Source organism: Kogia breviceps, chromosome 10 (genome assembly GCF_026419965.1).
Source record: "Kogia breviceps isolate mKogBre1 chromosome 10, mKogBre1 haplotype 1, whole genome shotgun sequence".
Taxonomy (NCBI): Eukaryota; Metazoa; Chordata; class Mammalia; order Artiodactyla; family Physeteridae; genus Kogia; species Kogia breviceps.
In genome coordinates, this window is record NC_081319.1 from 11,321,918 (window position 1) to 11,394,006 (window position 72,089).

The 72,089-nt window shown below is 40.5% G+C and overlaps 1 protein-coding gene across 2 annotated transcripts; it reads right to left on the reverse strand.

The window, feature by feature from the left end:
• Positions 1-1,354: 1,354 nt before the first annotated feature.
• On the reverse strand, positions 1,355-56,266 carry ARL8B (ADP ribosylation factor like GTPase 8B). 2 transcript variants are annotated; one of them, XM_059077111.2, is made up of 7 exons: positions 55,890-56,266; positions 16,891-16,971; positions 15,480-15,553; positions 14,759-14,852; positions 4,791-4,858; positions 4,143-4,213; positions 1,355-2,266 (listed from the first exon to the last, which is right to left on the reverse strand). In XM_059077111.2, exons 1-7 carry the CDS (start codon positions 56,010-56,012, stop codon positions 2,217-2,219), a joined length of 561 nt encoding a protein of 186 aa, XP_058933094.1. In that variant the 5' UTR covers positions 56,013-56,266; the 3' UTR covers positions 1,355-2,216. The 2 variants fall into 2 exon arrangements, with proteins under 2 accessions (XP_058933094.1, XP_058933095.1); XM_059077112.2 differs by lacking the exons at positions 4,143-4,213; positions 4,791-4,858 and having other exon boundaries at positions 55,890-56,211.
• Between the last annotated feature and the right edge of the window lie 15,823 nt (positions 56,267-72,089).

The following is a 72,089-nucleotide window of genomic DNA, read 5'->3' on the forward strand; positions in this document are numbered from 1 at the left end:
CTGCCCCATCCCAACGTCAATTCTGTGGATATTTAAAAGTTTGTTCCTATTTTAACTAGCCCACAGACCCAATTCTTTAAGAGCGGAGATGATTTCTTTCTAGCACATGGTCTACAGACCCTGCTCACAGTAACCTTCTTTTCACCCCCTTCCAAAAGAGTCAGCACCTTCCATCATGATGCACATTTTAAGTTAAAACCGTCAATACAACCCTCAAAATGCAAGTTTATTGGATAAAGCTGAGAAGAGCAGTAAACAGACAAAAAAACGCATCCACCTAAATAAAAAAAATTCACATATTTACAAAGTTCAGTAACTGTTAGGTTCCACATGCAGAGGTTAATGCACAGGAAAATGTTGGTAGTAGTGTCTGGATGTCTTGAAACGCTGGAAGCAATGAACAGACACACAAACACATTACGGTTTAGCTGTAGGTCAATTAACGAACCTATGCGGTCCCCACAGAGTCACACATTCTAGTTCTGATTCCTCCTTTTAGGCACAAGCAAATTGCCACATTCTTTGTAATGGTTCACAGTGACCACTGAGGGTGCTGAAGTACGGGAGCAAGTTGAAATATCCCTTCATTTACAGAACCATCCATCCCATCAGGGAAGTATGCCACATGCTTCAAAGAATAAGGACAGAATTTTAAAAGCCAAGATTCTACTCATGAGAATGTGAATGGAGAAAAGCAAGTAGTGTCTGTGCAACACAGTGCAGTATTTTGTACAGAGTATCATTAAGGCCATGGCAGTCGATCATTAAAAGAACTTACTGTTGACTGCACTGTGAGTGCTCAACGCGTTTGGAAATGCACTGTCTCCATGAGTGCTGCTCGACAAAAGAAACAAAATCACACATAGTGTGAGGCAACACATAAGCAAGTGTACCATAGAGTTTCAGCTACTACAGCGGGCTACATAACAATTTACAAGTGCTCCAGTTTTCATATGTCCCTTTATGTGCATGGAGGTCACTAAACTACAAAACATGTTCAGGTAAGTTTTTACTACATCTCTGCATCACAGAAGCAAACAACAGAGAGCATCAGCTGCTCACCTCTGTGTGATTATGCAACAACCTGCAGCCGTTGTGCATGATTACATCAGATAAAGCAGGCAGGTCTCGAGTTGTCACAATAAACAAGATGTCTAATGGCACCAGACAAAAGAGTGCCACGCCTTACATCGGTAAGAGAGAAAAATAAGAACTTTTATTTGTTTATAAGTATCTATTGTGCTGAAAGTCAACTTTATGACTGAATATAAAAAGTCAAGAGTCAGAGTGTCATGCAGCAGCACTGGTTTAACGACTGGAGAGAGAGAAAGAACAAGCAGGTGTTTGAACAGTCTGACATTCTTAACACGTTTTATTGTATTGGCTGGAATGCTCTAAATTCAGGAAAGCTCTTGAGAAAATGTTCAATTCCCAACCCCTTAAAAAAGTGTGTTGAACCAGGAAAAAGAAAAGAAAAAATACAGAAGTAATGATCTGGACAGATACAAAACAGCATGCCTCAGTTCCTCCCGTACCCCCAACTGCTATCTGAAGAAGAACTCCCAGAAAGCAGAATGTGTTCAAAATTCATCACCCAAGATCTTGCCAGTGTAAAGAACCAATGACAACATTGATCTGGTGCCTCTATTCACTCTCTGCAGACCATTTTTTAAATTCCTAAGGTGTAATTATACATTTCACATGCATTTGTGAGATACGTTAACAATTTGTTTCTATCCCCCATGAGTCAGGCTAAAGGTTTTCTAAATACTGTGTGTGGCACTAGAAACTTCATGCTGTATCAAATCAGTATCAGTATTAAGCTACTGGACTCTATAATGAAATATCATAGACAGACATTTACTGAAAACCAATATAAAAACCTGGCCCAGAAAGACCAGAACAGAAATATGCAATTTTTCTTGATTTAAGATGGTCAAAAGTGTGTTGTTTTTTTTTAAAAAAAGCTCTATACACTGTTTAAGACAAGTATGTATTACAAGCCTTTTTGTGTGCTGACTTTATCATGACAACTCTAGCTGATTCTTTATGAAGGATTAAGGATACACATCTTCAGCAGTGCACATGAGAAATAAACTCTGAAAAAGGCAATTTCTTGGGTTTAGGAAGGACCATATTCTGGGAAGTACTTCAGAGGAACGGACAATAATTCTAGGATTATAGCCAGGAAGGACTGGAAGACTTCAGGAGATGCTTCAGCTTCTTCTAGATTTTGAATGTTGAATAAGCCACTGAAGCGTGATATCTAAAGATGGAGGGAAAAAAAGTGAAGATGTTAAGATATCAAAGTTAAGAAACTAAATATCAGAGAATATGTAAAACGCAGCTATTTCAAAGCATATGCTGGGCCTGCCCTCTTCCTTTCTCGCTCTATATTACTATACTTATATAGATATCTGTATCTATCCTACCATTCTTCATTCCCTGACCTTCAAAGGTTAATCTGGAAACACGAGAGACTGAAGAGTCTCCAATTTAAAAGTTAAATTGTGTAGAGAACAGCCTGTGCCTTCCTTTATTCATTCGAAAGTTTACCGACTGCCTGTAAGATCGGGTATTGTGCGTGAAGCTCCAGGACGCAGAGACGGGAGAACCACTCTCTGCCCTCGAGGAGCTTTCAGTGCGCTGGAAATCACGCAGGTAGTCGTCTGGGCTTGGAGGACAGCCTCCACAGAGTTCCAGGCAGAAGAAAGAGCAACACTCGTAGAACAAGCAGAGGCATGAAACTATGCGGAGCTCTGGCCGGATTACAAGTGATGAGATGTGGCTGAAGCACAGGGACGGGTGAGGGGGCGCCACTCATTGCTAAGGCTAGAGCAGGGCTTCTCAAGCTCGCCCTTTTCACATCTGGGGCTGGATAATTCTTCGCTGGGCATAGTAGAATATTATGCACCATCTATAACCTTGACCACAAGACGCCATTATCACCACCCCCCATCCTCAGCTGTGACAAGTAATGGCTCCAGATTATCTCCAAACGTCCCCTGCGGGGCTCAATTGTATTCAGTTGAGAACCACAGGCCTAGAGGGAGCCAGATAACCCTGTATGCCATTCTAAGATGCTCAGAAGTTTGGATTTTATTCTCAGGTCGACAGGAAGTCATTGGAGAATTTTAAGCAGGGAAACCATACTGTTTATTGTTAAACTGTAAGTTTATTGTAGTAAGTTCAACAATGGCAACCGAGGGGGTACTTGGAAGGCTGCCAGTGTAGAGACTATCACAACAGGAACAGGAAAGGGACGAAGGCCTGAAGCAAATCAAGCGCTGTAGGAATGCAGAGGAATAAAACGAGGAGCATGTTCAAAATACAGAACCTAACAGGACTGACCAAATGCAGCGGGTGAGGAATAATCTTCTGGCCTGAATAAGTGTGTGTGTCATGGAGCTGCTGACTAACAGTAGCTAAAGGAAGAAGAGGCTTGAGAAAAAAAGACTAAGAATTCGGCAGTAAGCACACCTAGTCTAAGATGGAGAAGGTAGCACACGGAGATGTCTAGCAAGTAGTTTCAGCTGTACAGATCTGAGGAAGAGATGGAGACTGCCAAGATAGCATCGTAGAGGTGGCCACTGAAGCCACAGTGGCCAATAATAGCCAGGAAAAGCACTCTGACTGACAAGAGAAAGCAGCTAAGCAGGACTGGCGCTTTGCTAGGGCAGTCCTAGGAAACTAATACAGATATTAAGTAGATAAAGGGTATTCGGGGCTTATCCTTTAGAGTGCTAACATACTGCAGTAATATATTTTGATTTTGATACATGCAAAATCATAATAATGCCTATAGACCAATTTTTGTAAAGTCTTATTTCAAAAACATCATCCGGTTATAGTGCTCAGCTGGACACTAGCCCTGCAAAAATTAATACAATAAATTGATATCACATAACGCTTAACTTCATGTCTCTTTTGCATTTACTTCTTTAAAGAGCATGGAGCAGATTCAGGATATTATATTTGTTGTCAAAAGGTATAATGTGTACTCTTTTTCCTGAGGCAAAAGCAACAACAGTACTTTATAAGGGAAATCACTTAAACAGAAATGGAGATAATAAATAGTAAAAAGCATGACACATCCCTTCTAATGATACCCACTTCTTCCACAAACACCAGTCATTTCTTACCTATATTATCCTTTTCTTTGCAAGAAATTGAATAGCAGCAAATTTCTCTATCCTGAATAGCAGACAGATTCCTATAAAAAGCAGAATTAAGAAAATAAGTCTGTGCTTAAAACAACTGTAATCTTTTCACTCGCTGCTCAATTTTGCTTGTTTTTTAAATTACTATACAGAAGAAATTATTTTACTAATACTAAAATTTTATGGGGACTTCCCAGGTGGCGCAGTGGTTAAGAATCTACCTGCCAATGCAGGGGACAAGGGTTCAAGCCCTGTTCTGGGAAGATGCTACATGCCGCAGAGCAACTAACTCCGTGCGCCACAACTAGTGAACCCATGTGTGACAACTACTGAAGCCCGCACGCCTAGAGCCCGTGCTCCACAACAAGAGAAGCCACTGCAATGAGAAGTCCGTGCGGCACAACGAAGAACCAATGTAGCCAAAAATTAATTAATTTTTAAAAAACAATGTTTAAGAGGAAAAAAACAATTTACAGGTTCACTTTTCTAGTATGTCAAGTTTATCTACTCCAAAACATGACTATGATCATTACTGAATAATACAGCAATGCTAAACAAAGCAGTGAGCAAAACAGTATAATTTAGAACCAAATTTTTTTTTAAAAAGCATCATTCATTCTTAAGACATACATTTTTTCAATTAGCTGTTTCTCATCCAAGGCATTAGGAAGATCTCTCTTGTTTCCGAGTACTAGCACCTTTAAAAAGAAAAGATACTGAGTAAATTTTACATAAGAAAATGTCACAGAAGCATATCATATGCGTATCTGTAGACATTAAAATCAGAATGTTACGTCATGCCATAATTAAAGTATATTTATGTGACTGGTGTCCTATCTCGTTCATTTAATCATTCAAATTAGCATATACTCTAACTCCTACCATGCAGATGTCCTTAATTCAATATGCGGCTGCCAACTTCTATTTGAAATATTCTAAGTCTACGGTATGCATTCTGCTATTTCTTAATAAATCTTTACCAAGAAGTGAATATGATCTTAACAACCAAGGGTGGAGGAATGAGTTTCAGCCATTTTTATCTGTTAGTCATTAATCTAACAGTAAACATGTAAATAAGCCTTTAAAATTCTACACCCATCCTATAAATTATAATGTATAAGTATTCTAAGATAATGGATAAGCCTGGAGATCAGGATAAATGCAGTAGCCATAAACTCTGAGAATAAACATTGCCATCTGACTGGCAGATGTGCTTTGAAAAACAAGGAAAGCGGAGAGGGGTGTCCCAATCATCACTCTATCTTTCCCAGGCACATCCTTTCTGCCTTACGAAAAGCAAAAACCTATGAGTACATATAACGTATTTGATAACACCCTTACCCTGAGTCAACGTTCTCTAAGAAACTGCATCTTTGACCACTCCTAAGAAAGTACACACCACGTCTACCTTGTCATCTTGTAAAACACTTGTCAAACCTATCTCTTTCTCACTTAATACATGCCCCTACCCCCACCCCTGACTCCAAACATGGCGACTGATTCTATATCTAGGCCCTAGACTCTTAGTTCTCACAAAGGAGAAAGAGCCAAGGACAGAGGCAGAGAGCAAGGGTCACCAGGAGCTCTCCGGGGAATGCTAAATCACAGGGGTCAGAGAGCCAAAAGCCAAATCTCAGCACCTTCGGTCAGCCCGTCCTCCCCTCCCCAACTCTTACCCCTCTCCACACTCTTATTTAAGTCACCCCAGGTTCTCAACCTGGACCTGTGTCAGTTTTAAAAAATGCATCATGGTCATTTGTGATCAGTTGTCAGTTTGGGGGTTGCCTGACATCTTAGCCCTCTTCCTACATTTAAGAAATCTTCCACCTTATGAACCTGCCTCCCAGTAAAGCTTCTTGCTTCTGTAGATAATTTCTTTTCCAGCCTTCCTTTCTGCTAGAGAATGGACACATAATCTAGGATCAACCAAAACTATGAATGCAGAGCCAGTACTGCAAGAAAGTGGGGATAGAAAATCCATTCTGCTAGGGAAGGGGCATCAACTAAATGACTTTCCAATCGGAGCAACTGTGTCTGGTGTTCAGAAACTGCATGAGGTCACCAGACTTACTCGATGGTGTAAGTCTGGATGTGGTCGTAGCAGCTGCTGAGCCTCCCTCGTTCCAGCCTATTTTCTGAACATGGTTATGGGCAGCCTACTCGGTGAGCTACCCAATATCCTTTCAATAAATTCCTCTCTACTTACATCAGCTTTCTATTGCTTGCAACTAGTAACTCTTACAGTGATCAAGATAAGACTGATTTTTTAACTTATGGTATGTAGAACTAGTTGTTAACACAGAAGGAGAAGAATAGGCTTTGAAGTCAGAAAGACGTGGAGTCAAAACCTAGCTGTGCCAATACGCTAATGACCATGCGATCTTGAGTGAATAACAACTGTTACAAAGGAGGAATCACACCATCGACCTCAATACATTGTGAGGATTAACTGACACAACATACCTCAAGGATCTGACACTCGTGAACTGGTCATGAGAGTAATAAAGCCTAGTCCTTTTCAGCATCCCTTAGCTCAACAAATGGCACCACCTTCCATCTAACTAAATGAGCCAGGAACTAGGAATTATTCTTTATATCTTCCCATCTAAAACACTGCCAAGTCTGGTGGCCTGTCTTCCTAAAGATTCTTCCAGTCTATTTCCTTCTCACAACCTTATCCACGACCACCCCAATCCATGGTACTCTATTTTGCCAAGAAACCTTCAACAGCTTCCTAAAACTGCCCTCCTTAGTGTCCGCCTTCAACCCATTCTTAAAGTGACATCAGAACAACTTAGATGATAAATCTCATCATTTAAAAACACCCAGGGAGCTTCAAGATGGCGGAAAAGTAAGACGCGGAGATCACCTTCCACCCCACAAATACGTCAGAAATACATCTACACGTGGAACAACTCCTACAAAACACCTACTGAACGCTGGCAGAAGACCTCAGATCTCCCAAAAGGCAAGAAACTCCCCACGTACCTGGGTAGGGCAAAAGAAAAAACAGAGACAAAGAATAGGACGAGACCTGCACCAGTGGGAGGAAGCTGTGAAGGAGGAAAGGTTTCCACACACTAGGAGCCCCTTCGCGGGCGGAGACTGTGGGGGGCGGAGAGGGGGAGCTTCAGAGCCACGGAGGAGAGCGCAGCCACAGGGATGCAGAGAGCAAAGCGGAGAGAATCCCACACAGAGGATCGGTGGGGACCAGCACTCACCAGCTGGAGAGGCTTGTCTGCTCACCCGCGGGGCGGGCGGGGCTGGGAGCTGAGGCTCGGATAGCTGGGAGAGGACTGGGAGAGGACTGCCATCAGCGGTTGGGATGGCTGTGTCAACACAGCCTGAGGGGATTAGAGCACCACAGCTGGCCGGGAGGGAGTCCGGGAAAAGGTCTGGAGCTGCCGAAGAGGCAAGAGACTTTTTCTTGCCTCTTTGTTTCCTGATGCGCGAGAAGAGGGGATTCAGAACACTGCTTAAAGGAGCTCCAGAGACAGGCGTGAGACGAGGCTATCAGCACGGACCCCAGAGACAGACACAAGACGCTAAGGCTGCTGTGGCCGCCACCAAGAAGCCTCTGTGCAAGGACAGGTCACTCTCCACACCTCCCCGCCCGGGAGCCTGTGCAGTCCGCCACTGCCAGGGTCTCAGATCCAGGGACAGCTTCCCCGGGAAAACGCACGGCACGCCTCAGGCTGGTGCAACGTCACACCGTGCCACCGCAGGCTCGCCCCGCTTCCGTGCCCCTCCCTGCCCCCAACCCCCACACACACACCCCCACCCCCGGCCTGAGTGAGCCGCAGCCCCCAATCAGCTGCTCCTTTAACCCATCCTGTCTGAGCAAAGAACAGATGCCCTCAGGCGACCTACACGCAGAGGCGGGGCCAAATCCAAAGCTGAGACCCTGTACAAAGAAGAGAAAGGGAAATCTCTCCCAGCAGCCTCAGGAGCAGCGGATTGAATCCCCACAATCAACTTGATGTACCCTGCATCTGTGAAATACCTGAATAGACAACGAATCATCCCAAATTGTGGAGGTGGACTTTGAGAGCAAGATATATATATTTTTTTCTCTTTTGGGAGTGTGTATGTATATGCTTCTGGGTGTGATTTTGTCTGTATAGCTTTGCTTTTACCATTTGTCCTAGGGTTCTGTCTGTCCAATTTTTTTTTGTTTTTACTTAAAAAATTCTTTTTCTTAATTATTTTTTATTTTAATAACTATTTTATTTTATTTCCTTCCTTCCCTCCCTCCCTCCTTCCCTCCTTTCTTTCTTTCTTTTCTTCCTTTTACTCTGAGCTGTGTAGAGGACAGGCCCTTGGTGTTCCAGCCAGGCATCAGGGCTGTGCCTCTGAGGTGGGAGAGCCAAGTGTTCAGGACATTGGTCCACAAGAGACCTCCCAGCTCAAATCTCCCAGAGATCTCCCTCTAAACACCAAGACCCAGCTTCACTCAATGACCAGCAAGCTACAGTGCTGGAAACCCTATGCCAAAAAACTAGCAAGACAGGACTACAGCCCCATCCGTTACCAGAGAGGCTGCCTAAAATCATAATAAGGCTACAGACACCCCAAAACACACCACCGGATGTGGACCTGCCCACCAGAAAGACAAGATCCAGCCTCATCCACCAGAACACAGGCACGAGTCCCCTCCACCAGGAAGCCTACACAACCCACTGAACCAACCTCAGCCACTGGGGACAGACACCAAAAGCAAGGGGAACTACAAACCTGCAGCCTGCGAAAAGGAGACCCCAAACACAGTAAGTTAAGCAAAATGAGAAGACAGAGAAACACACAGCAGATGAAGGAGCAAGGCAAAAACCCACCAGACCTAACAAATGAAGAGGAAGAAGGCAGTCTATCTGAAAAAGAATTCGGAATGATAGTAAAGATGATCCAAAATCTTGAAAATAGAATGGAGAAAATACAAGAAACGTTTAACAAGAACCCAGAAGAACTAAAGAGCAAACAGAGATGAACAACACAATAAACAAAATTTAAAATTCTCTAGAAGGGATCAATAGCAGAATAACTGAAGCAGAAGAACCGATAAGGAAGATATAAAATAATGGAAATAACTACTGCAGAGCAGAATAGAGAAAAAAGAAAGAAAAGAATTGAGGACAGTCTCAGAGACCTCTGGGACAACATTAAATGCACCAACATTCGAATTACAGGGGTCCCAGAAGAAGAAGAGAAAAAGAAAGAGACTGAGAAAATATTTGAAGAGATTATAGTTGAAAACTTCCCTAATATGGGAAAGGAAATAGTCAATCAAGTCCAGGAAGCTCAGAGAGTCCCATACAGGACAAATCCAAGGAGAAACATGCCAAGACACATAATAATCAAAGTGTCAAAAATTAAATACAAAGAAAAAATATTAAAAGCAGCAAGGGAAAAAAAAAACAAGGAACACAAAAGGGAATCCCCATAAGGTTAACAGCTGATCTTTCAGCAGAAACCTGCAAGCCAAAAGGGAGTAGCAGGACATATTTAAAGTGATGGAAGAAAAACCTACAAACAAGATTACTCTACCCAGCAAGGATCTCATTCAGATTTGACAGAGAAATTAAAATCTTTACAGACAAGCAAAAGCTAAGAGAATTCAGCACCACCAAACCAGCTTTACAACAAATGCTAAAGGAACTTCTTTAGACAGGAAACACAAGAGAAGGAAAAGACCTACAATAATAAACCTAAAACAATTAAGAAAATGGTAATAGGAACATACATATTGATGATTACTTTAAATGTAAATGGATTAAATGCTCCAACCAAAAGACACAGACTGGCTGAATGGATACAAAAACAAGACCCATATATATGCTGTCTACAAGACACTCACTTCAGACCTAGAGACACATATAGACTGAAAGTGAGGGGATGGAAAAAAACATTCCATGCAAATGGAAATCAAAAGAAAGCTGGAGTAGCAATTCTCATATCAGACAAAACAGACTTTAAACTTAGACTATTACAAGAGACAAAGAAGGACACTACATAATGATCAAAGGATCAATCCAAGAAGAAGATATAACAATTGTAAATATTTATGCACCCAACATAGGAGCACCTCAATACATAAGGCAAATACAAATAGCCATAAAAGGGGAAATCGACAGTAACACAATCATAGTAGGGGACTTTAACACCCCACTTTCACCAATGGACAGATCATCCAAAATGAAAATAAATAAGGAAACACAAGCTTTAAATGATACATTAAACAAGATGGAATTAATTTATAGGACATTCCATCCAAAAACAACAGAATACACATTCTTCTCAAGAGCTCATGGAACATTCTCCAGGATAGATCATATCTTGGGTCACAAATCAAGCCTTGGTAAATTTAAGAAAACTGAAATCGTATCAAGTATCTTTTCCGACCACAATGCTATGAGACTAGATATCAATTACAGGGAAAAATCTGTAAGAAATACAAACACATGGAGGCTAAATAGCACACTACTTAATAACCAAGAGATCACTGAAGAAATCAAAGAGGAAATCAAAAAATACCTAGAAACAAATGACAATGAAAACACGATAACCCAAAACCTATGGGATGCAGCAAAAGCAGTTCTAAGAGGGAAGTTTATAGCTATACAAGCCTACCTTAAGAAACAAGAAACATCTCAAATAAACAACCTAACCTTATACCTAAAGCAATTAGAGAAAGAAGAACAAAAAAAACCCAAAGTTAGCAAAAGGAAAGAAATCAGAAGATCAGAAATACATGAAATAAATGAAATAGAAATGAAGGAAACGATACCAAAGATCAATAAAACTAAAAGCTGGTTCTGAGAAGATAAACAAAATTGATAAACCATTAGCCAGACTTATCAAGAAAAAAAGGGAGAAGACTCAAATCAATAGAATTAGAAATGAAAAAGGAGAAGTAACAACTGACACTGCAGAAATACAAAGGATCATGAGAGATTACTACTAGCAACTCTATGCCAATAAAATGGACAACCTGGAAGAAATGGACAAATTCTTAGAAATGCACAACCTCTGAGACTGAACCAGGAAGAAAAAGAAAATATGAACAGACCAATCACAAGCACTGAAATTGAATCTGTGATTAAAAATCTTCCAACAAACAAAAGCCCAAGACCAGATAGCTTCACAGGCAAATTCTATCAAACATTTAGAGAAGAGCTAACACCTATCCTTCTCAAACTCTTCCAAAAGATAGCAGAGGGAGGAACACTCCCAAACTCATTCTACGAGGCCACCATCACTCTGATACCAAAACCAGACAAATATGTCACAAAGAAAACTACAGGCCAATATCACTGATGAACATACATGCAAAAATCCTCAACAAAATACTAGCAAACAGAATCCAACAGCACATTAAAAGGATCATACACTGTGATCAAGTGGGGTTTATCCCAGGAATGCAAGGATTCTTCAATATACGCAAATCAATCAATGTGATACCCCATATTAACAAACTGAAGGAGAAAAACCATATGATCATCTCAATCGATGCAGAGAAAGCTTTTGACAAAATTCAACACCCATTTATGATAAAAACCCTGCAGAATGTAGGCATAGAGGGAATTTTCCTCAACATAATAAAGGCCATATATGACATACCCACAGCCAGCATTGTTCTCAATGGTGAAAAACTGAAACCATTTCCACTAAGATCAGGAACAAGACAAGGCTGCCCACTCGCACCACTATTATTTAACATAGGTTTGGAAGTTTTAGCCACAGCAATCAGAGAAGAAATAAAGGAATCCAAATAGGAAAAGAAGAAGTAAAGCTGTCACTGTTTGCAGATGACATGATACTATACATAGAGAATCCTAAAGATGCCACCAGAAAACTACTAGAGCTAATCAATGAATCTGGTAAAGTAACAGGATACAAAATTAATGCACAGAAATCTCTTGCATTCCTATACACTAATGATGAAAAATCTCAAAGTGATATTAAGAAAACACTCCCATTTACCATTGCAACCAAAAGAATAAAATACCTAGGAATAAACCTACCTAAGGAGACAAAAGACCTGTATGCAGAAAATTATAAGACACTGATGAAAGAAATTAAAGATGATACAAATAGATGGAGAGATATACCATGTTCTTGGACTGGAAGACTCAACATTGTGAAAATGACTCTACTACCCAAAGCAATCTACAGATGCAATGCAATCCCTATCAAACTACCAATGGCATTTTTCACAGAACTACAACAAAAAATTTCACAATTTGTATGGAAACAAAAAAGACCCCAAATAGCCAAAGCAATCTTGAGAAAGAAAAACGGAGGTGGAGGAACCAGGTTCCCTGACTTCAGACTATACTACAAAGCTACAGTAATCAAGACAGTGTGGTACTGGCACAAAAACAGAAATACAGATCAGTGGAACAGGATAGAAAGCCCAGACGTAAACCCACGCACCTATGGTCACCTTGTCTTTGATAAAGGAGGCAAAAATATACAGTGGAGAAAAGACAGCCTCTTCAATAAGTGGTGCTGGGAAAACTGGACAGCTACATGTAAAAGAATAAAATTAGAACACTCCCTAACACCATATACAAAAATAAACTCAAAATGGAGTAAAGACTGAAATGTAAGGCCAGACACTGTAAAACTTTTAGAGGAAAACATAGGCAGAACACTCTTGTGACAAAAATCACAGCAAGATCCTTTTTGACCCACCTCCTAGAGAAATGGAAATAAAAACAAAAATAAACAAATGGGACCCAATGAAACTTAAAAGCTTTTGTACAACAAAGAAAATCATAAACAAAATGAAAAGACAACCCTCAGAATGGGAGAAAATATTTGCAAATGAAGCAACTGACAAAGGATTAATCTTCAAAACATACAAGCAACTGATGTAGCTCAATATAAAAAAAAAAAAACCACCCAATCCAAAAATGGGCAAAGATCTAAATAGACATTTCTCCAAAGAAGATATACAGATTGCCAACAAACATGTGAAAGAATGCTCAACATCATTAATTATTAGATAAATGCAAATCAAAACTACAATGAGATATCATCTCACACCGGTCAGAATGGCCATCATCAAATAATCTACAAAGAATAAATGCTGGAGGGGGTGTGGAGAAAAGGGAACCCTCTTGCACTGTTGGTGGGAATGTAAATTGGTACAGCCACTATGGAGAACAGTATGGAGGTTTCTTAAAAAACTAAAAATAGAACTACCATACGACCCAGCAATCCCACTACTGGGCATATACCCTGAGAAAACCATAATTAAAAAAGAGTCATGTACCAAAATGTTCACTGCAGCTCTTTCTATAATAGCCAGAAGATGGAAGCAACCTAAGTGTCCATCAACAGATGAATGGATAAAGAAGATGTGGCACATATATACAATGGAATATTACCGAACCATAAACAGGAATGAAATTGGGTTATTTGTAGTGAGGTGGAAGGACGTAGAGAGTGTCATACGGAGTGAGGTCAGTCAGAAAGAGAAAAACAAATACCGATGCTAACACATATATAAATGGAGTCTAAAAAAAAAAAAAGAAGAAAAAAAGATCAGAAAAACCTAGGGGCAAGACGGGAATAAAGATGCAGACCTACTAGAGAATGGACTTGAGGACACGGGGAGGGGGAAGGGTAAGCTGGACAAAGTGAGAGAGTGGCATAGACATACATACACTACCAAGTGTAAAACAGACAGCTAGAGGGAAGCAGCCACACAGCCAGGGAGATCAGCTCGGTGCTTTGTGACCACCTAGAGGGGTGGGATAGGGAGGGTGGGAGGGAGGGAGATGCAAGAGGGAGGAGATATGGGGATATATGTATATGTATAGCTGACTCACTTTGTTATAAAGCAGAAACTAACACACCATTGTAAAGCAATTATACTCCAATAAAGATGTTAAAATAAATAAATAAATAAATAAATAAAAACAACCAGTCCCACCCCACACAGCCTCTTCTAGTGGCCTACGAAAGCTCGCCACACTCTACCCCACCCTCCCCACTCTGATCTGTGCTCTACAAACACTGGCCTCCTCCCAGTGCCCTACCTCCTCCTAACAAAGAGCCTCTGTCTGCAACTCCCTTTTCCTCCAGCTGTCACATCCTTCACATGCTTACACATCCCTCACATCTCAGCACAAGCAGCATTTCCTCGGAGAATCCTTCCTTCTTCCCTCAAACTACATTAAGTCTCCCCTCTAACTTACAACTCAATAGCCCCTTGTATCTCTCCCTTGTAGCACTGATCACAGCCGTATTATTCAAATGATTTCATATCATCTACCTAGTTTCCTACTAAACCATAAGCTCCACGATTGTAGGAAGCATGTTTCTTTTCACTTCTGCTCACTACTATTTCCCCAGGACTAAGCACTGCTGCTACTACATATAGTTCAATAAACAGCTGGTTAAGAAATGAATAAAGAGCACACTGCACAGTATGTGGCAGATACTCAGTAAATGTAACCCTTCCAGGCTTTAAAACAAAAGACATTTTACTGATTTCAAACATAATAAATAAAAATGTATAATAATACTTATAATAATATAATTATAAATATTATACTTATATAATGTAAAATTAACCAGTACTCCATACTCACTGGAATTCCCTGTAACTGTGGCTTATCTAGAAGATTATGTAGTTCATTTCGAGAGGCTTCTATCTTTTCACGATCTGCAGCATCTATCATGTAACTTTAAAAAAAAATAAAGTGATCTCAATATGTCTCCACCATATTCTGTGATGATCACAATGAACAGATTTTTAAATTTTCTTAATTTATACTACTGTAACTGTTCATTAAAATAAAGTCCTCTATTTTAAAAGGCTGGCACCCCAAAATAATTTTTAATAAGACTGTTCTACAGATACAAACTACTATATATAAAATTAGATAAGCAACAAGTATATACTGTATAGCACAGCGAATTATACCCATTATCTTGTAATAATCTATAATGGAACATAATTAAAACTACTGAATCACTATGCTGTATACCTGAAACCAACACAATACTGAAAATCAACTATACTTCAATAAAATAAATAGATAGGTAGACTGTTCTTAGGGGGCTAATACATGACAGTCAAACATTTATATTCATTAGCTCTTAGCTACATAAAAAACAAAACTCTCATTCTATCATTCTATTTTTAAAGTCTGATGTTAATGGGATTACACTAAGAAAATATCTAAGAAAGACTGTTATTGCCCGAAATAAAAATTGAGCCTTTAAAAGTATGAAAAACAGCGTTTTCCCTTGAAACCTAAACTGACTGCAAGCGGGGAGACAGGGGGGAGGGGCGTGGAAGCAGCTTACACGATAGCGTTGACCCCTCTGCAGTACCGTTCCCACATGCTCCGGAAGCGGGGTTGTCCTCCTATGTCCCAAATCTTCAAATCAAGATAGACAGTTCTCAATAAAGATACTTCAAATAACACATTGAAGAAAAAAGCAGCAGGAGGGGAGAAAGATCAAGCAGATATGCTCATTTCCACAATGTTAGAGCCAAACTGCTTTTGGAAAACTTGAGGTCAAACAAGCTCTTCATCTGGAAGTTCCTGGGGCTACTTCTAAACTTGAAGCTCATACTGAATATGTTTACATTAGATCTAATAGGTGGTGCTTGAGCAAGGATTTAGTTTTTGTGCAATACTTCCTTTGCCTGTTAACCAATAAATTTCCAATATTGAAAATACCTATTTTTTGAAACAGCACTCTTAGAATCTGCATCATCAGCCATTATCCATATTTGAAGTCCAAGACAGAAAAAAACAGTTCATTCAGCAACTATTTAAGTTTAGTTGTCTGACTGGGTACATATTAACATCTGATCGCTTTTAGTTATTCTGTGCATAACAGAAAACATTCCTACCTAGGTGCTTTTCTTATATATAATTACTTTATCCATATGAAAGCTACTACCCACAGTAATTTCACTATTATGGCTACTATGCAGGGCTATGTAAAGGTCTGAAGTCATGATATTTATCTTTAGGAGGCTTCCAATTTAGCCATAGACACTGGAAACATGCATGAAGACACACACGAAAAATTAGAAGCTTCATTAGATAAGCTACGGAAAGAACTGAGTGAACAGCTTCTGTGAATCACAAGAACTGGGTAAAATGGCAATAAAGTTCAGGCTATAGAAGTAAACTCCCCCCATGAACAAGGAAGCCAAAAATACTACTACTCATAAATCTAAAAACAGTCCACAATTCAAACCTATCAAACTTATTCTAGAAACAAAAGTATGTTAAACTAGCTAACTTTTTACTATTTTATAGTTTTAATTTTAGGGCTTATTAGCAAAGAAAGGGAAAACTAATTTACCACATTTGCTACCACAAATATAATACTAACTTACCAACATTATAAACAATTATTATCTTTCAACATAAAATATTATTCATGAAATAATGTAATAATATCACATTCCAAATACTCTGAAGATGGGATTTTTCTTTCCTAGGAACACCCAAATCCCAAAGAATACTTCTGCCAACACATATGCTAAGTTTTTTATGGGCACTTAACATTTCAACACATCCATTTTGATCTATTAGAGCAAGCAAGGAAAAAAACTTGATTTACACTCTTCTGGAACATGCCCACTCATTAATTAAGAACTGCCAATACTCATGTAAAACGCAAAGAAACGAACAGAAAAATGGCTAGTTTGTATCTGCTAACAATGTAAATCGAGTAGGGCAAGAAGCTGACGTACCTTTATTGTGACGTTACCTTTAGTTACTTTCCTCATGTTGAAGCCCACTGTAGGTATCATATCTTCACTGAATTGACCTGACTGAATGAAAGAAAACATTTTTAGACTAATCTTTGTTTATTAAAACATGTAACACTGCAAACCTTTCACATCAACATTACTCTGTACCCATCTTAGCAAATAACTAATTTTTTAGTGACGATAACAATATACCTTAAGAAAACACTCCTAATAGCCATAAATCTTGAAGAGGTGCATTATTTTTTTCATTCAAAGACACAGTCTTCCATTAAAGATACTTCTGAAACTACTATAATTTTTTACGTATTTTTAAGTTTAAGAAATACTGTACAACTACATATGAACACTTATTAATTCGTCCACCTATACGTGAATTTTTGCATACAAGGTACAAGTAAATCAGAAGTAAAATTTCAAAGTTTTCTATTTTTAGGACTGAAATTATTTTGACAATACTGTTAAAATTCACTGTTGCTTTTCTGAGTCAGTCTTTTAACAAGGCTTATAAAATGTTTTCTTCATAAACATGATCCTCCCTTATGTAATCAATTATATTCTCTTTTTGGTTTCTGACCTTTTTGTCAGAGGACTAAAATTAAATATCTCCTAACAGTATTTATATTTTAAAATTGAAAATGTTCATCCATCTAGGATTTGATTACACAATGCAAGAAAGGTCCTTTTTACAAATGTATAACCTATAATCACCTCACTCCTCATTTAAAATTTATGTATTTATTTATTTATTATTTAGTTTTGGCTGTGTTGGGTCCTCATTGCTGCGCACAGGCTTTCTCTAGTTGCAGCACGTTGGGGCTACTCTTCATTGTGGTGCACGGGCTTCTCATTGCAGTGGCTTCTCTTGCTGCAGAGAACGGGCTCTAGGTGCACGGGTTTCAGCAGTTGTGGCACGTGGGCTCAGTAGTTGTGGCTTGGGGGCTCTAGAGAGCAGGCTCAGTAGTTGTGGTGCACAGACCCAACTGCTCCGCAGCATGTTGGGTCTTCCTGGACCAAGGCTCCAACCTGTGGCCCCCGCATTGGCAGGAGGATTCCTAACCACTACACCACCAGGGAAGCCCTCACTCCTCATTTAAAAATCCACACTTTCCTAACTAGATTGATGTGATACGCCAAATTCCATATAGAGACAGTTCTATATCTGAGTCTTCGATTCTTTTCCATTAGTCTGTTTATCTCTAATTGGAAATAAATTAGGACAACATGAATTACTGTAGCTTATCCTATATATTATTCTATATAGCAGATCAAGAAGTTGGAACGTTCAGGAATGTGTTTCATCTCTCGCATTTGAAATAAACTTTAGAAATTAATAATTCTGTTAAAATACTAACTGCCTTTTATAAACTCTTGATATTTAACCAAGTCTCTCCACCTAGGCACATGGTTTGTCCACTCAAACATTCAAATCCCTTATATCGTTCAGTGAAGTATCATAATTCTCTCCTCACAGGTCTTCCATCTTTCTTGTCATATTCTTTATTTTGACTGCAATTATGAAGTTCACCTAATGAGTCACAATTGATACGGATTTTATATATTTACATATTCATATATTTTATTCGCCAAATGTTTATTTCTCAAGTGATCTCTTATTTATTAGGTACAGCTCAGGATTATGAAATGTATCAACGTGGGAGTAATTAAACAAATGGAACTATTTTCAAGGCCGTTACACTGGCCAATTGTTCGCCACACATTCATTCCAAAACTGTCTACAAGCACCAATTGTACCAAGCACAATGAATTCCAATTTTACAAATTAATTTCTTCTACATAACCCCAAAAGTGTTCTACTTTTTAAATTTTTCCCCTTCTGTTCAGTGGAGTTTGGGCTAATCTCAAAACGCTGTGAAAGAGAGAGAGAGAGAGAGAGAGAGAGAGAAAGGAAGGAAGGAAGGAAGAAAGGAAGAAAGGAAGGAAGGAAAGAAGGAAGAGAGAGAGAGAAAGGAAGAAAGTTAACACAACCATAATCACTATTTATACATACAGACATTATAATTTTCAGAACTTTCACATATACGATTTATATGTGTGAAGATCTAATCATGATATCAAAACTACACATATCAAAACTAGCCATAACACAAGAACAAAAAATATGACCTGATTAAAAAATGAGCAAAGGTAAAACCAAAGGCATAATCTATGAAAGAAATAATAAGATAACTTTATTAAAAACTTCTGCTCTGCAAAAGACAATGCCAAGGAACTCGGAAAACAAGCCACAGAGTAAGAGAAAAATATGTGCAAAAGATATTCTATAAAGGACTGTTATGGGAAATATACAAAGAACTTTTAAAACTCAGCAATACGAAAACAAACAATCCGATTAAAATATGAGCCAAAGATCTTAACAGACATCTCACCAAAGAAGATATACAGATGGCAAATAAGCACATGAAAAGATGCACCACATCATGTGTCACCACAGAAATGCAAATTAAAACAATGAGATACCACCACAAAGCAATGAGAGTGGCCCAAATCTGGTATTCTTTGATAACACCAAATGCTGATGAGGATGTAAAGCAAGAGGAACTCTCACTCATTGCTGACAGGTTTGCAAAACGGTACAGCCACTTTGGAAGACACTTTGACAGTTTCTTACAAAACCAAACGTACTCTTACCATACAATCCACCAATGACACTCCTTGGTATTTACCCAAAGGACTTGCAAACTTAAGTCCACACAAAAACTCACATATTAAATGCTTACAGCATCGTTATTTATAATTGTTAAAACCTGAAAGCAACCAAGATGTCCTTCAATAAGTGAATGGATAGACTGGTACATCCAGACAATGTAGTATCCTTCAGTACTAAAAGAAATTAACTATTAAGCCACAAAAGACATGGAGGAGCCTCAAATGCATATTTAATGAAAGACCCAATGTGGAAAGACTACATATTGTATGATTCCAACAATATCACATTATGAAAAAGTCAAAACTATGAAAACAGTAAAAATATCAGTGGTGGTCAGGGGTTGGAGAATGAAAAACAATATGGCAGTTCCTCAAAAAATTAAAAATAGAATTATCACATGATCCAGCAATTCCAGTTCTGGGTATATACCCAAATGAAAGCAGGAACTTGAAGAGATATTTGTATAACCACGTTCACAGCTGAATTATTCATAACAGCCACAAAGTGGACGCAACCTGAGTGTCCACCTACAGATGAGCAGATAAAGTGTGGTCTAGTCCTACGATGCAGTATTTTTCAGCCTTAAAAACCTTATTCATGGACTTGAGGACACGGGGAGGGGGAAGGGTAAGCTGGGACAAAGTGGAAGAGTGGCACTGACATATACACACGACCAAATGTAAAACAGACAGCCAATGGGAAGCAACTGCATAGCACAGGGAGATCAGCTCGGTGCTTTGTGACCACCTAGAGGGGTGGGCCAGGGAGGGTGGGAGGGAGACATAAGAGGGAGGGGATATGGGGATATATGTATACGTACAGCTGATTCACTCTGTTATAAAGCAGAAACTAAAACAACAATGCAAAGCAATTATACTCCAATAAAGATGTTAAAAAAAAAAAAAAAAAAAAAGAATCTGTGCTTCCACTGCAGCAGGCTCGGGTTCTATCCCTGGTTGGGGAACTAAGATCCCACATGCCACGCGGTGTGGCCAACAACAAAAAAAAAGTGAAAATACTTAGAATATTTTTTTAAAAAAACAAACAAAACTAAATTTGATAACCCTTAAGGGCCCTTCTGGTAGTAAAATTTTATGATTATGATCATCAATTATAGTACCAGCCCATGATAAAATGATGTAGGGGGCTGCAGTATACACGGCTGCCCCTGAACTTGCATAAATGTTCATCTCTCTCTTCACCATTACTTCTCACTGCTGGCAGATGTTAACAATAACTTCCCCTAATTCACCTGGCACTGCTAACCTGCAATGGCTGAAAATTAGGTAATCAAATCTTCAGGTTTTTCATCCCCAAATGTCTTGAGTACAGCAAAATGTTCAAAAATCATTCGTTATGGGGCTTCCCTGGTGGTGCAGTGGTTGAGAGTCTGCCTGACGATGCAGGGGACACAGGTTCGTGCCCTGGTCCGGGAAGATCCCACGTGCCGCTGAGCCGCTGGGCCCGTGGGCCATGGCCGCTGAGCCTGCGCGTCCGGAGCCTGTGCTCCGCAGCAGGAGAGGCCGCAACAGTGAGAGGCCCGCGTACCAGGGGGAGAAAAAATAAAATCATTCGTTAGCTTTGATGAATGGACTTTGTGGTATAACAACTTTACAGACTTGGAAGCATTTTCAACTTCTTTCTTCGTATCAAATCTTAATCGTCACTTTTCAAAGTTTGTGTTGAATGACTAAACCACTAAGTTGGCAGTTGTGCTCTAAATAACAGAATTTATTTCTAGGCTGTCGACATGCCACTCTGCTGAGACTAGCAATTCAGGAAACAAGTAGATGCTTTAAAAGTACTACTTAATTGTGTATCATGCTATTTATTTTAACAAACACTTAACGTGAAGCACTGTTCTAAGTACTTAGTAAATGTTAATCAATATTAACTTACTTAATCCTTATAACAACCTTATGAAGTAAGTAGCATTATCCTCATTTTTCAGATGAGAAAACCAAGGCAAAGACGGTTAAGTCATTTGCGCAAAGTCCCATCTTTTTTTTTTTTTTTTTTTTCCTGTGGTACGCGGGCCTCTCTCTGCTGTGGCCTCTCCCGTTGCGGAGCACAGGCTCCAGACATGCAGGGTCAGCGACCATGGCTCATGGGCCCAGCCGCTCCGCGGCATGTGGGATCTTCCTGGACCGGGGCACGAACCCGTGTTCCCTGCATCGGCAGGCGGATTCTCAACCACTGCGCCACCAGGGAAGCCCCCCATCATTTTTAAGATCTGTGAAGAGAAGTAAAAATATGCTTTCATACCTGCCTTCCTAAACAGTATATGAAACATAAACTGACCTTCACTTAATAACACAAATTCAAGATCACAAGGGGCACTCAGTGTGATTTTGTGACAGTGGACAGAACTGCAGTTATCAATGTGTACCCAAAGTCACAAGGTAGTATCTTTGGAATCTGGCTTGGGACAAGATAAAATTGAAGCAAAATAAGATGGTAAAAAAAAGACTATCTCAAGGTCCAGGAATCTTATCACCAATTACACTACTTACTAATAACCACATGCAAGTCATCTTACCCTCAGGATTAAGCTTTCTTACTAGAAAAAAAGGTACTTGGAAGAGTATTTCCAAAATCACTTCGAGCTCTAACATTTATGGTTTTATGTTTTATTCATAGGCCCCTCATTTAAAATATAGTTAAGCAAGAGATGAATGCCTACAGCAGTAGGAAAAATGTGGCTTTTTTTTTTCCAAAAATTCATTAGTATACCAAAGGTTAAAAGCAGACCTTGTCCCATAAAGTTTTTAGTGTCAACTTCAGCACACAGAGCTTACCTAAATTTATTACCGCAGATGGTAGGAATGAGACAAATAGAAAAGGGGAAGGAAAGAGAACAACTAAGGTAAAAGTTAACACCAGGAAGGCCGAAAACATGAGGCAGTGGACCTGCATTAGTGAAAGGACACTTCATTGAGTGTACTCTAAGACAATAAGAATGGGGGAGGGGTCTATTCTTTGTAAACAAGTTAATGTACAGAGATGTACCATGCAGCACTAGCTGCTTATATACCATGATATCTGACACTAGTGAGAACACAGTGAAATACTCATACATTTCAGGGTTTTAAAGTAGAGATTCCAAATGGAACAGATCAGACTTTACCATTGCTTTTTTTTTTTTTTTTTTTTTTGCGGTATGCGGGCCTCTCACTGTTGTGGCCTCTCCCGCCGCGGAGCGCAGGCTCCGGACGCGCAGGCCCAGCGGCCATGGCTCACGGGCTCAGCCGCTCCGCGGCATGTGGGACCTTCCCGGACCGGGGCACGAACCCGCGTCTCCTGCATCGGCAGGCGGACTCTCAACCACTGCGCCACCAGGGAAGCCCACCATTGCTTTTTTAAATGAACAAATGCAGAAATCAAGCTATTAACAACATGGTAGAAGTTTCTCTTTCCTTAATCTGATCCTCTGTAGTAGCAGTCCAATCCAATTCAATAAACTTTAAACACAAGTGGAAAAATACCTGCTTTGACAAATGTCTCACAGTTTCTTTCTCTAAGAATCTTTTTATTTTTTAAGGCTTTAGTTAACCAGCTACTTTGTAAAGACGGAAGGAAATAAAGAGCACAACAAAATACTCATACTAAATTTCTCCTTTCAGCCAGAAGAAACTACTTTCACATGTTAAGCGGAGTGGTCTTCTCCCACTATGACTCAATTGTTTAACCGCCAAAATTTACACATGTGACAAATGAGAGGATATGGCCAATAAATACACAAGTTAGTCATTTTTCTTTCCAAGAATTTTTAATTTAAATGGAAAACTGTCATTATCAATACCCATTTTCCTAGTTTGTAGCATTATTATGGTTCTTACATTTCACTAATAAGTAGAATTACTGATAATATTACTTACATTTCAACTTACAACAGTTAAAAAAAAAGAATGGCAACCTATTTTTTGCTAAGTTATTTAAAATGAAAGGTAGATCCAGGGGAAGTTTTGATGAGGAGTAGAGTATTTCCATGATCTTAATGTGTACGCCACAAACCACGCATCAGTTGCAGAGGGAAAAACAAGAGAAATCAGACAACATCTTGACTTCACATGAGCTTCTCAGATGGACTTCATGTGCCTACAGAAGTATTACTACGAGGACACAATATCCCCCATATAGTATTTCAGCTGAGAATGCATAAACTAAATCTAATCATGAAGAAAGATCCAAAACAGAGGAACATTCTCTTAAAAAGGGGGGGGTGGTAATTTTTCAAAGATGTCAATGTCATAAGAGATCAAGGCTGTAAAAATGTTTCAGACTAGATAGAGGGGACTAAAAAGACACAACTAAATGCAGTACCTGACCCTAGACTGGATCCTGCACTGGAGAACAAAAACACTATAAACAACATTATCGGGTCAAGTGACAAAATAGGAAGAGATAAAATATGAGGTATCATTTTCTAACATAATGAAGTTGGCAGCTACATTAGTTATGCAAGGGCATAGTCCTAAGCTTAGAAAACACAAACTAAGTATTTATTTAGGAATAAGGGCCATGGTGCATAGATCTTACTTACCTAAGGTGACACACGCAGTGCATGAGTGATAAAGCAAATGAGGTAAAATGCTTGACTTCAATAAAGGGTATATAAATGTTTTTTGGAATGCTTTTATTCCCGCAAATTTTCTGTAAATTTGAAATTGTTTCCAAATAAAAGATTTCTTAAATGGAATAATCAAATACCATCTTCTTGTATATCATATCTAGGACACAACTAGAATTAGAAGATAAATTACCTACTACAATAGTAGTGAAATTCATGAATACATTCAATCACAAGGAATTATGACAACTAGTTCAGGAACAAGTCATTGTTCATCTTATTTTGTCCTTTAATATTCTAAAAGAATACTAACTTACAAATGTCTTCTAATAGAAAAATCCATGTTTTATAGTTTCAGTATAAGGAAAAAGCCTCTGGGCTTTAAAATAGGCATTTTAAAATCTACTCCAATGTTTTAATATTTATTTATAAGCTGGGAAATGAATTAAACATAGTGTGTTCTTCCAAGTCTAAGTTCCTCTTAGTTTTGGGGAAAACTGTCCCACTTAACACATATTCTTCTTCTTTTCATTCTAAATGTTTCATACAGGTAGTTACCACTGTGAACACATACATCGTATCTAAGGATATATCCCGACAACCTCTTTGTAAGGGGCTAGGAAAGACCATTCACTACAGCAGTATCTCAAGGATCATACAATGTTCATTTTCTCTCTATTTAGAACATTTTGGACAACATTTCCTTAAATAATTTCCCCAAAGACAGTAATTTGTTCTTGGTTTTATGTGCCAGAGTTACTTCCAACTACAGACAAAATTCCTTCCCACAGGATGTCAGTTTAAAAGCACATGTTAAGATTCATTTGAGATTTAAATATTACTAACCAAGGAATAACATCTCTCAAAATCCCAGTGGGTTTGTTTGTGTTTTTTGTTTGTTCTGAGAGGAAGGGATTCTCTTCAGTCCTTACCAGAAAAAATTAAGTAGCATGCAAAATTTAAAAATTTTAGGTTTCTTAGGGGCATAACCAATTAAGGCCTCTCATCTCCAAATGGCCCAGATTCTGAAAATGGGCCATCATTCCAAATAAACCAAACTGAAGAGTCATTTTTCTGAAGCAAAGCAAGTAATAAAAACTTTCTGCAAAATCATAAATTTCCAGGATTACCCTTCAAAAAAATGGCGTAATTTGCAACAATACTGACTCAAAAAAACTTCTAACTCTTCAAAAAACACTCGCCAAAAAGATAAAGGCATCCTTAGATTCTGGCATGGACAGGCCATCGTGTAGACTGTGGTCTAGATGCCAATGTTTTCCATCTGGTCTGCCAACTCCAACTGACTGGCAGCGGCTTCCACCCGGGCACAGTGAGTGCTGGGCTCTTCTTTCATCTGTGTTGTCCACACAGATGAGGGAGAAGTGCTTGCGGCTCTCATGCTAGGCACATACAAACTCTGGTCTAGATGTTCTAATGTTGGCAGGCCAATTATAAAAGCCTGCTTCGCAGATGATCCAATCATCAACAGCAGACACAGATAATGAATCTGTATTGTAATGATTCACAAACACCTATTATTGTTCACCCCCTCCTTTATGGTTTTATCAACCCACAAAGCTACTTTGCCTCTGCCTTTATTCATTCATTTATTTATTCACTCACTTATTCAACAACAGAGAGAAGGAAAAGAAAAGTAACTAGGAAACAAATATAAAAACATCACACTACAAATATATCCTACAGAGGAGATAATACAGGATGACTGAGTACCCAAGGAAAGCCTCTCTGAAGGAGTGATAGTTAAGGCTCCAGACCCACTCGGATGAATAATACGTAATATTTAACCCTTAACTGCTCTACTGGTCCTCATAAACCACTCAAGAATTGTCTCTCTGCTGTCAGAGGCCCTCTTGATATACTTGTGGACTGAAGACCACTCCTTTAAAGGGTCCAGTTAGGAAAGTCTCCAGGTTTTAGGACTGAAATTGCCAGGGTTTTTTTGTTTTGTCCTTTTTTGATGGTAAATTTATGGTAATTTGGCAAGCAATCAGTTTTGCCTTGGGAGGGACTTCAGGTGAATAGTTTATTTTTCAAGTTAACTGTTGGTTAGGTTTTATTTATACACCCCAAATAGTAGCAACAAGAATTAAAAGTTATTTTTAGGTAGCAACATTAAAACTAGATGAAAGACACTATGTTTTCTTTGATATGAAGCTATGAAATCTGAATATAACAGATGAGAATTCTTTAGATAAAAACTTTTTACTAAGCATAAGGACATAGCGAACTAACTAATTAAACACCTGTCACTCTAATTCAACTCATTTTAAACAACTAATTAATCCCTACAGCCTGCTTATACCAATAAAGCTACTATGCAGCAATCTCCTTTATAAAGACAACTCTTGAGGATTAAAATGTTCTCAAACCCACAATTTCAATTAGGAGCCTGAAAACTCTCATTCCTGCTAACCTCTATTCCTGATGAAAATTCACTTCAAAAGGTCTCTAAGTGACTATTTCCTATGTTCACTACAACTTTCATTAACAGAACGTTAGTAAGGGTTTTACTAAATCTACATCCAAAGAACTGCTGAAGAAAATTAATTTGCTAGTCTACAGAACAATTCGCTAGTAAGCATCCCTAGTCAATCACTGAGCAACCACACCACAGTGCAGCATCTTCAGTCAGAAATTCTGATGATGCAATAACTGTAAAAAAGGGCCCCAAAAGAAAACAGTGCTGGAGAACTTTAGCAAATACAGTATTTGCTAACTTGTCAAGTCATTAATATGTCTGGATGTATTTCCCATGAACATCAAGAGCCCATTATAAATCTGTAATAAATGTATCTTTACATGAAAAAAGTCTACTAATCTTCACATGTAGGATGAAGCAGGTTCTGAAGTCAGGAGCATGAGGGTCAGGGGAATTAGCATACAAGTCACATTTTCAGGTGTTGATACTATTACTACTGGTTGGTCTCTAGACAATGACTACTTTTTAAATTTTTACTTTCCTTTGTAACAAATACCTTTTCAATAAAGAAAGTAACAAGAAAAAGAAATTAAAGGAATCCAAACTGGAAAGGAAGTAAAACTGCCATTGTTTGCAGATAACACGATAGTACATATAAAAAATTCTAGACACCACCAAAAAAATGCATCAATGAATTCAGTAAAGTTGCAGAATACAAAGTTAATATATAGAAATCTATTGTGTCTGTACACACTAACAATGAACTATCAGAAAGAAAAAGCAAGCAAAAAAAAAATCCCATTTACAACTGCATCAAAATGAATAAAATATCGGGCTTCTCTGGTGGTGCAGTGGTTGAGAATCCGCCTGCCGATGCAGGGAATACAGGTTCGTGCCCCGGTCCAGGAAGATCCCACATGACGCAGAGCAGCTAGGCCCATGAGCCTTGGCCGCTGAGCCTGCGTGTCCAGAGCCTGTGCTCCGCAACGGGAGAGGCCACAACAGTGAGAGGCCCGTGTACAGCAAAAAAAAAAAAGAATAAAATTTAAAAAAAAGAATAAAATATCTAGGAATAAACCTACCTAAGAAGGTAAAAGAACTGTACTCAGAAAACTGTAAGACACTGATTAAATAAATGGAAGATGACACAAGATGTAAGATGATATACCATGGTCAAAGATTGGAAGAATAAATATTGTTAAAATAACCATATTACCCAAGATAATCTACAGATTCAATGCAATTCCTATCAAAATACCAATGGCACTTTTCACAGAAGTAGAACAAATAATTCTAAAATTTGTATAAGAACACAAAAGACTCCAAATAGCCAAAACAATCTTGAAATGAAAAACAAAGCTAGAGATATCACACTACCTGATTTCAAGCTATTCTACAAAGTTACAATAACCAAAACAGTATGGTGCTGGCAGAAAAACAGACACATAGATCAACGGACAGAACACAGAGCCCAGAAATGAATCCACACGTGAAACTGGGTCTCCCTAAAACCAAGTCCCCTTACCAAGTTTATCATTAATCTCTCTATCCTATACTTTATTCCCTTTCTTGTCTCCTCTGACCTCAATCCTGTGCTAACTTAATACTAATCAACCAGTTGGATGACTGAAACTGCTGTTGTCAGTGACATCGATAATGTACTAAAACTGCTATTATAGATATCATCATATCATCATTAACGTACAAACTCAGGTGGTTCTCCAGCGCAAGATGAGCTAACAGACCCCCAACCTATGGACCACTTGGCAGATAATCATAAACCAGACTCCCAATACTCCAAATAAGAAATGTCCCATGACAATGATTAATCCCAGCCTCTTTGTTCTCCCCCCTTTAAAAAAACAAAAACAAAAAACTAACTCAAAGACCAAGTTGGAGTGGATCTGAGGCTTGCCTCCTACTCCCTTGCTTGGCGCCCTGCAACATATCCTTACTTTGCTGCAAACTACCACTATCAGAGTTTGGCTTTCGGTACCATGGGCACACATGCCCTTTGCTGGATTTCACACTAGATTAATTAATCTATGACAAAGGAGGCAAGAATACATGAAGGGAAAAAGATAGCCTCTTCAATAAACAGTGATGGGAAAACTGGACAGCTACATTAAGTGTAAGAACTAAAGTCATAAAACACCTAGAAGAAAACATAGGCCATATGCTCTTTCTCATCAGTCTTTTTTTTTTTTAATATTTATTTTTCTGTTTGGCTGTGCTGGGTCTTAGTTGCAGCATGACGGATCTTTGTCAAGGCATGTGGGATCTTTCTAGTTGTGGCATGCAGGATCTTTAGTTGCAGCATGAGGACTCTTTTAGTTGTGGCATGCGGGATTTAGTTCCCCAATCAGGGGACAAACCTGGGCTCCCTGCATTGGGAGAGTTGAGTCTTAACCACTGGACCACCAGGGAAGTCCCCTGACATCAGTCTTTAGCAGTATTTTGGGGGGTATGTCTCCTCAGGGAAAGGAAACAAAAGCAAAACTGAACAAATGGGACTACATCAAACTAAAAAGTTTTTGCACAGCAAAGGAAACTATCAACAAAACAGGCTGCCTACTGAATGGGAGAAGATATTTGCAAATGATAACCTGATAAGGGTTTAATATCCAAAAGATACAAAGAACTCATAAAACTGAACATCAAAAAACAATCCAATTAAAAATGGGCAGAGGACATGAATAAACATTTTTTCAAAGAACACATACAGATGGCCAACACACACATGAAAAGATGCTCAACATCACTAATCATCAGGGCAATGCAAATCAAAACCACAATAGGATATCACCTCACACCTGTCAAAGTGACTATTATCAAAAAACATCAAATAACAAGCACTGGCAAGGATGTGGAGAAAAAGGAACCCTTGTTGTGCACTGTCAGTGAGAATATAAATTGATGTAGCCACCATGGAATAGTACGGAGGTTCCCCCCAAAATTAAAAATTGAACTACCATATGATCCAGCAATTCCACTTCTGGGTTTTTTTCAAAGAAAACAAAAACACTAATTCGAAAAGATATATGCACCCCATGTCCACTGCAGCATTATTGACAATAGCCAAGATAAGGAAGCAACCTTAAGTGCCCACCAAGAGATGAATGGATAAAAAAGATGTGGGGTGTGATGGGTGTGATAGTGCGTGCATGTACATATATATATATACATACAATGGAATACTAGGTATAAAAAAGAATGAAATCTTGCCGTTTGTGACAACATGGATGGACCTGGAGGGTATCATGCTAAGCAATATAAGTCAGACAGAAAAAGACAAATACAGTATGATTTCATTTGTATGTGGAACCTAAAAACCAAAACAAATGAAACAGAGCCACAGATACAGAGAAAACAGAGAGGAGGAGGGTGGAGGGGATGAGTGAAACAGGTGAGGAAAATTAAGAAGTACAAACGTCCAGTTACAAAATAAATGAGTCATGGAGATGAAACATACAAGTGTGGGGGAATACAGTTAATACTAATGTAATAACTATGTATGGTGACAGATGGTAACTAGACTTATGGTAGTGATCATTTTGTAATGTACTGAAATATCAAGTCACTATACTGTGCTTCATCAACTAACATAGTATTACAGGTCAATTATACTTCAAAAACAAACACTCTTTTTAGAGGTCAGATTTGTGGCTACCAGAGGTGAGCGGTGGGGGGAGGGGAAATTGGATAAAGGTGGTCAAAAGGTACAAACTTCCAGTTATGAGATAATAAGTACAAGGGATGTGATGTAAAACATGATTAATATAATTAATTATGATGCTGGATGTTACATATGAAAACTTAAAGGAGTAAATCCTAAGCGTTCTAAGGGAATATTTTTTCTTTTAATTTTATATGAGATGACAGATGTCACTAAACTTATTATGGTAATCATCTCATGATGTATATAAGTCAAATAATTATGTGGTATACCTTAAACTTATACAGTGCTATATGTCAGTTATATTGAAGAAAATAAGTGACTTTCTATATTTAAAAGTTTCTTTCCCTCTTTCTGGGAAGAACTGGGTATTTAGGGAACTAAAATGAAAAAGAGACTTATTTTTCACTGTATGCCCTTCTGTGTGTGCATGTATAGCTTATTCAAAAATTTTAAAAAGATTATAAAAAGAAAAACTTTCCTTCAAATCCTAAAATAGGCTTCTATTATTAAATTTAAAAAGGGGATTCCTAAAACCAACCAAATGCTACACATCAATGAGTTACATACGTAACAAAAGCCTTTTAGTCTTAAGAAAAAAACTGTGATGGAAATCACAACTTGTAACCTACAAATGGTAAAATGAATCTTGAACTCTCTTAAAACAAAATAAGAGGGGACTTTCCTGGTGGCACAGTGGTTAAGAATCCCCCTGCCATTGCAGGGGACACAGGTTCAAGCCCTGGTCCAGGAGGATCCCACATGATGCTGAGAAGCTAAGCCTGTGCACCACACCTGCTGAGCCTGCGCTCTGGACCCTACGAGCCACAAGTGCTGAGGCCCGCGTGCCTGAAGCCCATGCTCCGCAACAAGAGAAGCCACCCCAGTGAGAAGCCCACGCACCGCAGCGAGGAGTGGTCCCCGCTCGCCACAGCTGGAAAGGGCTGGCACACAGCAATGAAGACCCAACACAGCCAAAAATAAATAAATTTATTAAAAAGAATCCCCCTGCCAATGCAGGGGACACGGATTCAAGCCCTGGTCCGGGAAGATCCCACATGCTGCACAGTAACTAAGCCCGTGCACCACAAGTACTGAAACCTGTACGCCTAGAGCCCGTGCTCTGCAACAAGAGAAGGCACCACAATGAGAAGCCCGTGCACCGCAACAAAGAGTAGCCTCTGCTCCTGGCAACTAGAGAAAGCCTGTGTGCAGCAACGAAGACCCAATGCAGCCAAAAAATTAAAAAAAAAAAACCAAACCTAGTCTTTATTGAAACTCACTTTCTCCAAATGTAAAATGAAGATAACCAAGTCTCTACCTCAAGTTAAATGATTTAAAATACACACACCATTTAGAACAATGCCTGCTTCGGGCACTGCTTACAGGTACAGGGGAAGCATTGAATATTTGCTATCATCATCATCACAGAGTCCAGGAAATGTGATGTTAAAAAGTAGTTCACAGTGTTCTGGTTAAGATTAGGTAAACACACTCCACCCTGTCCCTTCCACTGAATGTAACTAAAAACCATGGACAGAATGCATGCAGCAGCTAAATGAGGACTCTGAAAGTAAGTGTAGCAGATAGGTTAGACAACAAAATCAGAACTCAAAACACAAGCAATCTCTTAATTTATGACAAAAGAGGCAAGAACATACAATGGAAAAAAGACAGCCTCTTCAATAAGTGGTGCTGGGAAAACTGGATAGCTACATATAAAAGAACGAAATTAGAACACTCCCTAACACCATATACAAAAATAAACTCAAAATGGATTAAACACCTAAATGTAACACTGGACTCTATAAAACTCTTAGAGGAAAATATAGGAAGAACACTCTTTGACATAAATCACAGCAAGATCTTTCTTTACCCACCTCCTAGAGTAAGGGAAATAAAAACACAAATAAACGGGACTTAATTAAACTTAAAGGCTTTTGCACAGCAAAGGAAACCATAAACAAGACAAAAAGACAACCCTCAGAATGGGAGAAAATATTTAAAAATGAAACAACAGACAAAGGATTAATCTCCAAAATATACAAACAGCTCATGGAGTTCAATACCAAAAAAACAATCTAGTTAAAAAATGGGCAGAAGACCTAAATAGACATTTCCTAAGGAAGACATACAGATGGCCAAGAGGCACATGAAAAGATACTCAACATCACTAATTATTAGAGAAATGCAAATCAAAACTACAGTGAGGTATCACCTCACGCCGGTCAGAATGGCCATCATCAAAATATCTAGAAAAAATAAACGCTGGAAAGGATGTGGTGAAAAGGGAATCCTCCTACACTGTTGGTGGAAATGTAAATTGATACAACCACTATGGAGAACAGTATGGAGGTTCCTTAAAAAACTAAAAATAGAACTGCCATACGATCCAGCAATCCCACTACTGGCCATATACCCTAAGAAAACCATAATTCAAAAAGAGTCATGTACCACATGTTCAATGCAGCATTATTTACAATAGCCAGGACATGGAAGCAACTTAAGTGTCCATCAATAGATGAATGGATAAAGAAAATGTGGCACATATATATGGTGGAATATTACACAGCCGTAAAAAGAAACGAAATTGAGTTATTTGTAGTGAGGTGGATGGACCCAGAGTCTGTCATACAGAGTGAAGTCAGAAAGAGAAGAACAAATACCGTATGTGAACGCATATATATAAAATCTAAAAAAAAAAAAAAAAAAAAGTACTGATGAACCTAGTTGTAGGGCAGGAATAAAGAGGTAGACATAGAGAATGGACTTGAGGACATGGGGTGGGAAGGCAAAGCTGGGGTGAAGTGAGAGTAGCATCGACATATACATACTACCAAATGTAAAATAGTTGGCTGGTGGGAAGCAGCAGCATAGCACAGGGAGATGTGCTTGGTGCTTTGTGATGACCTAGAGGGGTGGGATAGGGAGGATGGGAGGGAGGCTCAACAGGGAGGGGATATGGGGACATGTGTATGCATATGGCTGATTAGCTTTGTTGTGTAACAGAAACTAACACAGTATTGTGAAACAATTATACTCAAATAAAGATCTATTAAAAAAATTTTTTAATATATCCTCAAAAAAAACCACCACCGGGCTTCCCTGGTGGCGCAGTGGTTGAGAATCCGCCTGCCAATGCAGGGGATACGGGTTCGTGCCCCGGTCCGGGAAGATCCCACATGCCGCGGAGCGGCTGGGCCCGTGAGCCATGGCCGCTGGGCCTGCGCATCCGGAGCCTGTGCCCCGCAACGGGAGAGGCCACAACAGTGAGAGGCCCGCATACCACAAAAAAAAAAAAAAAAAAAAAAAAAAAACCACCACCAACAACAACAACATACGCAATCTGATGCTATTTCCTAGTTGCTTTTTTGCTTTTTTTTCTTCCCTCTCAATCTCCCAGAGCCTGGATCAAAGGCAGCCCAATTGCCAGAAATGTATACCAAGGATGAACAGAAAAAGCTTAGAGAGGAGCCTTCTCTTTTTGGTAGGAGGACTGTGTATGGGTGTTTGTGGTGGGGGATGGGGCCGGGGCGGGCAGGGAGGTGGGTAATAGGACAGAGAAAGTGGGAGAAATCCCCGAGGTTTTATCCTTTCTCCTGCCATAGCCCCCAGACAAAACAAGTCTTGAAGCTGTGAGCACCTAACAGCAGCTATGGCCAAGCAAGTACCTTGAGAGGAGGAATCTTCTCTAACCATAGGAACTGTGGAAAGTACTTGGGGGTGGGGTGGATGAGGAGAGCACTGGGGGTGATAGAGGGAGAAATCCCTGTTGACTTTTTTTTTTTTGGGGGGGGGTCTTTATCCTCTCTCCTACCACTTAGCTCCTGAGAGATTCAATTGAGGGAAGGGCACAGCAAAGCAAGGAGACTGACTCCATCCAACCACCCACAACTTTATAGCCAGAGGATCAGGAAGGGGGGAGGCGGAGAGCCCTGTGAGTCAGTATCAGGGAGATTCATAAAGGAAGGGACTAGGGAAATGAACCCCATAAGTTGTATCTGAACTCCTGGGCTCATCCTGAAACTGTGATATGTGGGTCTGACCCTAAACAATTTACCAAAGGCCCTGAAAACTAAACTATGAGGTAGGCCACTAGCCAGATTTCTGGTTAAACCCCTCAGTAGTGTACAGGCAGGAATGATGCAAACAGTACTACTGTAAACTGGACTGACATTAGAACCAAAGACCAAAGAAGTTTGATTGGAGCTTGCGGCCTGAACCTAACTGGGCCAAATGCCTGCTAAAACAAAATATTCTCCAAAGAATTTAAACAAAACCCAGAGTCTCATAATATTCAAACTGTCCAAAATAAGTGAATATGTGAAGAATTAAGAAAATTTCAAGTAGCAAGGGAAAAAGACACTGAAAAGATGCCAACATCAAGATAACCCAAATAATGGAAATATCAGACTAGCTATCATAACCATAACCAAGAAGGGCAAACACTGTTGAAATGAATGGAATAGAAAGTTTCAGCGGGTAAATAAAAGCCATAAAATAGAACCAAGTGGAACTCTTAGAACTGAAAAATAGAAAAACCAAAATTAAAAACAAAACACACAAACAAAAACAAAACAAAAACACAAAAACCACCTCAATGGATGGGCTAATAGAAGAATGGAGGTGACAGAAAAAAAACTCAATGAAGTTGAAGATAGATCAAGAGAAATTATTCCAAGCCGAAAGAAACAGAAAAAAAGATTGGGGGAAAAAGTAAACAGAGCTTCAAGGATCCATAAGACTATAAAAACGTCTAACATTCATATCATTGAAATCCAAGAATAAGAGAAAATGAATGATACCACAAAACACTTCAAAGAGTGAAAACAATCTTGAGAAAAAAGAACAAATTCAGAGGCATCATGCTGCCTGATTTCATACTCTATTACAAAGCTGCAGTAATCAAAACAGTATTGTATGAGCCTAAAAAAACCACAAAGATCAATGGAACAGAAAAAACTCAGAATTAAACTAATTTATGACAAAGGAACTAACAACATACAATAAGGAAAAGACACTCCAATCAATGGCACTGGGGAAACTGGACTACCAAAAACTGGATAGTGGTTCAGGTTTACCGACCAAAGAATGAAACTGTACCACTCACTATCTTACACCATATTAAAAAAATTAAGTCAAAGTGAATTAAGAACTTGAACATAAAAGAACTGAAACCAGGGCTTCCCTGGTGGCACAGTGGTTGAGAATCCGCCTGCTGATGCAGGGGACACGGGTTCGTGCCCCGGTCCGGGAAGATCCCACATGCCGCAGAGAGGCTGGGCCTGTGAGCCATGGCCGCTGAGCCTGTGCGTCCAGAGCCTGTGCTCCGCAACGGGAGAGGCCACAACAGTGAGAGGCCCACGTACCGCAAAAAAAAAAAAAAAAAGAACTGAAACCATAATGCTCCTAGAAGAAGACACAGGTAATAAGCTCCTTGCCACAAGTCTTGGTGACAATTTTTTTAATCTAACACCAAAAGCAAAAATAAACAAGTGAAACTATATCAAACTAAAAAGCTTCTGCACAGCAAAGGAAACCATCAACAAAATGAAAAAGCAACTTACCAAATTAGTAAAAATATCTGTAACTCATGTACCTGATAAAGGGCCGATATCCAAAATGTAAGAACTCATATAACTCAAAAGCTAGCAAAACAAGCAATTGGTTAAAAACTGGTCAGAAGATCTGAAAACACATTTTTCTGAAGAAGACATATAGACAGCCAATGGGCACATGAGAAAGTGCTCAGCATCACCAATCATCACAGAAATGCAAATTAAAACTACAAGAAAATATCACCTCACACCTGTTAGAATGGCTATTATCAAAAAGACAACAAATAACAAGAGTTGGCAAGGATGTGGAGAAAAGGAAACCCTTGTGCACTCTTGGTGGTAATGTAAATTGGCACTATTGGCCACTTTGGAAAATGGTCTGGAGGTTCCTCGAAAAATTAAAAACAGAACTACCATATGATCGAGTAATTCCACTTCTGCGTATTTATCTGAAGCAAGTGAATACTCTAACTCAAGAAGATAATATGCATCCCTATGTTCAGTGCAACATTATTTACAACAGCCAAAATATGGAAACAACCTACGTATCCAGTGAGGAATGAAAAGATTTTTTAAATGTGATAGATCAATAGACATATACACATGTGCACGCCCATGCACACACGCACAATGGAACATTATTCAGTCTTTAAAACGAATGAGATCTTGCCATTTGGAACAACATAGATGGACCTCAAGGGTATTATGCTAAGTGAAAAAAGTCAGACAAAGAAAGACAAATATTAAAAGCTCTCACTTATATGTGGAATCTAAAAACAAAACAAAACAGCAAAAAAACTCAGCTTATAGATAGAGAACAAACAGCTGGTTGCCAGAAATGCGGGATGGGGGGGTAAGAGAAGTGAGTGAAAGGGTCAAAAGTTACAAAACAGTTATAAAACAGTTATAAAATAAGTAAGTCATGGGGATATAATGTACAGCATGGTGACAAAAGTTAATAATACTGTATTAAATATCTGAAAGTTGCTAAGAGTAAATCTTACAAGTTCTCATCACAAGAAAAAAAAGTTTCTTGGCAACTATGTAAGGTGACAGAGGTTAACTACACTTATTGTGGTAATCTTTCTGCAATGTATACAAATATTGAATCATCTTACTTCACACCTGAAACCAACATAATGTTTGATGTCAATTATACAATAAAGAAAAAGAGAGAGAGAGAAAATGGCTGAAAATGTTCAAAATTTGGTGAAAGACAAACTTACAGATTCAAGAAATGCAACAAACCCAAAGTGGAGTAAGCTCAAAGAAATCCACACCCAGATACATCATAATTGAACTGCTGAGACCAAAGACAAAGAAAAAAATCTTGAAAGTAGCCAGAGAGAAATGATATATGACATGAGAATAACAATGAATGATTATGAATTTCTCATCACAAATAATAAATGCCTATTCAAAAGTGCTGGGTGAAAAAAAAAGGACTGTCAACCTAGAACTCTATATCCAAGGAAAACATCCTTTAGGAGTGAAGATAATAAAGACATCCTCAAAGGAAGGAAGACTAAAAGAATTTGCAACTGGCAGATATGCTCTAAAAGAAATACTAAAGGAAATTCTTCAGCCATAAAAGAAACTAACCTAGAGCTTCAGTAATTAAGGGAAAGCAATAGAAATGATAATATCTGGGTAAATGCAATAAAGTATTCACTTTCTCTTTACTATAAAATGGTTGATGGTTGAAGGTAAAAATCACAACATTGTCTGGTATGGTTTTCAATGTATGTAGATATGATATGACAAGTACAACATAAAGGGAAGAAGGTAAATGAACCTATATGGTGGTAAGGTTTCTACATTCCACATGAAGTGATAATGTACTAATTCTAAGTAAACTAGGTAAAGTATGTATATTTTAATCCCAAGAATAACCACTAAAGGAGACATACAAAGGTAACAGACAAAACCTCAATAAATTAAAATATTGAAGAATGAATAGAAAACAGAAGAGGAAAAAGGGAACAAAAATCAAAGGAGACAAACAAAACAAACAAAATGGTACAACTAAATCCAAATATACCAATAATTACAGTAAAAGTAAGTAGTCTAAACACACCAACTAAAAGACAGACTGTCAGAATATATATATATTTTTAAAAGACCCAACTATATGCTATCTTCAAGAAATCCACTTCAAATATAATGACAGTAGGTTAAAAGGAAAAGGCTAGAAAAAGTATCGCCATGCAACGACTAACCGAAAGAAAGGTGGAGAAGCTATATTAATATCAAAACAGACTTCAGGGCTTCCCTGGTGGCGCAGTGGTTGAGAATCCGCCTGCCAATGCAGGGGACACGGGTTCGTGCCCCGGTCTGGGAAGTTCCCACATGCCGCGGAGCGGCTGGGCCCGTGAGCCATGGCCACTGAGCCTGCATGTCCGGAGCCTGTGCTCCGCAATGGGAGAGGCCGCAACAGTGAGAGGCTCGCGTACCACAAAAAACAAACAAACAAACAACAAAAAAAAACACATCCAAATTTGTGGGATGCAGCTAAAGCAATGCTTAGAAGGAAATTCAAAGACTCAAATGTTTATATTAAAGAAGAAGAAGGGTATCAAATTAACAACTTAACTTAGAAAAAAAAGATATGTACAACATGATGACTACAGTTAACACTACTGTATGGTATATTTGAAGGTTGTTAAGAGTAAAATACAAAGACTTAACATCACAAGAAAAAAATTTTCCTCTTTTTTTGTATCTAGAGGTGATGGGTATTAACTAAACTTGTGACAATCATTTCATCACAATATATGAAAGTCAAGTCATTATGCTGTATACCTTAAACTTACCCAATGCTTATGTCAATTATATCTCAATAAAACTGGGGAGGGCGGGAGGGAGAGCAAAATACATCCAAAACAAGCAGAAGAAAATAGTAAGAGCAATAACACTGAACAGAAAATCCATAGGAGTAAATCAATGGAACCAAGAGCTGGTTCTCTAAGATAAATAAAACTGATAATCTGACAAATGAAAAAAGAGGAGACAAAAATTATAAATACCAACAATGAAGGAAGAGATATCACTAAACTCTACAGACATTAAAGGGATAATAAGGAATTACTATGAACTCTATGCACATAAATTCAACAACTCCAGTGCAATGGACCAATTCCTTAAAAGTCACAATCAAAACTTACCAAGGAAGAAAAACTTTAACAGTCTTCTATTTCTTTCTTTCTTTCTTTTTTTTTTTTTTTTTTTTGCGGTACGCGGGCCTCTCACCGTTGTGGCCTCTCCCGTTGCTGAGCGCAGGCTCCGTGGCCATGGCTCACGGGCCCAGCCGCTCCGCGGCATGTGGGATCTTTCCGGACCGGGACACGAACCCGCGTCCCCTGCATCGGCAGGCGGACTCTCAACCACTGCGCCACCAGGGAAGCCCTCCTCTATTTCTTAAAGAAATGGAATAAGTAATTTTAAGTCTTCTTAAATAGAAATCTCTAGGCCCAGATAGAGATTGGTGGGGAAGGGTAGGGGAGTGGGGGCATGCCAAGCTCCCCTGCCAGGAGGTTACTGGTGATAACTCCTCGATGGTTCCTGGTACCCCAGGAACCATTTATTCTAATTTTCAGAATACAACAAATCAGTTCCACACATACAGCTGCTTCCCCGAGGGTGTCTTTTCTCTTCTGACTGTACCCACATTTCAGTTTTAAGCAGTGTGAAAACCTACTCCAATATTCTCTAAATAGAGAATTAAAGACAAGATTAATCTGTGCTGGAATTTATCCATGAAGCTTAGTTCTTGAGGCACCAAAAGAGCATTATATTTAAAACTGCCATACATGGTCCCCAAAGTGAAGAAAACAAGCTATCACATCCTGTATAGGAAGATGATACCATGACCATTGCCACCTCTGAAAGAATATGAGTAGGAAAGTCACTAGGAGCCCCTCAAGGTCTGTATCGCATATTGCCCTAACTTCTCTTAGACAGGACACCCTGTAGGAATTGAACTGACACATTCAGAACTCCCAGGTCCAATATCATCCATTAACTACTTTTGCTTCCTGTTCAGCTCCATTTCTTTAAGGGAAGTTATACAGGAGTTTTTCTAGGCCATGAAGAAATCTAACTGTTGGCAACGTTTTACACAATTGTCTGAGTCTGCCTCGATCTATTTCCAGGCAAACAAGTTTCACTGCTCAATGAAACTGTAATATCCATTAGTGGCTTTTTAGATCTGCAATCAAACAAATGTCAAAGACATTGCTTAGAAGGTACCAAGAAACCGTCTCCTAGTTTAGAATTTAATCCATGACTTCTATTGCTACTTGGAACCCTTAAATGTTTGAATGAAAAATCCTCTAAATGTAACCTAGGATTACAGCATATCTTGCCTGATGACAGCATATGCATGATCTCTTATCAGTTCTCATTTCCATCTGGAAGATAAATGAAGCTACTAAAACCATGCTCCACAATTATTTCATGAAACAGACAGGCAATCTTCCCTTATCTTTTGAAGACTAGCCTAGGCATTCTTTTTTTTAAAAAAAATTTATTTTATTTACTTATTTTTGGCTGCACTGGGTCTTCGTTGCTGCGCGTGGGCTTTCTCTAGTTGCGAAGAGCAGGGACTACTTTTCGTTGCAGTGCGCGGGCTTCTCATTGCAGTGCTTCCCTTGTTGAGGAGCACGGGCTCTAGAGCACAGGCTCAGTAGCTGTGGCACACGGGCTCAGCAGTTGTGGCGCACGGGCTTAGTTGCTCCGCGGCATGTGGGATCTTCCCGGACCAGGGCTTGAACCTGTGTCCCCTGCATTGGCAGGCGGATCCTTAACCACTGTGCCAGCAGGGAAGCCCTAGCCTAGGCATTCTTGACAGAAGTAGTGGAGACAAGAAAATGTTTATAAACACAATTCTGATGTCAGACTCTGGAGAAAGCAAACTGTGGGACCTATCATTAGGATACATTAAAACATGGATTTTAATTTATTAGTCCTTTACTGCCTACTTGTAACATTTTCTGGCCCTGTGGATTTACAAACTTATCTCCTCCACTAATAACATCACGTGGATTGCTTTGTCTTCCCCCACTGTAAAATGTTTAGTAGCGCTGTTTACTTTTTAAAATATTAAAGTTAGTAATTCCCTAAAAACATTTTAAACTAGAATACAACAATTCTTTTAACTATCTATTTATTTGTGTATCAGCGGAGGCATCTCCTATTCAATGTTTATCAGTTTGGCAGTACAGTGGCATGGCTGCACGAAATGATCTGAATACGCTCTCTCGCAATGGCTATTCTTCACCCTCTGGCGCTCTGGGTGTCCCCAAAGAAACATTAAACACTGTAAAGTTACTCCACTAGCCCAGTCAGTGCTATCAGAATTGCTTCATACTGAAACGCAGCTCTAAAATGATGGACAGTCATGCAACACTGAGTCACTGCGCACTGCTCAGGCTCCAAACTGCAGAGCCTTCTAAGATGCTAATAGCATTATTCACTCAGTAGCTGTCTACAACCCCACTTACTACCACCTGGGTGGGAAGCCTGGCAGGGAACTGAAAGTGCAGGAAGAGGCTGAAGTAACATTTTCCAGTTATATGTGATTACTACATCAAGAATACATTAGTTATTAGCTAGGATACATGTTGCTGGCTTACCCTATTAATAACAATAAAAATAACAATAGCAACACAACACCATTTGATTTATTGGCCTCACTTTACAGAAATGGAAGTTAGAGGTCAAGGTCACACACTCAGCTAAATAGTGGCAAAACTGGGATTTGAACCCAAGTCTAAACTTCAAAGCCCTAATGTTATTCACTACTCGAATATAATACTTCAGGCATTTGAGGGTTATTTGTTGATAAATAGGCAAGGGTCATCATTTGTCCAGAAGCTTGAAGGCAACGTTAGGATGCTCAAAAGCAACAACAAAATACACACTCAATGGTCAACTGAGAGGCTGTAAATAGATACTATGCGAGTATTCTACTAGCATGTGCAGGAAAATACCAACTTAGAGGAATCAGAATCTCTCCCACCAAGCCAAAACTAGTAACCACAACTAAATTTACAAACAGAAAGACAAACCAAATAAACCAGCAAATTTTTCAAACGGTTGCTCCAAACATCCTAGCACATCTACAGTGGATTACAGCAAAGGACAGTCTGTTATTTTAGTCCCTCACAATAATGGAAAACCTTCATCAAGAATCAGAAACTGGGGCTTCCCTGGTGGCGCAGTGGTTGAGAGTCCGCCTGCCGATGCAGGGGACGCGGGTTCGTGCCCCGGTCCGGGAGGATCCCACGTGCTGCGGAGCGGCTGGGCCCGTGAGCCATGGCCGCTGAGCCTGCGCGTCCGGAGCCTGTGCCCCGCAACGGGAGAGGCCACAGCGGTGAGAGGCCCGCGTCCCACAAAAAAAAAAAAAAAAAAAAAAAAAAAATCAGAAACTGGTCCCCAGCGCCCATTACACTTCTACCCCGACACTCAGGAGCCTTTCATCCCCTGCTGAAACTGAATTCCTACTCAGTGCTCACTTGAGGAGTGAGGGGTTTCCATTTCACCTACCATCTAACTGGAGCACATGCCCCTGCCCTAACCGCTAAACATCACATCAACCACAATGATAATTACTAACTATGGAGCATTCACTATATGCCAGGGACTGTGCTGATTACCTTACCTCATACCATGAGTCCCTGGGGTACCTAGTCTCACTCCCAAATCACCAATGAGCAAACTAAAATTTTGAGGGCGTCACAGAGCTTTGACAGATCTAGAATTCAAATTTAGGCCTGTCTGAGCCAACACACTTAAACATGACCCGACACTGCTTCACTCTATTAAGTCAATAATTATGAAGCACCTACTGAGTCAGGGCCAGAGCTACACTTAGGGGGCATAAATAATAATAAGTTTACAGTCTGGAAGTAGGGACAGATGAACAGATAACTGGCTCAAATACAATTCTGAACAAAGTATTATGACAACAGAGCAAAGGACAATTAACTTTGCCTGGGAGAAGAGGTGCGGCAAGCTTTCACAGATCTGGGACCTAAACAATGTGTAAGACAGTGTCATCTAAGGGAAAAGGAACACTGGGAGATAAAAACTGTATTGTAGGCCAAAATACAAGGCGGGGGGCAGGTGTTGGTATCTTGGGTGTCTCATTCTCCTTCATTACCACAGTCTAACATGGATTCCAAAGGCCTGCTTCCTCTATCCTTCTCCCCACACCCACACTGGCAAATTTAAGACCCCCTCCTAAGTCTCACAAAAATACAACAAAACACTAAGGTTTATAAATGCTCCTAGAAACGATAAAATAGGGGCTATTTAAACAACCAGTAAAGCAGACAAAGTATTTGGCAACAAACAGCCAAAGAAAGCTAAAATTGCATATGGACACCACAAGGTCATGTCCAATTTCCAAACTAGTCTGTCACAGGACTTGGAAGAACTGTACTTATCAGGTGGCAAAGTAAAATCCTAAAGGATTTGTCTGTCAACTTGGATTCATCATAGTTCACCTTCTTTATGGAATAACATTCAGGCTGAGCACTGGAGTTGAATTCCAGATCTATCTAAAAACTGTGTCATAGGGGTTCCTATAGGTTTCTTTCTTTATCCTATATCATGAATATCCACTTAACAAAGGAGCCAAAAAAAAATCATACAATGCATTGTATGCGAAAGCACTTCATGAAACAGTCAACTGTTTCATTAACTAAATAAATGAAAAGATTCTTCTTGAATGCCCTGTGCGATGGAAATAAAGGAAAAGGAGGATTAAGAAATAGTAGGATGGGGTTTCTCTGGTGGCACAGTGGATAAGAGTCTGCCTGCCAATTCAGGGGACACAGGTTTGAGCCCTGGTCCAGGAAGATCCCACATGCCGTGGAACAACTAAGCCCGTGCGCCACAACGACTGAGCCCACATGCCACAACTACTGAAGCCCAAGCACCTAGAGCCCGTGCTCTGCCACAAGAGAAGCTACCGCAATGAGAAGCCTGCACACTGCAACGAAGAGTGGCCCCCGCTCACCGCAACTAGAGAAAGCCCACGCGCAGCAATGAAGACCCAACACAGCCAAAAATAAATAAATAAAATAAATTTTTTAAAAAATAGAAATAGGAGGTCTAGGAACATTCCTTGTGTTAACCACCCTTCAGAATGACATAGTGTAGGTGGCACAGCCACTTCCTGTCTTGTTTTATGGTAATGTCCACATGTTGCAAGATGAACTGATGTCTTTGAGTACTTGAAGCACTCGAAGTCCACGACAGACTGCACTGAGTCTCTAAGCAGACATCAAACTGCCTGAGATATGAGAACTGAGGATCACACTTTGTTTTCATAGCCACACAGTAAAATAATCAGTAATGTACCCTGACAAGAAAGAAAAAATGATATTCTGAGCCTAATACTATCTACAAGCTTACCCAGCACCTAAGAAAAAAATCCCAACAGATCGGATACTCTTTATGTTTAAAGAAAACAAGTTAACACATACCAACTTTTCTCTTCAGTAGAAAGACACTAAACCAGACATGTTCCAGGAGTAGAAACATTCCTCTTCAAAGTAGCAAGGGCTTCCAAGACTATAAAAGAGTATGAGTCACTCTGAACACACAGCCTTCATTCAGCTGCATAAAGGACCTGTTATGGAAGGCCTGCTTTCTGGACACAGATTAATGCACCTAAGCACCAAAAATAAATCAAGATAGTCCAACTGGGGCTTCCTTGGTGGCGTAGCGGTTAAGAATCCGCCTGCCAATGCAAGGGACACAGGTTCGGTCCTTGGTCCGGGAACATCCCACATGCCGCGGAGCAACTAAACCCGTGCATCACAACTACTGAGCCTGCAATCTAGAGCCCGTGAGCCACAACTACTGAGCCCGCGTGCCACAACTACTGAAGCCCACACGCCTAGAGCCCGTGCTCCACAACAAAGAGAAGCCACCGCAATGAGAAGCCTGCACACCGCAACGAAGAGCGGCCCCCGCTCGCCACAACCAGAGAAAGCCCACACGCAGCAACGAAGACCCAACTCAGCCAAAAATAAAATAAATAAATAATTTTTTTAAAAAAGATAGTCCAACTGCAATTCTGAAGGAGTGGATATTCTGCTCGGTCCTTGCATACAAAACACTGGCAAGACTTTGGATGAAATTTCAATTCTCAGTTTTAGTGCCACTGTACCTAAATATAGTACTAATTCCCTTCCCAAACAGCATTCCCTTTATATCATTAATTATATAATACATTCTATATTCAACTTATCCCCTTCTCTTCAGCCATTCCCCCTTCTCTACCCCAATATGTGCTACTTGTTGATCACACAATCACATTCCCCACCATTCACTTACATCCTTAAAAAGGTCTGTGACTACAAATTCCCCTTTGCCCTGTACATCTGAACCAACTGCTCAACTGTACCCACTCCACTTCCATAATAAAGCTGACTACTTTCTCTTACTCCGCACCCCACTTAATTACCTCTCAGCTAGACTTCTGTAATAATCTTGTAAGCAATTTCCTTCTTGATGGTCTCTATATTGCTACTGAATTAATGCTTTGGAAACACAGGGCTTCATTCCCATGAACAAAAGCCTTCAATGGCTCCCCATGCCTACAGATTCAAATTTCCTCAAGGCTTTGTGTTAATTGATTCAACCTAGTTTTCTAACCTTTTGGGTTTTTTTCCCCTCCTGCAGGTTACAGTCAATCTGACAAAAGTTCTTGCCCTCAATTGTGTCTTTGCTTCTCCTACTGTTCCTTCATGGTACTGGAAACTCCACAATAGAAGGAACCATATCTCTTTTGTTCTTCATTATACGTATGCTGCCTAGAACATTGCTTCAAATATCCACTGAATGAATGAAAACCACCCTACTCAAAGCTCAGCTCCATGGCCATTCTCAACACAGTCCCACCCAAAGCCAGCAAACTGCCTTTCTAAAACTCCCCAGATGTCTTCCGTGAGGGTGGGGAGATTCCCATAACATTATGTGCCAATTTTAAGGCACTTAATATTTCTATCCTATACATGGCTACTGTGAGGCAAATACTCTACCACAAAAAACCTTGTCTGATACATTTACGAGTCATCTCCTACCATGATGCCTTGCACACAGTTTGAGTCTAAGAGGATAGATACACTACTTTGCTGTTATATTCATTCATTCACTCAACATTTAGAGAGCTTACTGTGCGCCAGGCACTGTTCTTTGCATTGGGATGCGCCAATGAAAACAGGAAACAGCCCTGCCCCTATGGAATTCACATTCAGAAAACAGATGAAGAGAACAAGCAAGATAACCTCTGGCGGTGGTGAGTGTGGTGAAAATTACAATGGAGGTGATACGCTCAATCCTGACTGGGGAAGATACCGACCGTACACAGGATGACAGGAAAATGTAAGGGTTAACGCTGGTCAAATCATTCGGCCCGATTCCTGGAACTCCAAAGAAAACTACAAAATAAAAGTTTTAGGTGCCAACATTTCAATCACTCAACAGTGGAAAATCATGCCTGTAACCAAAATGTACACATAAGGGTTAATTAAAGCCTGTAACATCCTTTTTTTCTTTTTTAAAGAAATATTTTTAAGATAAGGGTGGATGTTGGCTCCTTGGATTGAGAGGAAGGGATCAGGAATTCCATCTTGAACTGACTGAATGTGAGTTGCCTACTGGCCATCAAAGTAGGTAAACCAAGTAGACTACGCGAGACCACTCAGTATGTACAGCGTGATCCCATCAATGCTGTCAACAAAGCGTGTACTGGGCATTATGCTAAGTGAAAGAAGTAAGACAGAGAAAGACACATATATGGAATCTAAAACAAAACACAAAAAATCCCAACTCATAGACGGAGAACAGACTGAGGCTGGAATAGGTGAAAGGAGATCAAAAGGTACAAACTTCCAGTTACAAAATACATACATAAGTCATGAGATGTAATGTACAGAAAAATGACTATAGTTAAGAATACTGTACTGTATATTTACAGTCACTACGAGAGTAATCATCACAAGAAAAAAAATTCTAACTATGTATGGCAGTGATGTTAACTGGACTTACTGTAGTGATTATTTCACAGTATATACAAACACAGAATCGTTATTTTATACAACTAAAATTAATATATTATATGTCAAATACATAAAGTTTTAAAAAGCCGATATTTGTATATATAAAGGGAGAGGAAAAAATTTGAAGGATATACAGCTTAATATTAATAGTGATTAAATCTTAATGGTATTAAAGATTATTTTTTCCAATCTGTATATCCACAGTACTTTTTTAAACAATATGGATTTTGTGTATTTTTTTAAACATTTTAAGTTTTTTAATTCAGCCACTGAATGAAGAAATAATAAGATCAAAATAAGGAAACCAACAGCTAGTGGAGTGAAATAAGTAGATTTTAGAGGGAGAAAAAAATGAATTTCCTCCATTTCCCAGTTTTTCCTCTGAGAGAAACTATTCAGAAACGATCAAATCTATATATTTGTGTTAAACCATTCTCCAGACAAAATGAGCTTTCAAGAAAAAAGTAAAGAAAAAGTAGCCTAGTGATGAGTGTCTAAACCAGACCTTAAGCCACCGTAGGAGAGGAAACTCTGCCAAAAGCCCTTTCTGGCCCAGCCTGCATGCAGTCTGCAGAGCCCACTTCTCATCTAGGGGAACAGGCCAACACAGACACAGCATACTGCCTGCTGGGGCTCGCAAATTTACAGCTGTCAACAGTGACTAAAATCCACCTGGATCTTAAATCCTGGTTTAAAAATTACAACAAACATACACAAAAAGCACTACGATGGTGTAATACAAATTTAAAATTTTCATCTAAGCATACGTTTGTACAGGACACCTGAATTCTAGAGGGCAGGTACTACTCAAAAGGATCACTCTTTTCTTCCTGTTGGGATCAGTCTACCTTTCCACCTCTTAAATAAAGCAGCAAACCATCTCAGTTTTTCTTCTAGCAAGAGGCTGGGATCTTCCAACCGGCATTTTATACTGGAGCCTTTACACTTTTATTTTATTCTCTAATCTATGAGTCAGAGTTCCAATTCCAGGCATAGGAAAGCACCACTAAATTCTCAAACAATAAGGTGGTCAGTGCTTATTCACTCTTCACAAGCATCAAACCCAAAGAACAGAGAAGTTAAAGGACTTGTCCACAGTCCTGCCATTAGTCAGTGGTGGGACAAACAAAAGAACAACTCGTATTTCCAATTCCCTGTAAATTCTTTCCATAATAAATAATACAATTACACACACACACACACACACACACACACACACACACACACACACACTGTCCAAGGAGAAGTATATAGATCTACTAACCTCATTTTCTAAAAGGAAGAATTATATGAGTAGGTCCATCAAAACTAACTAGCCTATTCAGGAGGCTAAAACATTTTTTCTACCAGCCCATCTCAGCTATCAAAAAAATTCAACGCAAAACTTTTCCAAGAATTAAACAAAACCAAACTTTACTTCCTAAACAAAAGCTACAAATATTTAAATATAATTAGAGAAATCTAAACGATAATTGAGCATAAAGGCTGATGATTACATCAAACGTTACTCCTGACACATAACAGTTACCATTTAGAGCGCCCTCTATGTGCCAGGCACAGTGCTAAGCACTTCACATACATTCATTTACTTCTGAAAACCACTCCAGGAGGCAGTTCTTTGACCATCTACATTTTACAGAGGAGGAAAAAATGAAACACACAGATGCTAATACAAGTGATATATAGCCAAGTCAATATTCAAATCCAAATCTGTCAGACTCCAAAACTCTCATTCCTAACATTATGCTACACTTTGCATACTGAAATATGAATATGGGTTCATAAAGACATTTGTTCTTAATTTTATATTTTAACTGTAATGTTTGTCCATTGGAAAATACACGTTAGCACCCAGCATGTGCCAGAAACTGTTTAAGACACTTGAAACAAACACATCAGTGAACAAAAAAGAGAGAATTTCCTGTTCTCAAGGAGACCGCATTATAGTAACCTAGCAGCTAACACATGCCTTATTTTGATCACTGTTCAGTGTTTTAGAAGTATAAACCCGTAATAACTCCATGAGGTAGAAACTACTATTATTACCATTTTACAAGTAAGGAAGCAGATACTGAGTGGTTAAATAACTTGCCAAAAATAGCACAGGTGTTAGGAGTCAGGATCTGGACCTAAACAGTCTGGCTTTCAACTCCCAACCTCCATGCATTCTAATTCATGTAGCCACTTATACATATTCCAAATAAACTCAACCATACCACATTCATACACCAACAAATTTACGCTCAAAATATATTCTTACAGTAACACTATTTTAGTAGATGCTTAAGTAACTGTCATCAAGTAAATTGATACAAAAGACATTTTTAGAATCATTTTGTCAATCATCATACAATTTTTTTTAACAACAAATGATTACTTTTCTAGCCCAGTTTAGGAGGAAAGGCCTCAATTTTCAAGAGAAGTGTCACTACTTAGATACGTGAATCCTAAAATTATTTTGCCAGTATTATAATTTTTAAAAAATACAGTATTCTTACAGATAATTTCTAAATGAACCCTAAAGCTTTATTAATATTTTAATTTTTAAAAAAAGTTTCTGTCAGGATATGAAATAAGAATCTTATTCTATTATATAAAACTGGGCAAACTATGAAATCAGATCCAAATACAATATCCAATACCTAATTTAGGAAACAATATAACGGGACTTTCCTGGTGGCAGAGTGGTTAAGAATCCGCCTGCCAATGCAGGAGACACAGGTTGGAGCCCTGGTCTGGCAAGATCCCACATGCCACGGAGCAACTGAGTCCATGCGCCACAACTACTGAGCCTGTGCTCTAGAGCCTGCAAGCCACAACTACTGAAGCCCGCATGCCTAGAGCCCATGCTCCACAACAAGAGAAGCCACAACAATGAGAAGCCCGCGCACAATGAAGAGAAGCCCCTGCTCATCGCAACTAGAGAAAGCCCGTGCGCAGCAATGAAGACCCGACGCAACCAAAAATAATAAATAAATAAATAAATAAAATTTATTTAAAAAAAAAAGTAACCTTTAAAAAAAAGCACAATAGAATGTAAGACTTGTGCTTTTTACTTTGAAGAAAGAAACTAACTCAAATCACTCCATTACAGATTTCAATTTTGGTTTGTCCTGTCTCAGAAAAACTAAATGCCTTAAATTACCGTTTGATTTTGACCTATTCAGCAGACAGGTTAATATTTTTTTCCTGTTTTTTTTCATACAAGAGCTCAAAAGACATGAATCAACTTTTACAAGTATAAATGATACTCAAGTTAAAAACTTTAAAATTTCATACGCTATAGCTTCAAAAAGTGGTCTACCTGGCAAACTTTCTTAGACACTGGTTTAGGAAAAATTGCTTTTAATACACCCCCCCCCAAAAAAATGAGCAGCATCCCACTGTAATAGGGCAAGATTAGGTAAGGACTGCACGGAAACATGCCGTAATTCTGGAATACAAACCCCTAATGCAATCCACCAGGAAATTTAAAACAAATTAGGCTGTGACAGCTAAAGGGGATGAGCTGTATTTATATGGCTTGCTTGCAAAGTTCAGTAAAAAAGAAAATTGAAAAAGGAATTATGTTCTCTATCGTCTCAATCTTAGCAGTTGCTGAAGCATAAATAGGTACTTCTTATAACATTAAACAAAGAAACAGAGCAATTATCTGATAGGAGAGTTTAAAAATACTGCTGGTTAACTTTACCTTACCAACAAAACTAAGTATGCCCTAAAAATACCACAGGACAAAGTGCTTAAATGAAGTCCAAGTTTTATTCAGAAGACCTTCTCAGTAGGAGTGCATACTTTCTGGAAAGCAATTTGGCCATTCGACATGAAATATGTTCATACCCTTGACCCAGGGACGCCAACTCTGGAACCCATCATCAGGAAATGCAGATCAAACTGATGCACAACAGCCAAACCCTGCAAACCACTCAACTGTCCAATAATGAGGCAATGATCAAATATATTATGGTATATTCACAAGATATGCTGTAACAGGATAAATTATGAAGGAATTAAACATGGTTTTAGACACAGAAAAAATGTGTACACCGTAATTAAAAGAAAACAAACCAGGATACAAACATTATAAACATTATCTCAAGACTTTTTAGCCGTTTAAATATATACTTTTTTTAAAAAAAAAGATGAAAAGGAAATACTCTGGTATGCTGACAGTAGTTAACTTTGGATAGTGGAGATAACAAGTGGTTTCTTCTATTTTATAGTACTCTTTTCAAATTTCTAGTAATGACACTGTGCTATTTTGATAATTAGGAAAAAAAGATCTTCTAAAAATAATACGTAAATAACTATTCTTTAATAGGCGCAATGCATTTTGTATCCATGTTCACTGACATTCCACTTTATCTCTGAGAAACGCAGTGCTTTAAGTTGTGAAATATCCTCTAAGTTAATAATTTAAAGTGCCTTAATGCACTCTTAACAGCTTTTTTTTTTTTTTCGTCGGTACGCGGGGCTCTCACTGTTGTGGCCTCTCCCGTTGCGGAGCACAGGCTCCGGACGCGCAGGCTCAGCGGCCATGGCTCACGGGCCCAGCCGCTCTGCAGCATGTGGGATCTTCCCGGACCGGGGCACGAGCCCGCGTCCCCTGCATCGACAGGCGGACTCTCAACCACTGCGCCACCAGGGAAGCCCTTAACAGCTTCTTAATGAGAACATTTTGCTTTGAGATTCTAAGCCTGCATGGAAAACACAATGGGAAAGGGGAAGGGGGTAAAGAACTTTGAAGAAATGCTCCTTGGCAGTATGCCTCCTGTTCCACAACTCTGAATCTGTATCTGAAGATGACCTCACTGGAAGGCCAGCTCCTACAGTCAAGTTTCAGATTTGCTAAACTTTACAGGTGAGCATGTTTTCTTTAAAAACTATTTTTGCCCTTCTTACCCCAAAGTAATTCAACAAGAAGCACTCTGATCATAGAACTATTTCTGCTCTTAAAAGATATTAAGCAGAGTTCAATAACCCAACAATGCCGCTTAGCCAGTTATTTAAATGTCCAAACATAGTATTATAATATTCCACTATTGCTACTTTCCATAGATTATCATTCTTTCCTCTAATTCATGTCCTCAAAGACACACAAACACTGTGTGTGTGTATATATTCCTCAAATGTTAATCAATATGCTTAAGAAGGTTGGATCTAAAATGCTATCCAGATTCCTAAGAAGAGTATATTTATATTCAGAAAAGATGTTTCAAGGATTAAGAGCTCCCAATTCACAGCTCTATGGTTCTAACCTCAGGTAGATCTACAGAGACAGATAAGTAGAAAGTGCACTGGCCCTGGGTTCTAATTTTATCTCTGCTACTAATTAGACTTAGGAATTTCACTTAACCTTTCTGGATCTCCTACCTACATCTATAAAATGAGGATAAAATTAGACCAATTAATTAAGGTTTTTACACACTCTTAAAAAAATTATTCTAGGTCCAGATTTCTACAATCTTTCCAAATATCTCCTTTTCCTAATTCTCTGCAATAATAAACTTTTCCTTGGATTAACCTTTGAGCTATTGACACTTCACAAAAATGTAGACAAATTTTTATAATACTACTAATTTCAAAACTACACAATGTCTATAAAATTTATCCCATAACATTTTGGTAAATCCTATTAAACATTTCTTCATAAGTATCCTATAACCCATCTAAGGGTCGCAGTTAAAAATAAAGATTACTCAACATACATTATTACACATACAAGACACATGCTTTATTATGTAATAACTGCCATAATACTTAGCAATGGGCAGTATTTCATTTCCTTACACTAATCAAAAAAATTAAAGACTAGATGTGTTTCTTATTTGTTTTTTAATGCTCAAAACAAAGAGAACACTATGTATATTAAGTGTCTCTACATAAAACATTAGATAACATGAAGTATCATTTGGGGTTTGAAACCATAAGAACATGAATTTGAGGACTGAAACTCTCCGTAAGCAAACTGCCTAATTTCAGAATGGACCAAACCCTGCATATAAGTAATTCAGCTTCACAAACCTTTTGAGTAAGTTAAATGACATCACTCAAAGTTTTCTTAACTTTTAAGGCAGAAAATATAGACATTTTAATTTGATGTTTACAAAAAGTTGATTTTTACCTAAGAAAATTGGCTTCACCTGAAGCTTTTCCTACCTGGAAAGTTACTTGTTGAATTTGAAAAATAAATGGCCAACTTTCTAAAGTAACACGTAGGAGTCAACACCTCTGAATTTCTGAGTCTATAAATCAAACACCTTATACAAAGAATAATGCAGTTGATTTTTTTTTTTAAGATAAAGCTAAATTTACTTTTTTGGACACACTGTCTCCATCTAAACCTCTGTAAATTCACTTTTAATTAATAACTTTTTCCTCACCTTCAATATATCCTGTAAGAACCACAGATTAGGTTAAAATCTGAGGTTTAAAAAAAGGCATGAAATTTACCGAGGTGTCTTTTTTCCAGCATCTTAAAGGCCATGAGCAATTACCGTCACGATTTTTTCATAACAGAACTTACCCACATCGTATCATTCAAAAAGAATGGTATAGGGAATTCCCTGTTGGCCCAGGGGTTAGGACTCAGAGCGCCCACTGCCAAGATCGAGGTTCAATTCCTGGTCAGGGAACTAAGATCCCCCAACTCGCACCGCGCGGCCAAAACAAAACGCAACGAAGAGTCTAACGTTAAAATAATAGTTCACTTTGAGTTCAACAGCTTTCCAGATGTTAAAATAATCTCATGCAAAAAAGGGGGGAAGGGGGAGGACATGATGTGATTACTTGCACAATCTAGGAATCCACTACAGCAGTCCACATTTGGATACATACACAAATTCAAAGACGGAAATGACCCCAGCTAATTCCTTTCTGAATATTTTTCAAAATATCATTTCTGCATTAAACGAGTATACCCACTACAAATAATAACAGCAGTTACCATTTATCTAACACCTTCTATAGGCAGGCATGATGCGAGTCACTTAACATCTGTCATTTCATGTACTCACAGCAACTCTGTAAGAAACCTATTATTACCTCCTCTTAACAGATGAGAACTCAAGGACTGAAAGAGGATACAAGGCTGCTAAGTGGCAGAGCCAGACTGCAAACCCAGGGGTGCTTGACTTCAAAGTTCATGCTCATTATATTAAGCTACACTGTCTACTGAACGTAAGCATGAAAATCGAGCTTATATTTTTAGAAGTTCCTCAAAGATTTACTAAACTTTTTTTAGGTTTCCCAAGAATAACTACTTCTCTGCAACAAACAAGACTGACTGTAGTAATACACCTATATACACTATAAATTAATTCAGTCTTGTCACAAAGATAGAATTTAGGAGGAGACACCAATTCTTATCTCAAAGGAATATCAGAAAATTTACTGTTAAATGAGCTCAGCGGCACTCAGGCTGATCTTTTCCACATCCTAGAAAAGTTCGAATATGGATACTTAGCCCAAAGGTTTTCCTTACTAATTTTAGTGGTACTAGATACACATTCCACTTTTCTATGACTGTTGAAAAAATTGTTATCTCAAGCACCTCCCCCCATCACATTATACAAAAAGAGCCCAAAAAGTAGGCCAATTTTCTTTAGGTTTACATGCAACATTCCTCAAAGAAAGTTTGTATTTCTGCTGATCTCTATTTCTCCAAGTCTTACTCATTCCTGTTGCTCTGTAACTGCAAGGACTAAGAGTCACAAGTTACACAAGTTGTGTTCTCTAACGAGGAAGACGTGTTTGAATAATTCCAGTAACCCAACCAGTTGGACAGCTAGTCGCCTATTTTTTCACCCATCATCTAAACAGTGAAGGAACTGCTGCCATCTCTCTTTGGAGTAGCTGAACAAGCACAAGCCCCTATCAGCTAAGACTGAGTCACAGCAACTCCTGGGCTGTAAATAAAGACTGACGAGAATCTGTCGCTCGTATTCCTTCCCCAGCCAACCAAACAAGCAAAACTGAATCATCCTCCTTCCCCTCAATCACTGCTGAATAAACACCACATTGTATACAGGTTCCCAGGGCAATTTCCCTCCCAGACACCCATTCCCTGGGCGTGCAACAAGCCAAGTTCCTGCCCAGACCTTCCCCTCCCTTCTTTTAAGAAGCACCATCACAAAAAGCACCCCGCTTTTTCAACGTAGTTAACTTTACGCTGGCTGCAGATCTTACCCTCTAGATGAGGACATTTATAAGCTCTAGAAATGCAGAGACCTCCTAACTGCTCGGCTTAATAAAAGCTGTGCATTTATAAATCAATTATACTTCAACTAGATAAATAAAGTACAGAATAAAGTAAAATAAAATAAAAGCTGTGCACTACTTTGGACTGGCTGGAAATGTCTCTCCCCAGCTTTATCGGTGAGCGCAGCACAATCAACTTGATCTTGGCCCCTCGGGGAACGAGTGCAAACCAGTAACTGAATTACAGCGGAGAAGCTGCCCACAGAATTCAGGAATGAGTCCCCACCGGTCCCCTGCTTTCCTACATCGGGGCTCTTCGTCCCGAGTGGCTAGTTGAGAAGATCTCATTTTTCATGCTTTCTCACGGGACACACGAACTCGCCAAATCCCACCTTTCAGGAAAGTGACAAGCTGGAATTAACCCTTCCGCTGCCCTCACAGACCAAACCCGAAGGAAACCCCAATCCCCCAAGCACCTTAAAAATATGACAAGCCCAATTCCACCATTTCCAAACCCCGGCCGCGATAAGAACACGGCGCTTGGAAGAAGACAACTAAATGGAATTAACCCTTCAGCTGCCGATCTCAGCGCTACACTTCAGCCACCAACACACGCGCAGCTCCAAGTCCTGACCCTAGGGGAGGTGACAAGCACGGCTACTCCCTCCCCCAATACACACACACTCCCAAGAGCCCCGCCGCGCAGAGGGGACCCCCAAGCCGGGCCTGCGCGCGGACTCCGCGCCGGACGCGCGGGCTGCGGCGCCCCGGGCAGGTGAGCGGGAGGGCACTCACCGCGATGACATTGACGAAGGTGGTCTTGCCCGAGTACTGCAGCCCTACGAGCGTCAGCTCCATCTCCTCCTTCCAGAAGAGCGAGCGGAACCAGTCCAGCAGGCGGGAGATGAGGGCCAGCATGATGGCGGCCGGGAGGAAGGACGGACGGGCGAGCGGGCAGGCAGCGGTGGCGACGACCTCCACACAAGTGGGCCTCGGCCCGGATCCCCCAACGGCTCCTCGGGACCCCGGCGCAACGCTGGCGGGGACGGGCTGGCGGCGGCGGCGGCCGAAGCCAGGAAACCGATCAGGTCATATGACTCGCCCTACCCCCCACGCTCGTCCCCGCGCTGCCGTCTGCGCCCACGACAAGAGCGGCGGGCCCCCACCCTCACCCCCCGGCCAGGCGCGCCCGCCGCCTATAGCGCCACCTGGTGGGGCCTCCGTGCAGCACCGCGTACCTGCGAGCCGCCCTTGGGCTCTTTTCCTACTACCCTCCTTGGCTCATTCATATTGGTTCATTCATCTTTCATCCTCTCTACAATTGTTTATTGACAGCCCGCTCTGTGCAGAAAGACTTCAAAACTCTGGGGATACAGCATGGAAATCCCTGTCGTATATAACAAAAGATGGAAGCCACAGGTATTTATCAGTAGGGAAGTGATAATTCTAGTATGTTCCCCAAAGGGAATACTATACAGCTGCTTAAAAAAGAATGAGAAAGTTCTATATAAACTGATATGGAATGATGTCCAGGAAATATTTTGAAGGAACATAAATGCAAGGGGCCAACTATGTATTAAATGACATCTTCAGTATAAGATGGGAAAACAAGAATATATATGTACATATGTACAAATACATATTGTAGTTGCATAAAGAGATACTGGGAGACTAGTAAAAATGGTTTTCTATGGGGGTCAGGGAAACTGGATAGTCAGAGGCAGAAATGGGAACGAGCCTTCTCTGGATATCTTTTTATATCATTTTCACTTTCAACCATGTAAATGAGTCACCTGTTCAAAAGTTTAATTTAACTAAAAAGTACATTAAAATATCTGCAAGGTTTTCAAATTTTAAAAAATCCCTTCCCCTGAGGAGCTTACATTCCAGCGGGGAGATATGTAACATAATAAACAAATAAATATAAGATATAATGCCATGTAGTACTGAGCATTATAAAGAAAACTGAACAAGAGGGTACAGGAGTGGCCCCTGTTCTGGGGTTAGAGTCAGAGCAGACCTCTCAAAGGAGGTGGGCTTGGATGGGAAGACCTGGAGGACATGAGAAGGAGAACCAGGCACACATCTGGTGGAAGCACGTTTCAGACAGAAGGAACAGCAAAGACTCTGAAGGGGAAAGGCACATGGAATGCTCTAGGAAGAGAAAGACAGTCAGTGTGGTTAGCTCAGAATACTAATACTAAGAGATATGGATGGAGAAAGATGCAGGGACCAGAGGAAGTAGGGTATATGGTGGCCCTAGTTCAGGTCTTGATGTGATGGGGAACTCAGAGAGTGAACCAGTTTATATTTTTAGAAGTTTGCTCTGGCTGCTCCATGCAGAATTGACTGTAGGAAGGCGTTATGGGTTGAATTGTGTCCCCACTAAAGATACGTTGGAGTCCTAACCCCCAGTACCTCAGAGAGTGGCCTTCTTTGGAAACAGGGCCATTGCCAATGTAATCAGTTAAGATGGTCTTAGTGGAGTACAGTGGACCCTTGATCCAAAATGACTTCTTCTCCTCAAGAAGAGGAGAAGATACACAGACACAAGAGGGGCGAGACCCATGGGACAACAGAAGCAGAGACTGAAGTGTTGCAGCTGCAAGCCAGGGAAAACCAAGGAAGTGCCAGCAAACCACCAGGCACCGGAACAGATTCTCTCTCACAGCCTCAGAAGGACCCAACCTTGCCAACACCTTGATCTTGGACTTCTGGCCTCCAGAACTGTGAGGCAATACATTTCTGTGGTTTTGAGCCACCCAGTTTGTGGTCCTTTGGTGTGGCAGCCCTAGCAAATTAATACAGAGGGAAAGAGCAAAAGCAGTGAGATGGGCTAGAAGCTCTTACACTAGTGTGAGGGAGTCATGATGGTGGCTGGGCCCAAGACTTTGGACACACTTAGGTGTCAGCTGCCACAGACCTTCTGTTCTAGAGGGAAAGACAATGAACAAATCAACAAACTAATTTCAAAATGAAAAGTTGAACATTCCTCAACCTTTACAATTATCATAATTTCCTTCACCTCTAAAACCATTTACTAGAAAAGTCACTTCTTACCTCCCGATTCTAGTTTCACAGTAAAAAACAACAACACAAAAACCCTTTTATCAGATGTTCCCAGTGCTGAGGACTCAGCACTTCCACTGCCCAAGTTCAATCGAATTCAATCCCTCCCAGGTCAGGGAACTGAGATCCCACAAGCCACCCGGCAGGACCAGGAAAAAAAAAAAAAGAAAAGAAAACTTTACAAATTATTTTTTAACATAAAAGCACAATATGATGGTTGTAAAACCATCAACTAGTCGAGAGGTATGATAAGAAAAAGGGAATCTGTCTATTGGCATCCTCAATTCCCCATCTCTGAACTAACCCACTTTAAGAGTTTACTCTTTTTTGACCAAACAAACATTTATACACATATACGGGGTACAGAACTTTCTCTTAAGCATAAAAATGGGAACACGTTGTAGGCATTATTCTAGAGCTTCCTTTGTTCATTTATAGTTAAATACCTTTCATTAAAAAGAAAGGCATAAATATTCAAATAGATATTCAAAACTTATTTCCTAATCACTTTAATACAGTTTACTATTAGCTATATATATATATTTAATAAATTTACTTATTTATTTTTGGCTGTGTTGGGTCTTCGTTTCTGTGCGACGGCTTTCTCCAGTTGCAGAGAGCGGGGTCCACTCTTCATTGCGGTGTGCAGGCCTCTCACTGTCGCGGCCTCTCGCGTTGTGGAGCACAGGCTCCAGACGCGCAATCTCAGTAGTTGTGGCTCACGGGCCTAGCCGCTCCGCGGCATGTGGGATCTTCCTAGACCAGGGCTCGAACCCGTGTCCCCTGCATTGGCAGGCAGATTCTTAACCACTGCGCCACCAGGGAAGACCTTGGCTATATTCTTGAAGCTATTTACAAGTAGTGTATCCATAGCATGGAAATACCATATAATGGAGAACATTTCTTCCCAACTCTGGGTTCATCGATTCTCATTGGTAGCTGGAAATTAACCACTCTGGGAGTGTTTGCACCATGGAAATTGGCAAACACTACAATTTAGGCTTCTTCCTTCCCTGGAGAGCCAGTTGTTAGACATTTACTGGCACACTACTGATAGTACCTAATTCATAGCACTAAAGTGAGAATTAAATAAAATAATAGTAAATTAGATTAAGTAGGTAATGAAAGGCAAGATGATATACTTATTGTGTATAGTGTTCATAGTATAGAATGAACCTTCTGATCACAGCTCCTCTACCTATCAGCTGTGTGAACTGTGCAAGCTGTCTAAACTCTCTGTGTCTCTAATTACTGTAAAGGGAGGTAATATTGTCATCAGCCTCAAAAGGTTATTGTGAAGAGTAAATGAGTTCACATGAAACTCTTATTATAGTGCCTGGTGCAGCATTCACATTCACTAAATGCTAGTTATTATTTCTGGAACATAGCGACTCAGGACATTTGGTTAGCAATTCAGGGGCTCAGTTTCTCATTTGTAAAATAGGGGTAAGGATACCATCCTTATCTGATATTTTAACTGAAGAGGCATTTTCTTCTGGAGTTAGTCCATCATGTACAAAGTCCTGTGGGTGTACTCTTCCCTTTGAACTTTACCTAGAGTTAAGTTTTTAAAATGGGAATTCATACTATACACTAAAGATGAAAAATATGAAAGAGAAATTAAGGAAACACTCCCATTTACCACTGCAACAAAAAAAATAAAATACCTAGGAATAAAGCTACCTAAGGAGAAAAAAGACCTGTATGCAGAAAACTATAAGACACTGATGAACAAAATTAAACATGGTACAAACAGATGGAGAGATAGACCATGTTCTTGATTGGAAGAATCAACATTGTGAAAATGACTGTACTACCCAAAGCAATCTACAGATTCAATGTAATCCCTATCAAACTACCAATGGCATTTTTCACAGAACTAGAACAAAAAATTTCACAATTTGTATGGAAACACAAAGGACCCCAAATAGCCAAAGCAATCTTGAGAAAGAAAAACGGAGCTGGAGGAATCAGGCTCCCTGAGTTCAGTCTATACTACAAAGCTACAGTAATCAAGACAGTATGGTACTGGCACAAAAACAGAAGTCTAGATCAATGGAACAGGATAGAAAGCCCAGAGATAAACCCACGCACCTATGGTCACCTTATCTTTGATAAAGGAGGCAACAATATACAATGGAGAAAAGACAGCCTCTTCAATAAGTGGTGCTGGGAAAACTGGACACCTACATGTAAAAGAATGAAATTAGAACACTCCCTAACAGCATACACAAAAATAAACTCATAATGGATTAAACACCTAAATGTAAGAACAGACACTATCAAACTCTTAGAGGAAAACATAGGCAGAACACTCTAAGACATAAATCACAGCAAGATCCTTTTCGACCCACCTCCTAGAAAAATGGAAATAAAAACAAAAATAAACAAATGGGACCTAATGAAACTTAAAAGCTTTTGCACAGCAAAGGAAACCATAAACAAGATGAAAAGACAGCCCTCAGAATGGGAGAAATTACTTGCAAACGAAGCAACTGACAAAGGATTAATCTCCAAAATACACAAGCAGCTCATGCAGCTCAATATCAACAAAACAAACAACCCAATCCAAAAATGGGCAGAAGATCTAAATAGACATTTCTCCAAAGAAGATATACAGATTGTCAACAAACACATGCAAGGATGCTCAACACCATTAATCATTAGAGAAATGCAAATCAAAAACTACAATGAAGTATCACCTCACACCAGTCAGAATGGCCATCATCAAAAAATCTACAAACAATAAATGCTGGAGAGGGTGTGGAGAAAAGAGAACCCTTCTACACTGTTGGTGGGAATGCAAATTGATACAGCCACTATGGAGAACAGTATGGAGGTTCCTTAAAAAACTACAAATAGAACTACCATATGTCCCAGCAATCCCACTACTGGGCATATACCCTGAGAAAACCATAATTCGAAGAGTGATGTACCAAAATGTTCATTGCAGCTTTATTCACAATACCCAGGACATGGAAGAAACCTAAGTGTCCATCGACAGAAGAATGGATAAAGAAGATGTGGCACATATATACAATGGAATATTAACTCAGCCATAAAAAGAAACAAAATTGAGATATTTTTAGTGAGGTGGATGGACCCAGAATCTGTCATACAGAGTGATGTAAGTCAGAAAGAGACAAACAAATACCATATGCTAACACATATATATGGAATCTAAAAAGAAAAAAAAAAAGGTTCTGAAGAACCTAGGGGCAGGACAGGAATAAAGACACAGATGTAGAGAATGGACTTGAGGACACGGGGAGGGGGAAGGGTAAGCTGGGATGAAGTGAGAGTGGCATGGACATATATACACTACCAAATGTAAAATAGATAGCTAGTGGGAAGCAGCCACATGGCACAGGGAGATCATCTCGGTGCTTTGTGACCACCTAGAGGGGTGGGATGGGGCGGGGGTAGGAAGGAGACGCAAGAGGGAGGGGATATGGGGATATATGTATAGATAGAGCTGATTCATTTTGTTACAGCAGAAACTAAAACAACAATGTAAAGCAATTATACTCCAATAAAGATGTTTTAAAATATATAAAGTAATAAATAAGCAAAAGTAAAAAGGGGAATGCAGGATCATGGGCTCAGACACATTCCCAAGTCATGCGTAAAGGTCAGGAATCCCACTGTCCTGGGAATGTGGATGAAGAGGACAAGGCAAGTGATCAGAATAACCCATGTGTTTGCTATACGGCTGTTGTATAAGAAACGGAAAACTCTTTGGCATCAGAGCTGGACGCATCCTTGAAGACCATTCTAGTTTTGGCTATCAGAAAAAGAATTGGAAAAAGAATAGATACATGTATATGTAGAGCTGAATCACTTTGCTGTACACTTGAAGCTAACTCAACATTGTCAATCAACTATACTCTAATATAAAATAAAACGTTAAGGAAATTAAAAAATAAATAAATACAATAAAATAAATAACTCTCCCCAGGTGGGTGAGAAGTTGATCTGTGAACTTAGTTCCAGATTCACCATTCTTTGGCCACTGAATAAAGCTTGTGTTGTGTCAATCTCAAAAAAGAGAGAGAGAGAGAGAAGAAAACTGAGGCACAGAGGAGGAAATATCACAGCTAGGGACACGATTTTCAGTTGTAATCTTAAGAAGAGGGACCATTTCTACTTAAACCAATAAAGTCATTCTGAGAAAATGAGTGGTTAGGATCTCATCTCTTAGCTGTCTGTTTTGTCAGCCTCACATTCGTCTAATGAGATAATAGTTTTGGACAAGGAATAAGATGGGTGTGACACATTCCATATGTTCCCACTGGTCTAATTCTCAGTTTCACAGCATTTTAAAATGACAGCACCTGAGCCTTCTCCACAGGACATGGCCGCATCCTGGCCAAGTCAGTCAAGGAGCCAGAATCTTTCCTTAGCCATGGATGTCAGGCCAGGTCTTAGAGAGAGCCCTTCAAAATGGACAAGGGGCAGAATGTCAGCTTTGTCGTTTAAAAAGAGAGCATCAACCTTGGGAAAAGGGAAGCAAGAACCAGTTAGGGAATTCTCTTTAGAAGGAACACTCATCATTATTGTAAAACTGAACTCGTCATCCCCGTTGTAAGAAAAGTCAATGATTTGAGAATTCCAAGGGTAGAAAACAGATACTAAACGGATGCTTGGGGTGATGCAAAGAGCACTCAGCTGGCAAGGAAAAGCCTTACCTTGAATAAAAAGTTCTTATTCTGGCTTTAAAACCTAAACAGTGACCTTGGGCAAGTCACTTCCCTCCTCTGGGCTTTAGTTGCAACTGTCTATGAAAGGAACCAAGTGAGATAAGGAAATGAAATAAAATGCAACAAAGCAGAAGAAACAATAGAAAAAGAAGAGAATACAGGTACTGGATAGAAGCATTAACTTTTTTCAATAGATCTCTCCTTCATGCAGGTCATCAGTGCTTTTTGGTGTATTTGATCACTGGTCAGTGTTATGGTTTTGGGGGTAAAAGTGTAAGCAGATAGGGAAGGGGGTGGCGGTCCCGGAGAAAGAGAACTAGGCCTGGCTTTCTTGACATAAGAGAAGCCATTTTTGGCCTAAGCCATTTTGTGATCTAAGTCACAATGTTTATCTTTGAGCAGGTCTCAGGAACTAATGATCTGAAGAAAACAAGGGCAGACAGGAACAAAGGAAAAGCAGTCAAGGAAACAATAGTTCAGCAACAAAACAGAGTCCTAGTTCCTCCACAAGGGATATACCTAACAACCTGACACAGATCTCGAAGTTTTGCGGAAACTAAGGCCCCACCCCGGTGGAGGACGGATGGTAACAACATGCTGAGATCCCAGACTGGTCAGAACGCAGGAAATGATGATGTTGACCTTCTCCAACGCTCAGTGACTTTAATCAACCAAAGCCTGGATTCTGGCAACCTCTGCCCCAATTCTCTCTTGCATTCTCTTCTGCTCAAGCCCCTTTATGAATATGCATGTACTCAATTTAAAACGTCCCCATTTGCTGTTTAGGGAGACGCTGCTTTGGGAAAAGATCCCCGGTGCCCTCCTTACTTGTTGCACGTGATAAATCCTTCCTTTTCCCCACCTTTGGCTTAGCTGTCCTTTTGGGCTCAACACCCACCAAGAGGTGAATCCAGTGTGGCGGTAACAAAAGCCTGCCCTTTGGAGTCAAGCAGGAGCAGGTTTGCATCCCAGTTTTCTCCCTTCTGACTTTTGGCAAATTACTTCACCTCTCTGAGCCTAAATGAAAATAATATCTGCTTCTCAGGGCTGTCACGAGAGTCAAATGACACAACACAACGATGCCTCAGAGCAGGGCTCTGTCCACAGAAAGCGCTCCTTTAAACCCACCGTCCTTACTCCTCACATCTGAGATCCCAAAGCCTCACGTGGAAATTCCCAGGAAATGACGCACGCCGCCCAGGAAATGACGCACGCCGCCCAGGAAATGACTGACCCAGTCCCCTCCTAAGCACTCCCATTCTACAGCCACACGCCCTGGGGGTCCTCTCTCTCGGCTATCTTCACAGCCACTTTAGGAGCACTTAGGATACATACAGGGGTTTCAGTGTTGAAGCCAGGGTTTCTCAACCTCAGCATTACTGGCATTTGAAAATTCTGTGCGCGGGCAGCTGTTGTGTGTGCTGCAGGATCTTTAAAAGCCTCCCTGGACTCCATCTACTAGGCACGGGCAGCACACCCTCGCCCCGTTATGACAATCAAAAAGGGCTCCAGACGTGGCCAGATAGTCCTCGGGGACAAGACTGCCCACAGCTGAAAAACCACCAGATTCGACATTCGTTTTTTTTGTGTGTCTTCCTATTTCCCACTGTCCTGTCCTTCAAATCCAATCTGGGACAAGGGTGCGAGTGGCAGGAGTGGACCCCAGATAGGAGGAGTATTTTATCACTGACATGTTCAATACTGCAGCACAGCGGTACCTAAAAAGCAAACAAATTACTGTTGGTCTGTTATTGGGCTTATCTTCTCACCAGGAAACGCACCCCTTTATTGCGGCACCCAGCATCCCACCCCCTTGCTGGGCCATTGCTCCGTGCAGTGGTTTTTCCCCTGCACCCGTTATTCTTACACCATAAAAAACCACCTGCTGTCACTTTAAATGGCTGCATACACTTCAGGTTCGGTAACGAATATATTCAGTTTTAAGAAACTGACAAAAAATTATTTCAGGTAAAATTTCTCCTGCTGCCTAGTTTGAGCCAGCTGGAGACTGGACCTTTGGGAAGGGATATAGGACAAGATTGCCTGCTTCTGTTTCCTGGTGTATTCGCTTCCCAGGGCTGCTGTGAAAGAGGATTACAGACTGGGTGTCTTAAACAACAGAAATGTCTTGTTTTACAGTCTGGAGGCTGGAAGTCTGAGATCAAGGTGTCAGCAGGCTTGGTTCTTTCTGAGGGATTTGAGGGAGCCTCTGTTCCAGGCCTCTCTCCCCAGCTTCCGGTAGATTGCTGGCAACTTTGGCATGCCTTGGCTTGTCAAGGTATCACCCCATCTCCGTCTTCATCTTCATATGGCATTTTCCCTGGGTGCATGCCTGTTTCTGTGTCCAAATTCCCTCTTTTTATAAGGACACCAGTCATACTGGATGAGGGCCCACCCTGATGACCTCACCTTGATTACCTCATTTCCAAATAAGGTTACGTCCCGAGGCAGTGGAGGTTAGAACTTCAACATATCACTTTGGAGGACACAATTCACAACACCTGCCTAAGTGGCTACCTCGATTCTCCCATCAATAGGATGAGCATGTAATTTATCATCCAAACAGGACCCTTTTGAGACTGGGGGTGCTGTCAGGAATTATGCCAGAACTTCAGATGTAAACCGGAACCATCCCAGTCAAACTGGGGCATATGGTCACCCTACCCACGAAGCACAGACCCAGTGGACACAGGGAGCCAGGTGTGGGGGGCTGGAAGGTGTTGACTGGCCCGACAAGGCCATAGTAGGTGCTGGCTCTCTCTGGGCGTGGCAGATAGTTCAGGCTGATGGTTTCCCTCATGGAGTACTGGAAATATCTCACCTGCAGTTCACTGGATTCAGGCAAATGCATCTCTATTTCAGCAGGTGGCTTAAGGTTTCCTTCTTTTAGAATCAGAGCACTCAGGAGCCTTTTTTCTGCTGAGATCTCCTTACTCCACCGGGAGGTCTCCACAGACAAGACCTAAGACAGCCCCTCTGCAGTTCTCTCCCCAGGGGATCCACATCTGGTCCCCTGAGAACACTCACTGAAATTTGCCTTCACAACCTGGGGGGATAAGATTGCCCCCAGTGTGGTAACACCTTTTTCTCTTCAGTCAGAACAGCTAGTCAACCCAGTGCCACACGTTTTCGATTTCCCAGGCGGCCTCTCCAAGGGGTCCCTTTAAAGCCCCTTTCCTTAGTTTGAAGTTAATGAGAACTAAAGGACTCAACTCATCAACGGTTCTCTCTCCAAACCCGTTTTCCTTTAACTTCCCCCTCTGGGTCCCTTTCCTTCCCTCAGTGGGAGGGGTTCAGCACTTCCAAGCCATTCCTTTTTGCACGTCCTGCACGGCAACCTGACACATCTCCTTGACATGTGACATCTACTATTTTGGTGCTTCAGCCAAAAGCAGAACCAAATGGTTTCCCTGAAACCGTCTTTTACCCTACTATTGTTTACCAGGCTGAGGCCCTCTGAAGGCACGGACTGTCTTACTCAACCTGGCGTCCCAAGCCTCCAGCTGCGGGTCTGACCCCTGGTAGGGGGAATCTGTAAATGTTTCCCAGCGAATGAAGTAACGCCAGTTTCCAGTCCTCTCCACGTTCGGATCCCTCTCCTCCGACATTTCAGTTTGGTTTTATTAAAGCCCTAAAGCAACCTTTGGTGATGGAATAAAGAGACAAGCGTAGAAAAGGGAGATGGAGGTGAACTCCGTCCGGCTTCGGAAGGGATGCCTCTGATTCGGGCAGGCGGGATGCGCGCAGGCAGGGCGGGCGGGCGGGCGGGCGGAGCAGACGCTCCCCGCGCTGCGAGGCTCCCCGCGGTCTCGGAGCGGCGCCGCTGCCTTTGAGCTCCAGCTGGCGGCTGCCGGGCGCACTGCAGGGCTCCTCCTGGCTGCGAGAGGAGGGAACAGTGCTCTCCGGCGCAGCAGGATCGTCTGGGATGCTCCGGGAGATTTTCATTGGCTGCCAAGCCAAGTTCAAAGGCGGCCTGGAAGCTTTCAGGAGAGACACGTCCGTCCAAAACGCCCCCGGCGTTGACCAGCCCCAGGCAGGCGGTCTGCCCTGCCGACGTGCTGAGGGAAGACTGATTCAGGGCATCCAAAGAAAACGTTAATAACATGGGGTTCCACATACTGCTCTGGGGCCAAAAATATGCTGTGGAACAGAAACACTTGAATCGACCTTTCAGATTTTTCTTAAAAGGGTTCATTATTATTGTACTGGCTGCTTGTAAGAGAAGATAAAGGCACTTGGGGAAATAAATTTTGACATGAGAGGTATTTTTTATAAAATAATTTACATTTTATATATATAATAGAAGTAGCCTCTGATTGGTGTAAATACTTCGAACAACCCAGATGTGTATAAAGTAGAAAATATGAATCACTATCCCTTCCCTGGCACCCCAGCTTCACTCCCTCTCCAGAGCGATAATCATTATTAGACAGTTTGGTGAGTTTTCTTTAGTAATGGTAATCGTGGTAGTAAAAATAATAATAATAACAAAAATGGATCAAGGACTCACTTGTGTGTCAGGCACTGTCCTAGGTCCTAGGCATTGGGATCTCAGTGAAAAAAAACAGAAAAAAAAATAAAACCCTCTTGAAGTCTTTGTTCTACTGGTCTGAACTTCAAATGGACCAGGAAAACCACAGTCCCTGATGATCTGTTCATAGTAACCTTTCTGTGACATATGTGGTAATTTAATAAGAATAATAATTCCTTATGCTTATTTAACCAGTATGAATTGCTTCCCGATCCCTGGGTTAGCAGCAACTTTATGTCTTTATTTTTGAAACTGAATTAGGACCCGTTCCCAGCCTTATATATCAAGATGAGAAGGGAGTCTGGTATCTGTCTGTTGAAGGGCTCCCTCTCCCTTGGCATGCAGGATTCTAGAGGGGATCTTATGATCCAAGAAGGGGATCCAGAGTTGACCAGAGCTGCTAATGTGCCAAGCTACTACTTGATGTCATTGGCAGAAATGAGCCACCCACTCCATGGGGTGGCCCAAAATACTGAACCATCTGGGTACCATGGGCATCAACCGATCAGAAGACAAGCAAGCTGCAGTGCCAGTGTAGGGTGCTGGGACCCCCATCGTTCCTGAACTTAACCTTTGCTCATTAGATCATGGATACTGGAGGGGAGGGTGGGGAAGCCAGGTCAGAGTCATCGTGGTAGAGGGGACGCTGGAGTGGGCGGAGGATTGAGCCAGTGGCTAATGAGCCGCCATTACAAACGTATTCCAATATGTCGACCACCCATAGAGCCACACCTGTGTGGGCAGGTAAATAGCCCAGCTCACGGTCTGTCAAGTGGGGTTGCTGATGGTGGGAGTGGATTCTTGCTTGCCCAATTCCATGCCCTAGACAGTGCATCCCTGAAGAAAGGTAGATTATGTCTGTTCCTTTCCTTGACCCACGGAGCCCTGCACCGCACTCCACACTATTTGAACCCAGTTCTTACAGACATCCTCCCATGAGGTCATCCCTCCTCAAAGGGTCTGCCTCTGTGTGGGCTCTGCAATCTGGTGGAACTGACATCACTTGCTTCCCTCTTATTCCCAAAGGGAACTTCTCAAAGAGTCATTTGAGCCTTTGGATATAAAATGCTGATTTCACCTTCTTGTCTAGACAATGGCATTGGCCCCATCTCTTCTAAGAATGGCTGCCACAACCCCTTGACACACAGATGTGCATATGGCAGACACACACACACACCTTTTGGAGAAAGCTACCTGTATCTTACGGGTTCTCAAACTTCAGGAAACATAAAATGCAAATTTTCAGGACTCCCTCCCTCAAGAGTCTAGTTAATCAGGTATCCAGTGCCACACAGATTTTTGTATGCTAAATAAGACACCTCTCAACAATTGCCTCTGAGGCAGATGGTCACACGGAAACAAACACCCACTGTTCCTCAACCAGGACTTCAGCTCCATTTACAAATCACTTTGTGTTTTGCAAACAATGACAGGTGTGTTGCCCTCTGCAAAGCCCGAATGCTGAATAGAGAACTAAATCGGAAACTCTAAATTTGGTTGTTACACTCACCCTATTAGTCTGTTTCCTTTACGTTGTCCCTGGCAAATATGCCCAGAGATTCCTTTTGAGATTGGAGGTTATTGCGAGGATACAAGGGAATCTGAGGTAGCATGGTACCTTTCCCCAGCCATGCAATCTATCTACCTCCCAATGCTTCTCTGATCAATGTTCATGGAGACTTGAGGCTCAGGAGATAGCCCGAGTCAAGTACCCATCTTTATGTTTGTTCATTTAGAATATATAGTTCCCCCAAAAGGGCTTATGATTGGTCAGCTCTTCACCGAGCAGAGTGGAATGCTCTTCTGAACAGTTTCACACCCCATACAGCCTCAGAGGGTGGAGTTTCTCATGTTCAGACAGCTCTGGGGCCATTTCTGATCCAATGACACATGACCTGAGACGTGAGTTCAATTTTCAAATTATACGACAACTCTTGGAAGAAAGCCCCTTGTAGGAATATTTTCCCCAGAAGGAGGTAAGGGCAAGCAGGCTCTTGAAGATTCATGGAAAACTCTTGGCTTCTCCGTGTGTTCTTCCATTGACTGGGGGCATGTGGTATATACATACATCAGAATACTATTCAGCCTTTGAAAAGAAGGAGATTATACCATATGTGACAACATGGGTGGACCTGGAGGATATCACACCAAGTGCAATAGTCAGTCACAGAGAGACACGTATTGCATGATTCCACTTCTATGAGGTTTCTAAAACAGTCAAATTCATAAAAGCAGTGACTGGAATAGCAGTTACCAGGGGCCAGGAGGAGGGGGATATGGGGAGTTATTCGTCAACAGGCATAAAGTTTCCGTGAAGAAGAATTAGTTAAGTAAGAAGAGATATGCACCATAACACTGTACCAACAGTCAACAATAATACACTATACAGTGAAAACTTGCCAAGAGGATAGATCTCATGTTAAGTGTTCTTACAAAAATAAAGGAGTCTTTTCATACCGGAACCTTACTTTCCATCACGCTGAACGTTCACTTCCTCCTTCAGTTCTCAGCCCAGAACTTAAAAATTCACTGTGTGTGAATGACCAAAAACTTTTCTTTGTTACTTCTACTCAAGAGTTTTTGTTCCATTTTGAAAACATACGTGTGTGTGTGTGTGTGTGTGTGTGTGTGTGTTACTTTTTCAAGTCTTCTGGTCAATGGTGCACAGAGTTTAGCCTCCCAAGGTCTGTTGAGAAGATAAAAGAGATTTTTTTTTTATACCACTGAAACCACAACTATGAAGGAAAACAAAATAAAGGAGCCAGGAGCAGAGCTAAAACTGGGGGGGGGGGGGTGATTCTAAAAGGTAGAAGCAAAATGGAATTTGGTGAAGAGAGAAAAGAATAGAGAGCAATCCTTCCCAAGGATGAGAGAAGCTTGAGGGTGAGAGTCCACAGGCAAGGGCAGCTGGGAGGCCGTCACGGGATTAACAGCAGTGTTCTGGCCATCTATTGCTGGGCTGCAAACGACAAAAAACTTGAAACAGTGACTATATTTATTGTGCTTACAAATCCACAGTTGAGGCAGAATTCACTGGGGACAGCTGTGTCTGCACCTCTCAGCACTGGAGCAGTTCAAACATGGGGGCTGGACCACCAGGGGCCGCTTGGTATCTCTGTGTGGTTTCTACAGATGGTCTCTCCAGTGTGGTGGTTTCAGGGCAGTTCGGCTTCTTACATGGCAGCTCAGGGCTCCAAAGGGACATATCCCGACAAAGAGCCAGGCGGATACTGAATCGTCTTCATGACTTAGCTTTGGAAGTCGTATAGCATCACTTCCACTGCAGACAATTCACGGGGAAAGAACATAGACCCACTTCTTGATGGAGCAGTGTCAGCATCAGGTTTAAGAAGAGTATATGAGATGGGATAGTCTCGTGTGCCCACCTTTGGAAAATACAAACTGCCACAAATTACGTTTAGACCAGCTGCACCAGATAATTATGGAAAACCAAAGCCGTGAAGAGAAGGATCGAGATGAACAAACACAACTGACCCATGAAGGAAGAAAAAATGTTCAGGGAACACAAGTTTAAGTTTTTAATAAAAAGTGATTAGGACCATCAAAATTACTTGAGAATATTTTACATCCATAAAATAATATAGGCTGATATGAGAAAGACATAAGCCAAATAAAAGAATCTGACCAGGGGCTTCCCTGGTGGCGCAGTGGTTGAGAGTCCGCCTGCCGATGCAGGGGACACGGGTTCGTGCCCCGGTCCGGGAGGATCCCACGTGCCACGGAGCGGCTGGGCCCGTGAGCCACGGCCGCTGAGCCTGCGCGTCCGGAGCCTGTGCTCCGCGGTGGGAGGGGCCACAGCAGTGAGAGGCCCGCGTACCGCAAAAAAAAAAAAAAAAAAAAAAAAGAATCTGACCAAAGTTAATTATTGGATGGGCTGGCTGGATAATAGAAAAGGTACGGTGAGGACCAAGACAGCAACCTAGAAGATAATCTTGAGAAAAATCCCCTATGATGTAGAGCAAAAAGCAAAGACTGAAAAATCTATGTTTTAAATGCTGGTCTTTAACCAAAGGAGTTGAAAACTTACGGCTACACAGTAACTTGCATATAGATGTTTATAGCAGCTTTATTCACAACTGCCAAAACTTGGAAGCAACCAAGGTGTCCTTCAGTAAGTGAATGGGTAAATAGACTGTGGTTCACCCAGACAATGGGTTATAATTCAGCACTAAAAAGAAATGAGCTATTAAGCCACGAAAAGACAAGGAGGTACCTTAAAGGCACATTACTAAGTAAATGAAGCCCACCTGAAAAGGTTACATACTGTGTGATTCCAACTATGTGACATTCTGCCAAAGGCGGAACTGAGACAGTAAAAAAGATCAGTGATCAGCAGGGCTTGAAGGGAAGGAGGGATGAACAGGCAGAGCACAGAGGATTTTTAGAGCAGTGAAAAGAGCTCTGTGTGATACTGTAATGATGGATACGTATCCTTATACGTTTGCCCAAACCCACAGGATATACAACACCAGGAGTGAACCCTAATGTAAACTATGGACTGCGGGCGATTATGATGTGTCACTGCAGGGTCACCCTGATTTTTTTTTAAAAGTACCGTACTGGCTTCCCTGGTGGCGCAGTGGTTGAGAGTCCGCCTGCCGATGCAGGGCACGCGGGTTCGTGCCCCGGTCTGGGAAGATCCCACATGCCGCGGAGCGGCTGGGCCCGTGAGCC

Excerpts from the sequence above, each read along its gene's own strand:
- ARL8B (XM_059077111.2), bottom strand. The coding sequence starts at position 56,012 with ATGCTGGCCCTCATCTCCCGCCTGCTGGACTGGTTCCGCTCGCTCTTC. Across the intron at positions 4,859-14,758 it reads CACAGTTACAGGGAATTCCA|GTGCTAGTACTCGGAAACAA; the intron begins GTGAGTATGGAG and ends TTCTTTTTAAAG. Across the intron at positions 4,214-4,790 it reads AAACAGCTAATTGAAAAAAT|GAATCTGTCTGCTATTCAGG; the intron begins GTATGTCTTAAG and ends TGCTTTTTATAG.